The sequence below is a fragment of the Mesocricetus auratus genome, unplaced genomic scaffold (assembly GCF_017639785.1).
Source record: "Mesocricetus auratus isolate SY011 unplaced genomic scaffold, BCM_Maur_2.0 Super-Scaffold_6730, whole genome shotgun sequence".
In the NCBI taxonomy this organism is placed as follows: domain Eukaryota; kingdom Metazoa; phylum Chordata; class Mammalia; order Rodentia; family Cricetidae; genus Mesocricetus; species Mesocricetus auratus.
The window spans coordinates 75,158,453-75,219,400 of record NW_024429184.1 but is presented as its reverse complement, the minus strand read 5'-3'; the positions used below and the strand labels follow the sequence as shown (position 1 = coordinate 75,219,400).

The window sequence follows — 60,948 nt, the reverse complement described above, 5'->3', positions numbered from 1 at the left end:
CGGTAAACGGTCTGGAACTACAGATGCAAGTATCACCAATAGAATACAAGAGATAGAAGAGAGAATCTCAGGTGTTGAAGACTCATTAGAGGATATAGAGTCGTCAACCAAAGAAAATCTCAAAACCAACAAATCCTTAACACAAAATATCCAGGAAATATGGGACACCATGAAGAAGCCAAACCTGAGAATAATAGGTATAGAAGAAGGTGAAGAACTTCAACTTAAAGGTACAGAAAACATATTCAACAAAATCATAGAAGAAAACTTCCCTAACCTAAAGAAAGATATGCCTATGAAAGTACAAGAATCTTACAGAACACCAAATAGGCTTGACCAGAAAAAGAAGTCACCTCGCCATATAATAATCAAAACATCAAACCTACAGAGCAAAGAGAAAATATTAAGAGCAGCTAAAGAAAAAGGCCAAGTAACATACAAAGGCAGACCTATCCGAATTACACCTGACTTCTCAATGGAAACGATGAAAGCCAGAAGATCCTGGTCAGATGTCCTACAAACGCTAAGGGAACAAGGATGCCAACCCAGACTACTATATCCAGCAAAGCTCTCAATTACCATAGATGGAGAAAACAAAATATTCCATGACAAAGCCAGATTTAAACAATACGTATCCATGAATCCAGCTCTACAGAAAATGCTAGAAGGAAAACCTAGAGCCAAGGAAGATAACTACATTCACAAAGACACAGGCAATAAGTAATCATACTTTACAAAACACTAAAAGAAAAAGGTAGGAGAAACAACACAAAATAACTTCACTAACAATAAATCAAGCGCAAACAAGGATCACCAATCAATGGTCATTAATATCCCTCAATGTCAACGGCATCAACTTGCCTATAAAAAGACACAGACTAGCAGAATGGATACGAAGACAGAACCCTTCCTTCTGCTGCATACAAGAAACACATCTCAACAACAAAGACAGACGTTATCTCAGAGTAAAGGGCTGGGAAAAGATCTTCCAATCAAACGGCCCCGAGAAACAAGCGGGCGTAGCAATACTAATATCTAACAAATTAGACTTCAAATTAAAATCAATCAAAAGAGATGAAGAAGGGCACTTCATATTCATCAAAGGAAAAATACATCAAGACGTAGTCTCGATTTTAAACATCTACGCCCCAAATACAAAGGCACCTACATTCGTGAAAGAAACATTACTAAAGCTCAAAATGCACATAAAATCTCACACACTAATAGTAGGAGACTTCAACACTCCGCTCTCACCGCTAGACAGGACCTCCAGACAGAAACTTAACAAAGAAACAAAAGAATTAATAGAAGTTATGACCAAACTGGGTTTAACAGACATCTATAGAACATTCCATCCAAATACAAAGGGATATACCTTCTTCTCGGCACCACATGGAACCTTCTCTAAAATTGACCACATAATAGGAAACATAGCAAATCTCCACAGATACAAAAAAATTGGAATAACCCCCTGCATCTTATCAGACCACCACGCATTAACATTAGAATTCAACAATAACACAAATCACAGAAACCCTACAAACTCATGGAGATTGAACAATGCACAATTGCACCATCCCTGGGTAAAGGAACAAATAAAAAAAGAAATTAAAGACTTCCTCGATTTCAATGAGAATGAAGACACAACATACACAAACTTATGGGACACTTTGAAAGCAGTGCTGAGAGGAAAGTTTATAGCACTAAGTGCCCACATGAAAAAACTGGAGAACAGTCATACTAGACAATTAATAGCACAGCTGAATGTTCTAGAACAAAAAGAAGCAAACTACCCCAGGAGGAGCAGACGCCAGGAAATAATCAAATTGAGGGCTGAAATCAATCAAGTAGAAACCAGGAAAACACTGAGAAGAATCAATGAAACAAAGAGTTGGTTCTTTGAGAAAATCAACAAAATAGACAAACCTCTGTCCAAACTAACCAAAAGACAGAGAGAGAACATGCTAATTAACAAAATCAGGGATGAAAAAGGGGACATAACAACGGACTCTGAGGAAATCAAGAGAATCATCAGGGCATACTTTGAAAATCTGTACTCCACAAAATTTGAAAATTTAAAGGAAATGGACAATTTCCTGGATAGATATCACTTGCCAAAACTAAATCAAGAACAGATAAATAATCTAAACAGACCTATAACCCCTAATGAAATAGAAGCAGTCATCAAAAGTCTCCCAAATAAAAAAAGCCCAGGCCCAGATGGCTTCAGTGCAGAATTCTACCAGAAATTCAAAGAAGAGCTCATTCCAATACTCGTCAAAGTATTCCACACAATAGAAGCAGGAGGCTCACTGCCAAACTCTTTCTACCAGGCTACAATTACCTTGATACCCAAGCCACACAAAGACACAACTAAGAAAGAGAACTATAGACCAATTTCCCTCATGAACATTGATGCAAAAATACTCAATAAAATACTTGCAAACCGGATTCAAGAACACATCAGAAAAATCATCCACCATGATCAAGTAGGCTTCATTCCAGGAATGCAGGGATGGTTCAACATTAGAAAATCTATCAATGTAATCCACCATATTAACAATCTGCGAAAGAAAAACCACATGATCATCTCACTAGATGCTGAAAAAGCCTTTGACAAAATCCAGCACCCCTTCATGATAAAGGTCCTAGAGAGATCAGGGATAACAGGAACGTACCTGAATATAATAAAAGCAATATACAGTAAACCAACAGCTAACATCAAACTAAATGGAGAGAAACTCAAAGCAATTCCTCTAAAATCAGGAACAAGACAAGGCTGTCCACTCTCTCCATATCTCTTCAATATTGTACTTGAAGTTCTAGCTACAGCAATAAGACAACAAAAGGAGATAAAGGGGATGGATACAAATAGGTAAAGAAGAAGTCAAACTTTCATTATTTGCAGATGATATGATAGTTTACATAAGTGATCCAAAAAACTCCGCAAGGTCACTCCTAGAGCTGATAAACACCTTCAGCAATGTGGCAGGATACAAGGTAAACTCAAAAAAATCAGTGGCCCTAGTATATACAGATAATGAAGTGACTGAGAAAGAAATCAGAGAAACATCACCTTTTACAATAGCCAAAAACAGCATCAAATATCTGGGGATAATGTTAACCAAGGAAGTGAAAGACCTGTATATCAAGAACTTTGTGTCTTTGAAGAAAGAAATCAAAGAAGATACCAGAAAATGGAAAGATCTCCCATGCTCTTGGATTGGTAGGATCAACATAATAAAAATGGCAATCTTGCCAAAAGCAGTCTATAGATTCAATGCAATCCCTATCAAAATTCCATCACAATTCTTCAAGGACCTGGAAAGAACATTAATCAACTTTATATGGAAAAACAAAAGGCCCAGGATAGCCAAAACATCCCTATACAATAAAGGAACTTCAGGAGGCATCACCATACCTGACTTCAAGCTCTATTATAGAGCTATAGTCCTGAAAACAGCTTGGTATTGGCACAAAAATAGGCAGGTAGACCAATGGAACCGAATCGAAAGCCCTAATTTTAACCCACACACCTATGAACACCTGATTTTTGACAAAGAAGCTAAAACTGTACAGTGGAAAAAAGAAAGCATCTTCAACAAATGGTGCTGGCATTACTGGGTACTGGTATGCAGAAGACTGCAGATAGATCCATGTTTATCGCCTTGTACAAAACTTAAGTCCAAATGGATCAAAGATCTCAACATACATCCAGCCACACTGAAACTTTTAGAAGAGAAACTGGGAGATACTCTTCAACGAGTTGGTACAGGACACCACTTCCTAAACATAACACCAGTGGCACAGGCACTGAGATCGACAATTAACAAATGGGACCTTCTGAAACTAAAAAGCTTCTGTAAGGCAAAGGACACAGTCAAAAAGACAAAAAGGCAGGCCACAGAATGGGAAAAGATATTCACTAACCCTACATCTGACAGAGGGCTAATCTCCAAAATTTACAAAGAACTCAAGAAACAAGTCTCCAAAACACCAAAGGATCCACTTGAAAGGTGGGGTACAGAGCTAAATAGAGAATTCTCAGTAGAGGAGGCTAAAATGGCCAAGAGACACTTAAGAAAGTGCTCAACATCCTTAGCCATCAGGGAAATGCAAATCAAAACAACTCTGAGATACCATCTTACTCCTGTCAGAATGGCTAGAATCAAAAACACCGAAGACAATTTATGCTGGAGAGGATGTGGAGAGAGAGGAACACTCCTCCACTGCTGGTGGGAATGCCGACTCATACAGCCTCTTTGGAAATCAGTATGGAGATTCCTCAGGTAAATGGGAATTAATCTACCACTAGACCCAGCAATTCCACTCTTAGGCATTTATCCAAATGAGGCAGGTTCATACAACAAGGGCATCTGCTCCACTATGTTCATAGCAGCATTGTTTGTAATAGCCAGAACCTGGAAGCAACCTAGATGCCCCTCAACTGAAGAGTGGATAGAGAAAATGTGGTACATTTACACAATGGAGTATTACTCAGCAGAAAAAAACAATGGAATCTTGAAATTCGCAGGGAAATGGATAGCACTGGAAGAAACCATCCTGAGTGAGGTAACCCAGTCGCAAAAAGACAAACATGGTATGTACTCACTCATATATGGATTCTAGATATGGATCAGGATAGTGCCAGTCTGCACTTCCACAGATAGAGAGTCTGGGAAACAGGAAAGAACCTAAAAGATATGCATATATGCATAGTACCCAAGAGAAGAGGATGGAGACAAGATCCTCTGATGGGGAACACGGCGAGGGGTGGGGGGAGTGGGACCTGGGAAGAATAGAGGGGTTAAAGAGGAAGGGAGTTGGTCATGGGGGAACAGGAAGTTGAGGGGTGGTGGTAGAATAGGGGGAAGAGGGAATCATAGGATCGAAGACAGATCAGGCACCAGAGTGACCTCGAGTGATCTAAAGGTATAACATCAATTGGCAAGCTAAGCAATAGTGGAGGGACCACCTCGAATGCCCATTCCTGATAATGAACTTGATGTCTATAACCATCCGGGAGCCTTCATCCTGTGACTGATGGAAGCAGAGGCAAACACACAACTAAGCACTGAACTGAACCCAAGGAACCCAGTGACAGAGAGAGAGGAGTGATGAGCAAATTGGCAAAGAATGGGCTGGCAAAACCAGCAGAGACAGCTGATCTGAACAGGGGAGTGCTCTTGGACCCCAGACCGACAGTGGGGAGGCCAGCATGGGACTGATCTGGACCCCCCAAATGTGAGTGTCAGTGAGAAGGCCTGGGCAACCTATGGGGCCCTGAGCTGTGGATCAGTGTCTATCCCTGGTATACAAACTGTCTTCGTGTGCCTATAGCACAAAGAGAGATGCTCTCTCAGCCTGGACTCTTAGGGGAGTGCCTTGACCCTACCAAGAGTAAAATGACAGACTCTAGATATCCCCTATGTGGAAGGATTTGGCAATAGGGTGGGAGGGGGGGGGGAAGGGGAGTGCGGGAGGAGGGGAGGGAGAGGGAACTGGGATTGACATGTAAAACAAGCTATTTAAAATTAAAATAAAAAATGATTAAAAAAAAACCCTGTCTTAAAAAAAAAACAACAACAACAAAATGAGGTATGCAAATGTTACACTAAAAAGGAACAGACAAGAATCCACACCAAGAAGGAATGACTAAATTAAAAATGGCAATTGCCTACCTCCTGCTAGTGGACCAGAATGTAAGCTCCAGTGCCATGCTTGCCTGCCAGGGGTCATGCTCCCTGTCATGATGGTCAGACTCACCCTCTCAGACTCTGAACCCTCAATAAACTCTTCTATAAACAAAACAAAAAGCCCTGCATATATAAAACCAGGTTCCAGTTAGAAACTAAGTTTACCCTCACTGATCACACTACTAAAACTCAAGCTTACACAACTAACTGCTTAAACAATTCTAGGCTAGTAAGATGGCTCAAGACGGAAAAGGCAAGCACCTGCAGCTGCACCCAGCGCACATGGTAAGAGAGAAAGACCTGAGTCTAACTATCCTCTGCCCTCCACACAACACCCCAATACACACACAGTAAATTAACATACAAAAGAACTAAGAGTCAGTGCTCTTAGCAACTTGTAACTTTGGGATTGGTCATAGGTACATTTGCCCTTATATAAAACTTTTTAAACTTCGTGATGTGCTTAATATGATCTAAACTTGTTTGTTGTATTTATTTTCAGTATTAGCATAAAAATGACTGTGGCTTTATACACAACATAGTACTTTAGTATTACAAATAGTTATCTTTTTTCTTTATTCCCAGGGAACTGATCCTATGGATACCCAAATTTATATACCCAAACGGTGTAGTGTTTACTAGACACACAGCCTCCTCCTACTACAGTGTCCAAATGTCTGTAAATACCTGTTACAGTGAATTACTGAGGGAATTATAACTGGAAACTTTTGTACATGTACAGTATTACACAATCATCTGCCTACTACTTTGTGAACTTTCAGTACTCTTGCCTTGGCCTGAGCTCTGGGAGTTCAAGGATGTATCATCATACCTACTCATATTTTTTCAAGACTTATTTATGTTTTGTGTATATGTGTGTTACCTGCATGTATGTGAGTACATCACATACATGCCTGGTACCTGCAGAAGGTAGCTATGTCAGAGCCCCTGAAATTGGATGGCTGTGAGCCTCATGTGGGTACTGGGAATCAAAGCTAGTAGTGCTTTTATAGCTGACCTATCTGTTCATCACTCCCAACTCCCAATTCCTATTATTTTTTGACCACCTGCCTAAGTATTTTTACTAGTTTCTGTTCAGTAAGACAAAACAGTACATATTTCATTATGAAAACACTGTAGAGAAATATCAAAGCATGTTAGTCATGTTCAAACTTACTAGTGTGTAAAAGATACACAACAGTAGAATTTCAATTGAAAGAAAAACATGAAGAATTTTTTTCAAGTGATAGTATTGTGATGTTGTTAGATATCTGTACACTGTGTGAAAATGTATTACTGTGATTGGTGTAGTAAGAAGCTAAAGGGCCAACGACTTCCAGGCATAAAAAGAAGAAAGAGCCGGGTGTTGGTGGCACATGCCTTTAATCCCAGCACTCGGGAGACAGAGGCAGGCAGATCTCTGTGAGTCTGAAGCCAGCCTGGTCTACAGAGCCAGTTTCCAGGACAGCCTCGAAAACAATACAGAGAAACCCAGTCTTGGAAAAACAAAACAAAACAAACAAACAAACAAAGAGAAGGAGCAGATGAAGCTAGCGCTCTCAAGAGAGAGGGGGGCGCTCTGAAGAAGTCGGACAAATGGTACAAATCAGAGCTAAGTGAGACATACAACAGAGCATAGATTAAAATAAATGGGTTAATTAAGTTGTAATAGCTAGTGGGACAAATCTAAACTAAGGCTGAGCTTTCATAATTAATAAGTTGTCTCTGTGTCATTATTTGTGAACTGTCTACATTATGATGATGTAGCACTCAGGAGCCTAAATACCCTGGAGTATGGGGATGGCCTGAACTGTATATAGCCAAACCATATCTCAAAACAAAAATAATAAGAAAAATGGTGTAAGGAAAATAAACTCTGGATGTGCAGGCTAAACTAAGAAATGAGAACTAAGAGGGCTGGCTACAAGACACCATTTTTAGTGTTCAGGATGCCACCAATGATGGAAATGACTTATTAAAATGCTGAAAAGGTAACAAACAATTCACCCAATGGCTCTTTTCCTCTCCCTTTTTCCTTCCTGTCCTTTTCTTTCCCTTCCCCTTCTCTTCCCTTTTTGTCCTGAAACAAAGAATAGCCTGAGACTTCCTAGGTAGCAGACGCTGATTTTGCAAGATCTTTCTGGTCTCTGTGGTGTGTACCACTCACCACACCTGGCTCTACTGGCACACTTCTGACAGGAATATAAATTGGTGGAACTCTTAATAAGACTTAACCTGCAATGTGTACTAAAAAATGTACAAATTAAGAATTGTGTGTCTGGGCCAGGTGATGGTGGCGTACACCTCTGATTCCAGGCCAATCTGGTCTACAGAGCAAATTACAGGAGGGCCAGGACTACACAGAGAAACCCTTTCTCGAAAAGCAAAACATAACACACATAACTTGGGGTAGGTCACCACTCCTAGGTTTTGTTTTTTGAGACAGAGTCTCTATTATATAGCCCTAGCTGTCCTGGAACTGACTATCTAGATTGTATGTAGCCCTTGGCTCCCCTAAATGGTCACTCATATTTATTCCTCTTTTATCTATAGGGAGACAAAAGAATACCAACAGATGAGTCAGAAAACCAGCCCTGCTCTACTCTGTTACCTTGACTGGCTTCATCTACCAATTTTCCTTCATTTGATGAAAAGAAAAGGAAACATCTATTTCCCAAGGTGGTTCTGAGGAGCTAAAGAATAATCTCCATGTATGTGGAGGAATTATGCAAAAGCTTCCACATATGTATGAAAACAACATCAGTTAATATTAGTAACAAATTCAGGTCCATCTCCAACTCAGAAATAGTACTGGCTGGGGTAAAATATTTCCAACTACAAATTCTGTTAAATCAAACATATCCATATTTATTTTTCTTTTCTCGTTCCTGGTTTTGGGGGTTGAACCCAATAAATGCTAAGGAATAACTCTACCACTGGTAGGGATGGTTGGGAGTGTCAGAAATCTTAGCACTGGGACTCAGGGATATATATGGGACAGAAATAAGCCTGAACCTCACAGTATGACTGGCTCCAAAGGTGGAAGTGTAAAGAGCTTGCCTATTATGCATACAGAGGAAGCCTTGGATTCACTCCCCAACACTGTTATAAGCCAGGTGTGGTAATGAGCATACCAGTAGCCACACTTCAGAAGGTGGAGACAAGATGATCATAATTTCAAGGCTATCCTCACCTACATATGAGTTTAAGGTCAAGCTGGACTACTTAGACCCTACATAAAACAAACAACAACAAATCCAACCATATAAACTGATAAGCTACACATCCACACCTGGCCAACAAGTTCAAATTTTAATTTGATGCTTTTGCTTTAACTCTTTGCCCTCACTTTTTTATATATAAAATTATCATTTCCCTGGTTTTCCTTTAGAATCTAACTCCTAATCTTCCCTGGTATAACCTTTAGAGTCTGCAAACTCTCTTTTAACTTTTTAGTCCACTCCAATCCCCCATATCATCCCCTGTCTTCTCTGAAACTACCTTTGTATGCTATAACATCTAGCTAAGCTCCTACACGATTCCACTTACTTCCTTTTGTTTAATTGGCAACCCCACTATATATGCGAACTTAACAATTCCAATACATATTAACTTAAAAATACAGTGTTTAGAACAAGATTTATCTTCATCTAGATTCTATCTATTTCACTGGGACTAAATAACTTCAACATCTGAGTTCATGATCTACAAACCAAAATGGTATCTTTTACAGAGTTGGTTAAGGAGAGTTAACAATAATGTACATTATTTACAGTAAGTGCCCAGGAGTGAGTAATATTAAATATTACTTAATGGATATTAAGCTTCAATATTAATAGTGTCAAAATTAACCCCATTTCTTTTTCCCAGAAGTATCATCAATGGATCCCATACATCAAGAAAACTATACCAACACTTTATACATTTTCAGGCCAGGTAAAATCCTTCTTCCACCAATCACTGCTTATCTGAATTTTAAAGTCTAAGTATGGGCCTATCATCATTTCTGAGAAACTATCCCCAGCTCCTCGTGACCCACAGAATTGTCTTCTCCTCTCAAGATACAGAACTCTAATCAGCTACATAAGGTAATATGGAAGGACTAAAGTGGGAGAGAAAAAAAATGCTCAAAAGGACAATTTGCTTTTCCTTAGATCCTTTGAACTTGTAGTTGGCTATAATTGATGGAAGGAAGAGGTTTAGCAGTTAAGAACACTTGTTCTTTCAGGGTGCTCAGGTTCACTTCCCAGCATCTATATGGCAACTCCTAATTCTCTACACCTCCAGTTCCAGGGTATCCAATGCCACATAAAACAATCTAAAACAGTAAAAATTTAAAATATAAAAAATGACCCCATTATATTTATATAGAATATATGGGTGATGCTTGACTTCCATGTCTTTATATAAGATAGCTAGAAATCAACTCAGAAACAAATGTCTTGCCTTGTCAGTCCTGGTAGTGTAATTCCAGCACTGAGGACAGACAGGTAGTCTAATTTCTGAGCTGGAGGCAAGCCTGGTCTACATAACAAGTTCCAGGCCAGCCAGGGCTACATAGTAAAAACCTGTCTTAAAATTAATTTATTAAATGTCTAGCCTACTTTTCTACATCCCCTCCCTTTTTTTGTTTTTCTTTTTTTGTTTTTTGTTGTTGTTGTTTTGTTTTGCAGAGTTTCTCTGTGTAGCTTCAGAGCTAGTCATGGAACTCGCTCTGTAGACAGGCTGGCCTCGAATGCACAGAGATCCACCTGCTCTTCCTCCCAAGTGCTGGGATTAAAGGCATATGGTACCACCACTGCCTGGCTTAGCCTACTTTTCAAATGGGGCAATTCAACATTTCCTCTTGAAAAATGGTCACTGTGATGACAAGGCCTACCAATCTAGCCTTACCATAAACTTTCCAAAATACTAAAACCTCAAGAATTAGCTTTCTTATATGGGGGAATGAAAGTGAGAAATCTCAAATAAGAAACTTTGATTTTTACAACTAAACACACTCATTGGATTTCCAATATTGCGGTGTGAGGTGTGTGTGTGTGATCTAAATAAGCCAGACATGGTACTAAGTGCTAGGAATGTAAATACTTTCAAGTTGTTTCCAAGTTTAATAGAGTAGAAGATCTGAATGTTACCAAAGAAAGCAGATTAAAGGCCTCATGAAGGAAAGCAATTTGAAATAATTTTGACTTGTTTCTAATTCTGCAAACTGCAATTCTTAGCAATTCTATAACTGAGTGTTCACTGGTTGCTGCAAATCAATGAAAACAACATCCACCACAAAGAACATATAGGTGACCCAGACCAAGAACTGGGTGAAAGTCAGATGCACCCCCATCTAGCCACTCTTTACCTGCAGAGAGGAAAAGACGGCAGGCATCTTCTTATCTTCTTCACATTCTACAAAATAAAACCCTTTCCATAAAGGTTTATAGGGCTGTGTGCCTTCTTTGACACAAGACAAGCATGTTCAGATAATGGCAGAAGGAGGTAACATATGAAAAGCTCATGACCAAAACCACAACAGAAATACTTCTAAACCAGAAATTGAATTCAGGAGTATATACATCAGATGTGTATACAAAATAATTTGGCTTTCTAAAAATGAGCAGTTCTTGGACAGGCAGGGCTACATAGTTAAGAATGCCTGCCTCCTTCTCAACACACACACACACACAGAGAGAGACACACACACTGTATGTGAAATTTGTGCAAGTGCTTAAAGAGACCAAACGATGGTGCTGTGTGTAACGTCCCTAAATCTGGAAGTTACAGGTGGTTGTGAACTACAAGTGATGTGGGTGCTAAGACTAAACTGGAGTTCTCTGGAGGAGCAAGTGCTCTTAACTTTTGATACATTTCCAGTCCCCAAATTTTTAAACATTATTTGCTTTGTGAAAGCATTTGCCACAGAACATGTGAAGATTATTATAGATCAAGTAATGATACTCAGTTCTTTCTTTCCACCATGATGCCATACAAACTATTGTGTATCTTGCCTGGACTGCATAACACAGAAATCATTCCACATCAGGACATTAATATATTACTCATTCTGGTGGCTTATCTAACTCATTAAAACTATATAAAATCCATGACTTTTAGAGAAAATTTTCTAGTTGCATTATTTTACTTTACAATGTATATTAAATATGAAGCAAAACCCAAATTACCTATATAATATTGAATCAGTTTTACTCCATTAAACCAAGACTATAAACATAGGACAATACAAAAAAAAACATGCTCAAATGGCCAATTTTTGTGTATGAATAGTGAAGGGAAAATTAATGTGGATAGTTTCAAATTAATAACACTATGAAAATAGATGACTGTTGTTTTCATAATTACAGACTGACACTCCACAGTCTTGCTTCTCTAGCCTCTTTCCCCAGCTACTGATATTTGCCATTTTGCCTTCTTTAGAATGCATTACTGAATACAAGCGTACTTCACAGGTTTGATCTGAGGAATAGACCTGTTGGATTTACTAGTACTCAACTCTCTGCCTTAAACATGCAGGGTCCACATGGTCCACCACTTTCTTTCCTTCTTTTTAAACTATGACTTATAAAACTCGAATGTCTACAGAGAACAACCTCTTTCTCTTGCTACCCCTAACTCCTGGCATTTCATTGTCAAGTAGCCATCACTTCTTAAATTCTCTTGGGTCTTTACACAGGTCAGTAAAAGATAGCTTATTTAAAGTTTCAAACACACCATCTAATACACATAGGCACACAGACTTCATAACCTTCCATGTGTTCTCATTTTTCTTCTGAAAACTTAGAGGGTGTACCAAGGCAGTGGTGGCACACCCCTTTAATCCTAACACTCCATGTGTTCTTATTTTTCCTCTGAAAATGTATCAAAACTCCAAGGTATACCAAGGCAGTGGTAGCACACGCCTTTAATCCCAAGACTCAGGAGGCAAAGGCAGGGGGATCTCTGAGAGTTTGAGGTCAGTCTGGTCTACAAATCGAGTTCCAGGACAGTCAGTGCTACACAGAGAAATTCTGTCAAGAGAAAACAAAAACAACTCCAAGGTGTGTCAGGTATGGCAGCTCTAGCAAGGTGACTAAGAGTTGGAGGCCAATCTGAGCTACACAATGAATCCAAGGCCAGTATGGGTTAGAGTGAGACCCTCTCTCAAAACAAACAAACAAACAAAACCTCATAAAACTAAGACATCCAGGTGTTTGTGGTACACACCTTTAATCCCGCACTTGGGAGGCAGAGGCAGGCTGATTTCTGTGAGTTCGAAGCTAGCCTGGTCTACAGAGCAAGTTTCAGGACAGTCTCCAAAACAATACAGAGAAACCCTGTCTTGGAAAAAAAAAAAACAAACAACAACAAAACAAAAAAACAGAAAAAAAAACCTGAGATATCTAGGATGTTCTTAAAGACAAAGGGACTTATCACTATCTCTTCTTTCCTGCCTTGGTAATTCTACATTCCTTAAACTAAACTTAAGAGTCCAATTCCAACAAGAGATGCATTCTCACCCTGGACTCTTGGGGGGAGGTTCTAGGCCCTGTCCTGGATGAAATGACAAACTATGGACACCCCCATGGAAGAACTCACCCTCCCTGGGAAAAGGAGGAGGTATTGGGTGGGTGGTGGGAGGGGGTGGGAGGAGGGGAGGGAAAGGGAGAGGGACATGAGATTGACATGTGAAGAAACCTTGTTTCTAATTGGAATTTAAATTTAAAAATAATTTTTTTGGTTTTTCAAAAAAAAAAAGAGTCCAATTCCAGTAATGCCAGTTATTTTATACAAACATTCTTTCCAAATATTGTTTCTATTTCTTAGCAGGACATCATAGCACACACCTGTAACCCTATCACTTAGGAGGTAGAGACAGAAAGACTAAAGTTTAAGACCAGACTCAATTACACCATGGCCACCCTAGGCTACTTGAGAATCTGCTTCAAAAGATATTCCTACAGTCCTTTTAATCCTTAGTTGCTAATTCAATGGTCTCAATGTAACAAATATACAATAAAAGAACTATGATGGGCACAGAAGAGTACTGTCAGATTTTCCCTGAGTGTCCTGAGTCATTACAACAAAAGAAAAGTGCAGTGGGGTGTAGTGGTTTGAGGCTATAATTCTAGCACTATGAGGCCGACACAGGACTGCTGCTCTGGGGTCAGGGCTAGTGCAGGCTACAGAAGCTGCAAGCCAGCCAAGGCTACATTGTGAAACTCTGGCTGTCTCAGAAAAGTGTAGATAGGGTTAGAGACTAACTGAAAAAGATTTTGTTAGCCTTTGATTTTTATTTGAGACAGGGTCTAACTATGGAGCCCTGCCTGGCCTGGAATTCACTATGTAGACCAGGTTGACCTTGAACTCAAGAGATCTGCCTGCCTCTTCCTCCCATGAGTTAGAATTAAAGGTATGCACACACCACATCCAGCTTTCTGCTTGCCCTTTAACTGATTTACTTACACAAACCTGAGTCTACCAACCTTTTAAAGGGAGATTGTGTGATGTACCTCTGGGACAGGGGTTGTGGCTCAGAGATGCAGCACTTTACTGAACATGCTGGAGGCTCTGGACTTCATTACTAGCAGTACAAACTAACAGGGAAAAAAAGAAACAAAGAAACAAGGCAGAAACAAAACTACAATGGTTGAATCAATTCTTGTATGTTTTGCCTTTTGGTTTTTATGGATTTATGTGTAAAGTAATCTGCTGTGTATTCTAACCCTATGTTTTGTCACAGAGAACTGTCTGTGGGCAAAGAGGACCGCTTCTCTGTCGTCCTTGATTGCCAGTAACATAGAAAGAATCAAATACCTCACAATTTAATCCAAAACAAAGTTTTTTGTTTTGTTTTGTTTTTTTTTTTTTTTGGTTTTTCGAGACAGGATTTCTCTGTGGCTTTGGAGGCTGTCCTGGAACTCGCTCTGTAGACCAGGCTGGCCTCGAACTCACAGAGATCCTCCTGCCTCTGCCTCCCGAGTGCTGGGATTAAAGGTGTGCACCACCAACGCCCGGCTTCAAAGTTATTTTTAAAATGTGGCCTAAGTCCACTAACCAACTACATCAATAGATTAGTCAATGAGATAATACATTATGTGCCTCATGGCATAACTACCTAATATCAATTTTGTTGTTGTTTTTCTTTCTTCAAGACTTGGTCTCAGCTGGGCGTTGATGGTGAACGCCTTTAATCCCAGCACTTGGGAGGTGGATCTCTGTGAGTTCAAGGCCAGGCTGGTCTACAAGAGCTAGTTCCAGGACAGCCTCCAAAGCCACAGAAAAACCCTGTCTCAAGAAACCAAAAAAAAAAAAAAAAAGACTTGGTATCACCAGGCTTCCCCAAACCACCGTAAACTCACTGGTAACCCACAGTCTAAAGTTATCCTCCAGTCTCCTGGAATGGTGAGATGATTAGCTAGATTTTAACTCTATATTCTGAAGTTTTAAACACAGCTGTAAACGCTGAAAAACATGACAAAAATTTAACTGGAAAATGTTGATACATATCATATTTTGTAATAACACTAAGTAAAAAATATTCTCAAACACAATAATAGCAGCCCATGTATAGATCTAATAATATAAAAAAAATCACCTATTGAAATACAATAATAACATCTGATTAAGCACACAAGCCAGTCAGGTTGCCTCTAAACTGCTAGCTTTGCAAGCCCTCAGATAAATAAGCCTCATCACCCTAAAGTCCTTTTACAGAAAATGGTTAGCAAACTGGGAAAACTGTAATGCTTACAACAGACTTGACAACATCTCCACCCAACTGAATGTCTCACAGGGACTTTATCAATAAGTGATGGCATGAGTGTTCCGTGGCACCAGGCCTATACCAGTTCATGGAATGATCACACTTTCAAGACTCATGACGGAAAGGGCAGAATTACGAAACCAGAAACAGTCACCATGGCACATCCTATCCACCAGTCTGTAGAGAAACTACAGGCACTACGTTCGAAAACTGTCATTTGACCAAGTTTGGGGACCCGCATACACCCCCACCCCAAATTCATCAGTGGGGCGGGCGGAGGCTGAGTCATTCCGGGGAGTAACTTTACACGGATGCTCGCACTCCGGGGTCGGGACAAAGGCATCACCTCTGGGTTCCTCCCCTCTGTGCACTCCGTTCGGCCGCGGTCCAAACCCTCTCCGGTTTCCAGAGCCCGACACGCCGCTGCGCCGAGCCCAGGCGGCGGAGGCCGCGCTTCAGGCCTCCGGTAGGCACGGGCGCCCCGCTCCCGCGATGCCGTCGGCGGCCGGCCGGCCCGACCGTCCCCACTGGCCGGGCGCGGCGACCCTGCGGGCTGGTGGCGGCGACCGCTCCCACAAGCCCGTCAGGTGCCAACCGGCCCGCGGCGAGCCCCCAGCCAGATGGGGGCAGGGGCGGTACTCACCCGGCAGCGCCTCCTCCGCCCGCGGCAGCAGCAGCACAGCCGGCGGCCCCCGGCACCATCTTCTGCCGCCGCCCTGGCCTCGGCGGCGGCTACCAACCGCCCCTGCGGCGCCGCCAACCGACACAACCGCCGACGCCCGGCCGCCCAGCGCCCGGCGCGGCCCCGAGTTTCGGAGGCTGCGGGGTGGGGCGCAGCCGCTGCTCAGGTCCCTCGCTCCGCGCGGGCACCGAGTCCGCCTGTCGAGGCGCTGGGACCGGAGGCAGCCGGAGCTCCAAAGGGCCGGGTCGCGGCCGCCGCGGGGTTTGTTATTGTCAACTCGGCCCTTCCGCCGCAGAGCACGCCGGGAAACAGCCAGCCGGGGGAGGGGCGCTCCGGGCAGCGCAGCCAGGCGGCTGCGCAAATGCGGAAGTCGCCGAGCTGCTGGGACGGGCGCGGCTGGGCTCCCGGGCGCCGTGCCCGGCCGGTGGCTCCGCTGTCCTGCCCTGACCCTGGAAGGTATTGCGGGCCTTCCGTGGTAAGCCCCAAGGTGAGCTTGACCTTCTGGCCGCGGCAGGCCGACCCCGCCAAACCCGGTGCAGCTCCAGGCGGGGAATCGGAGGCGGAAGAGGGAGCGCCCGCACAGCTCCGCGGCCCTCGTCCGCCTCCGGAGTGAGTGCTGCAGCAGGACAGAGGCCGGTGACAGGGTCAGCCGACTGACGCGGGAGACACTCATACACCGATCGCCCGCACGGCAGGCTGCTCGGAAAGTATGCCTGGCATCTTTGCAAGGGTAGGGCGGCACACAGTCAGACAGACCAGGTAAGCCAAGAGCACGCCCCAGCAGAGGAGAGCCGAAGCCAAGTGGACTGGAGTGTAAGCGACACGACCATACGTTCCCGAGGTCTCTAATGCGTCAACAACATCAAGACTAGAGAATGTCGGCTTGGGAGAATATTGTATTTGTAAAGGTAATCGGGCTCAGGCAAGGACTTGAAGCTACAGATTTAAAATCTGATGAGCATATGTTACATGCAGACTAATTAGGTGACACAAAAAAAAAACTTAAATTGCTATTTCCAGGAATTTCTGGTAGAAGTAAAAGTTTAGGACTTGTATCTCTAACTCAAACAATGAGTGGTTCACGACAAAATAAGACCCAGGAGGTATGAAACTGAGCCTGATCTGCAGCCCTTCGTTTAGTGTCATAGAGACTGGAAAACGCTGAATGGCTGCATTTCAAAGACGTTTTGGAGAGGAGCTTGTTGTTTACATCACTTTGTTTTTAACTTTGTACTGATACTGTATCCCAAATCTTGTCTTTATGATTTTTGACGTGCTACTATGCATATTGGGTATTTTTAAACAAGAATTTTAGTGTGGGACCCCGACAAAGTAAAGCAGAAGTAAAGAAAATAAGCACTAACTTATTATGCACCAAGGAAAGGAGTGAATTGGCAAGAATATTTTTTTGTTTGTTTGTTTTTGTTTTTCGTGACAGGGTTTCTCTGTGGCTTTGGAGGCTGTCCTGGAGCTCGCTTGGTAGTCCAGGCTGGTCTCGAACTCACAGAGATCCGCCTGCCTCTGCCTCCCGAGTGCTGGGATTAGAATAATTTTTTTTTACTAACACATCAAATTAACATGTATAAGCTATGTGATAACAAAAAATGTAGCAAGAAACTATGAAAAACAGGGCTGGTGAGATGACCCAAAGGGTACAGTCATGTGCCACCAAAGCTGACAACCTCTGTTCCATCCTAGAACCCACACGATTGGAGGAGAGTACCAGCTTCTTGAAGTTCACACACACACCAAGAGCACACCAAGGCTTTATCCTGGTGTTTCCCCACAGTTAATCAGTGTCACCCATCCAGACAGATGCAGTCCAATTCCAGGTGTTAAAGCACCACATATCCTCATGGCTATCTACTAAAAAATAATATACTGTTCTTGTCCCTGACTTCTTTAGGAAACTGTTACTACAAGTGTCTGTTTGTTACTTTATATTCCAATGTAAATCTTTGAGTTTATATGCATCTCAAATGACTTTACTAAGACTAAAGTGAAAACATGTAACATGAATTCTGTTAAATATACTTTTGAGTACCTAGGATGTAAATGTTGCTAATCATGTATACCTGCAAGTCCTGTGTCCACAAGCCATTTTCCCTCATTCTGTTGAACACTCTGCTTGCCATAATGAACAAGAACAAAGTCTTCTGTAGCACCCCTTGGAACATCTTAATCCAGTCTCAGCTTTGCCTCCTGAGCTTTTCTCAGTGAAATACAAACAGACTTACAAGGACCTTTAAATTATGTGGCATGGACAATGCTGAAACTTTGTCTAGATTTACTAGTGTATTGGCCATTCTTGTGTTGTTCCCTTTCTGCTGCTTCTAAACCCCGGTCTATTTACTTGAGTCTTTCCCCATCTCTCAAATAATTAGAATACATCATGGATGATGCAAAGATTAGGTGCTGTGTGAGATCTCTTGCCCTCTACTCCTCTACTAAGTTTTTTTAATTTAATATCTGTCAGTATTTCAGTGCATTTTTGGTAAAGGAGATTAAGTAAAAGTGCTTCATCACCAAGTCTAATGACAGCCTGAGTTTGATCTGCAGGATTCACAGGATGGAAGAAGAGATCTGAGGGGTTATTTTTTGTTTTTGTTTTTGTTTTTGTTTTCTCCCATACAGGGTATCTGTGTTGCTTTGGAGCCTGTCCTGGAACTTACATTATAGACTAGGCTGACCTCAAACTCACAGAGCGCTGCCTGCATCTGCCTCCCAAGTGGCATGTGCCACCACTGCCTGTCATAAATGTCACTTTTAAAGTGATTTTCTTTAGGAGTGTAAAGGGATTATTCAGTGTCTACTGAACACCTGAGTACTTCACAATACTCAAATTGTTAAATTTTTCTCAGTTTTAACCTCAGCATCTCCTCCTAATCTTGACCTGACAAATCTATAACCCTTGATCTTTTAAGTGTCTAACATGCTGATTGTAAACTCCTGCTTAAATATTAACTCTTTCCCCTGCATAGTGATAAACGTTCAGTACTAACATTTGTTGACAACACCTTCAGTGTTATTCAGGCCCTCTCTTCCTGGCTAGCCCTGTACTAGCCTCCATTATTTTTCTATGAAAAACTGTCCATGTCCCTCACCTTCCTAAGAATTTTCAGTGGTTTAGTTTCCTCCATGGATACAATTTGAACACTTTAACATAGCACAACAAATCTTACTGGGATTGGGACTATGTACCAACTCGTCTCACACTATACCTAACCCAATCTTGAGAGATTGACCCAAATCATTATAATTTGTACAATGTAGTAAATTATGTAAATACATTAAAGGGCAAATAAGTTTCTGTGAGAAATTCTTGCCCTCACATGTCCCAAAGGCCACTAGTCAAGTAATCCAGTGGCCTCTCAAACTAAACTGCAGGGGTTGTTTGCTGCAGCTCCTGGCTATGAAACCAAAAAACTCAACAAAACCCATGTGGAGTTTATTGGGAAAGGGAGCAAAGGCAGGGGTAGGTGTTGGCCAATGGGAGTGGAGTTGGAAAAAGATGAGCAGGCAGGAGGGGCTTCCTTCAAAGGAAAAGCTTGCACATTTGTACAGAGCCCTTATGCAGTCACGTAATACACGACTTAGCCACACAACACAGGAACCTTAGAGCTAATCATCTGCTTGAAGGCCGGTTGTGTAACCTGCCAGTTGTCAGGGGGCAGGGTCAGCATAATGCCAGGATATCAACAGGGTTAACTGAGCACTTGGGAGGTAAAGGCAGGAGGGTAGGGACTTCAAAGACATCCTTAGCTGCAGGGTGATCTGGAGACCAGCATGTGATATGAGACCCTGTAAAACTGCAAATTTATATGTCATTACTCTTACAGAAACTCTTTAAGGGCATTGGGATGATGGCCACACACCTTAATTCTGTAAACTCAGCGTGATTTGAAATTCCACTCTGAATGTATATTTGATATTTCTTAAACAGTTTAGTATTATTGCTCTAATTTAAGGGATGCCCAATAGCAATCACTTAAAATATAGATTGACCAGTTATGTTTATATGTTTGGCTTTTTTCAGTGCATATCAAAATTATGTCTGTTTTAAGCAATTTAAAAAACATTTGAAATTTTGCTTTTAGGAGAGTTTGCTTAATGGTTAAAAGCACATGCTGCTCTTCTAGAGGACTGTTTGGATCCCAGCATCCATTTAGTGGCTCACAAACATCCATAAGTCCTGTTCTGGGGGATCTGACACACACTTCTGCCGTCTTTGGGCACAAGACATGCACATAGCATAGGCAAAACCTCATAAACATAAAATCAGTATTTTTTAACAAATGATAACTCAGTCAACTATTGTCAGGCACTCTTGAAAGTGCTGTGGGTACTGATTATGAAGAGGCTCTTCTTTGCTTTCGGTACTGTTTACAGACCTTAAAACTGCCCTATGTTGATTTGTTCGTATCCATAGGTGTTATTGATGGTAATGACGATAGTTAACTTGAGTGCCTTCCAGGTGTGTAGTGAACCTGAAGAGCAAGTAACCAACACTGTCTAGTGCAGCAAAGCACATGCAGAAAAAGTTCCTATACCACGCTTAATTTTCTAAAAGATTTAATGAATAAGACAAGGATTTGTATCAATTTTGAAGGAAATATTATCTCTATGATTGTAAAACATTTAGAAAAATGAATGGAGGCTGTAGCTCCATCTGGATACAGTAGTGCGTACTTGTGTCTTAGCCCATAGAAGGTCGAGGTAGTGAGGGGGAAGAGGCCACTCTGTCTAAAACACCATGACAAGTACATACAAACCTCTGTATCAGAGAAAAGCATTCTAAGAAGAATACCTGTTGCTTTGGAGGCACTGTAACATTATCTATTCTTTTTTTCCCAATTCTAGTATTGACTCACCATTGATTTTATCATTATATTTAATGGTTTGAAGGACATTAGATTCAGTGACAGGAGCCAGATCTTGAGACCCATTGCATACTTCAATGGTAAGCTTGTGATTTTACTTATTTTTAAAATACAGTATTATTAAAACCACTGAAATATTTTTAGATTTGTGCCTCTTAGTGTCTTAACTAATCCAGATTTTATCATTTGCCCCCAGTTTTGCAACTAAGGAATTGATTCATGAAGACTAAGTTACAGAATCAGTGCATTTCCTTCTAATTAGTGTTCCTTAGCTAGTAACCTGTCAAGACCAGAATTTAAAACCAGGTGATTGGTTCTATGTTTGGGTAGAAAAGGTATGAAGTTGAAAGTTTAGCAGTAAGCTAAGTTTCTCAATGATAGAACTGTTTGGGAGGCCTATGGCAGAGTGGCTCAGTTAATTCTTTGTTGTAAGGGGTTATCCTGTGAATGTTAGAATTTCTAATTTATTCTATCTGCATGTATGACCAGGCACCATGTGCATGCCCCATGCCTGGAGACCAGAAGATGGTATTGGATCCTGTGGAATTGGAATTGGGTGCTGGGAACTGAGCCTCTACATTTAGAATTTTTGACATCTATGGCCTCTATCACCTGAGACAGTGACACTCCTAGTCATCACAACTTAAAATGCCTCTGAATATACCCCAGTAGTCCCTAGAGGGGCAGAAGAGCCAAACTCCTCTTCTGATTCACAGCACTAGGAAGTGGTTTATCTGTACAGTGATACATGATACAGTTACTAAAATTGTGTTTCAGAAAAACATTAGAAGACAATGGATTTAGACTACTGTAATTCACAATTTTTCATATTAATCTCTGGAAATCTGGATACATTTAACTGTTGATGAGAATCCTAAAATCTTGCCATGCATTTCCTACGCATATAAAACTTCCAAAATGGTAGCTTAGAAAATAGAATTCTAAGCTGGGCCGTGGTGCACGCCTTTAATCCCAGCACTCGGGAGGCAGAGGAAGGTGGATCTCTGAGTTCGAAACCAACCTGGTCTACAAGAGCTAGTTCCAGGACAGCCTACAAACCAAAAAAAAAAAAAAAAGAAGAAGAAGAAGAAGAAGAAGAAGATTCTAAAGATTTTGTTTCTAAAAGGGAAAAAAAGATTTTATTTCTTTTAAAAAAATCTAAAGTGAAGATGTAGACGTGAGATAGTGGTATGTTTTTAAAAATATAAAAGGAACTAAAACTCCACCCTCTCACCTGTTTTTCAAGACAGGATTTTTCTGTGTAGCCCTGGCTAATTTGGAACTTGCCCTGTAGACCAGGCTGGCCCCAACTCAGACATCTGCTAGCCTCTGCCTCCTGAGTGTTGGTGTGGCAACAAAACTCTTTAAAATAAGTGTTTTTTTCTTTTTTTTTGTACCTTTTCTACATTTTCTAAACTATATGCTTTTTGTAAGTTTCTTTCTAAGTTGCAGAGATCCATTTATTTTGGTAATGCTTGTTTTCAAGCTTCTGTCCTCAAATGATCCTTCAGTTTTAGTCAACTTGCTGTCTGTACATACAAAATACTTTTTCAGGAGTCAGTCATTTTTAACATTTATTTTGTGTATATATGTTTGTGGAGCACTACACCTGTAAAGGTGAGGAGACATCTTGCAGGAGTCAGTTCTCTCCTTCAAACATGTAGGTTCTAGAAATTGAGCTAAGGTCATCAGGCTTAGCAACAAACATATTTACTCTCTGAGCCATCTCACAAGCCTCTCATTCATTTTTAGTTTGACTTACTATAAAAATAATGGTGATGGAATGCAAAAAATAAATTCATAAAAAGAGAAAAACAAAGGAATGTTGAATATTTGCAAACCTGGATTCCCAGTTTTATACTTCCCTAGTCCCCACACCTTCCTAATTATCTCATTGATAAATAATCTCTATTAATTCATAAGAAAACTTCCTCACCTTTCTGCCATGAAATCTTCAATCCTAATTGAATCTGTTGTCATTATTAGTATTCAGGCGTCTGTACTAACCCGTCCCGGGGGTTCTGACAGGGTACACCCTCAGCTGCTACCACGAAGAGCACCACCTGTGCACATTAAAAGAGCCCTGCTTACCCACCACACACACACACACACCACTTCTCTTTCTGTCTCTCCCACCTCTTCTGCTGCTCCTGTACCCAGAGCCAAGTCTACCCCATTCCCTCTGACGTTTTCCAATTCCCTTTCCCCTAATAAAAAATCCCCTCCATGTGAGCTCTGTTGAATGGCATCTTTTTCTCCCGTGTACCTTGTGTTTCTGATAGTCAGCTTTAAATACAGCTCATTTTACTTCTCATTCTATTTTCCTATAAAACTACTTGATTAAGTGCTAGGAACTGAATTTGCTAGAGAAAAGCCATATCTTTGTTACAGGTGTAATGGGTTGATTAGTACTTAAGATTGTGGAGAGCTAGAATAGTGAAGCTTCAGAGCTGAACTATTTTTGGCTAACAGCCCTCTTAGCTATTCATTGCCTACCTCGGTATGACTGATCAATCTTGTGACTTAATGTGACATGTTAAGGAATGTATTAATGGCTCACTTCCTTCGACCCAGAAGCAAAGACTGGCATCAGATAACAAACATCTCAGACCTATAGTGGAGGCTGCTCCCACTGTGCTGTAGTACCAGTGTCTCCACCAATTTGAAAAGTACCTTGAGTTGTGCTTTTTGTTTTTCTAAAGACAGTCTGTCTGTGTAGTCCCAGGTGTCCTGGAACTCCATATGTATACCAGACTGGCCTCAAGCTCAGAGATCCTCCTGTCTCTACCTACAGAGTGCCGGGATTAAAGACATTTGCTACCACATCTGTTGTATGGCTTTCTTAAACTGCAAAAACTTTATAAAACTATTACTATGTTAGAACATGTTATTTGGGGTAAACTGAATGACTTAAAAAAAGATATCTTAAATTATTAATTAAAAAAACACACTACCACTGGCTGTGGTGGTAAACAACTTTAATCCTGGCACTCAGGACCAGAAGCAGATGAATCTGAATTCAAGTGCAGTCTGGTGTACACAGGGAATTCCAGGATAGCCAGGACTACATAGACCCTGTATCAAGCATCCTAAGTAAATAGTAAGGGCGTGGTTATACTTGCTTTTTAATCGTAGTACTCTTGAGTTTGAGGCCACCCTAGCCAATAGGACTACATAGGGAAAAACTATCTCAACAACAACAAAAAATATTAAATAGTTTAATGTTTTTGTTTTAAATTTTCTTCATATATTGACTGCCTATTACAGAGTTTAAATTCTTAAAAATTCAATCTTTTCAATGGCTATTACTTTACCTTTGTTACTAGAACAAAAGTGTTAAAATGTGTCTCAGAAAAGCAAAACAAAACAAAAAAACGGTAAAATGTATCCATTCTGAGTGTCACACACTATTTACACTACTAACCACACAGTATATGGAAACCTGTTATTTATGTGTGTATTTTACTCTGTGCTAGGAATGAAACTCAGGGCCTTTCACTGTTTAAATACCTCTCCACTGAGCTACACCCTCAACTCCCCTCATGGAAAGTGTGAATCAGGTAGTTCTGGGAACCTCCCAACCTCTAGCCATGGATGGGTTACATCCTCTTGGAATGCATATCTCAAGTAAACCAGATCTACTTCCAAAGCTTTCTAAGTTTTTATAGGGTTCATCTAAGATTAATTTGAATTCATCATTCTCAAATCTGCCTTAACCTTTTTTAAAGAAGGTAGTATCTTACACACACATAGCTGATAATCTAGGTGACATGTAGGAGCTGGAAAATGTGGGGTTCATTTACATTTGGAAGATGATCAAATTCCTTTTTTGTTTCTTTAGTTGTTACTTTTATTAAGTTTTTTAAATGCCAGGTGTTGTGGTGAAGACCTTTAATCCCAGCATTTGGGAGGCAGAGATAGGTGATCTCTATGAATTAGAGGCCATCCTGGTCTACATAGAGGCTCCATGTCAGCCAAGGCTCCATAGTAAAACTATCTCGCAACAAAACAAAAAATTTAAAGCGTGTGCGTGCGTTTGAGAACAATTTGTGGAATCAGTTCTGTGCTTCCACCCTGTGGGCTCTGAGGATTAAATTCAGGGCTGCTGGCTTGCCAGCAGGCAGTTTATCCGTGGAGCCATGTTGCTGTTGCTGCTGGTTTTCTTTTAGAGTGTATATGTACACTGACCTCAAACTCATGATTTTCTACCTCAGTTTCTTGATTGCTGAGATTACAGGTATGTACCACTTTATCCAACAAATTCCCCTTAAAATCATATTGGGAACACCTAAACTTGTGTCACCTGATTCTGTACATCACATGTAAGATTTAAATATCAAAATTCTTTTGCATTCTATGCTGTTTCGAATAGTGTACACAAGCCGTCTACAGTGAGATCTATGAAACACTGAAAGAAATTTATGATTCAACTTTTATTAAATTGGAAGATTGATTGGAATGGTGGTATTTTCTGTTATTCTACAGATTCCAAAAAGGTCCTACCAAAATTCCAGTTGTCCCCTAATTCTGCCTCTTACGAAGTTGAAACTCACTCCAAAATTTATGTGGGAGTCCATGAGACCAACAATAGCCCGAATGGTCTCAAAAAAGAACATAGGTAAAGACATTCATTTTTCCTCATTTTAACACTTGCTATAAAACCACACTACAATAACCAGATCTAAGGGTATATACTAGAACCCAAAACCCATAAATGAACAATTAGGGGTAATGTTCATTGCACCCCACAGAAGCATGCCTCCAACAGAGTGAGGACAATTGGATATACCCAAGCAAAAATAGCAAGTGGATCTCTTACCCTACAGCATATGTAAGGTTAAGTTGGATCAATCATCTCAACCACTAAAGCTATACAATTTTTAGGAGAAAGCTTACAGGTAAATAAATACATATTTATGACTCTGGATTGAGCAGTGGTGTAATATGACACTAATAATAGTCAACAAGCGAATTATACAGATTATACTTTATCAAAATTTAAAACAAAAATATAAAATAATTTATTCTCATGAGAAACTGAGAAGAAAACACAGAATTTGAGAAAGTGTAATTCATATAAAGAACAAGTATCCAAAATATGTAAATATTGTTTTGTTTCAAGACACTCTTTCTCTGTATAACCCTGGCTAACCTAGAACTTGCTCATATCCAATCATTTTCAAAGAAATGAAATGTGAAAGGCATTTCTACAAAAGTATACAAAATAGCTAAAAAGTTGTGGGAACCCATCTTTGTGGGCCTTCAGTCTGATCTAGCCAACTTGCCAGGTTCATACCTGAGAGGGGGAGTACGGATTGAGAAATGGCAGGTAAAGACGCTAAGAGAAAGACAGACACAGGATAGAGTCAGGGGGGTAATCCAGTGAATACTGAATGTCCCAAGTTTGTTCTTCAACATTCTTAAGTACCCCAATCAAAAGGGGGACATGGAAGAAGACTTCTGTTATCATGTATAAGGAACAAACAGATTTTCTTCCCTTACTCTTCTAAGCATTTGGTAACCACACCTGTTACCTGTCCTTGAGGGACAAGAGTAAACACCTCAGCCCAACTCTGTTGTTATTCAGAAATAAGAAATTGGCTACCAAGACCAAAACGTCCTATAGTAGCCAAGCCTTAGACCTTTATGTCTTTTGACTTACTAAGGACAGTTTTGAAATCTCTCACCTTGAAGTGGAGGCATCTTTATGGGCTCTGACAAAAAGTACATGAGAACATCCTCATTCCCACTGGTTAAGAGGAATTCAAATCAAAATTATACTTTGCCACCTCATGTGTACTGGGATAGCCCAATTTTAAAATGCCAAAAGCAAGTGTTGGCAAGAAGAAAAACTAGAACCTATACATTGCTGAAGGAACTATAACATGATGTGGCCACTTGGTGAAAAGGGTTCGGTGGTTGATCTTAAGACTCAACATAGTTGTTGCTACATGGTCCAGCAGTTCCACCCCCAGAGAAATGAAAACATGTCACCAACAAAGGTGTACAAATTCTAGGCATGGTGGCATATGCCTTTAATCTCAGCACTTGGGAGGCAGATGTAGGCAGATCTCTGTAAGTTTGAGACCAGTCTGGAATACATTGTGAGTTCCAGGACTATGTAGAGAAACTCTTTATATAGTATTTTATGGCTTACGGGCTTTGGTTAAACAATAGCTATCTCCTGACAGAAAGTTCAAGAGTCCAATAGTTGTATGATCCATGAGGCTGGATGTTTCTTCTGGCCTTCAGTATATACTGGAATCCTGAAGATGTATGTGTCATGAAATATTATGTAGAAATGTGCTGCCATATGCAAATAGGCTGGCTATTATAAATGTAATTCTTACTTGATAATTGTTCTTAGTGAATATAGTCTTACTGTGTTAAAGCCAAAACCTTCCTTTTATTCAGACAAAAAGGGGGAAATGATGCAGAATGTTTGTTTAATTATGCAAGGATGTGTTGCATGTATTTAACTGTATAAAAATGTATTGTATTTGTTTAATTATGTAAAGCTGTGTTGCTGTTTTACCTTGCCTGTCCAAGGCACATGATGGGTCTAATAAAAAGCTGAATGGCCAATATCTAGGGACGAAGTACAGGCAGAACTTCTGGGCAGGGAGAAATGTAGGAGGAGTAATTTAGGCTTGGAGAAGAAAGAAAAGGAGACACCAGAGGCCAGCCAGACCAGGAAGAAGCAGAAAAGTAGGACATACAGATAAAAAGGCCCAAGGTGAAATGTAGATGAAGAGAAACAGAAACAGGTTAAAATAAGTTAAAAGAGCTAGTAGGATAATCCTAAACTAAGGCTGATCACACATATTTAATAGTAAATATCCATGTCTTTATTTGACAGCCCAAAGAAAATGCTAACTACAAGCAGGCTCTGATGACAGTTAAGAAATGAATTTGCCAGCAAGAATGAAGGCAGACAGGCAAAGAGCAAGGCCCAGAAGGTATGGCCCAGATTTAAGGTGGATCTTTGTAGGCAGAATTTTTCTGCCCCTCCAGCCAGTTTCATAATAACCACACAGAGACTTACTATTAATTATAAATGCTCGGTCAATAGCTCAGGTTTGTTACTAGCTAACTCTTAACATTTTAAATTAACCCATATTTCCTATTCAGTATGACAGTACCTTTATTCAGCATGGCAAGTTCATCTTCTCCCCGAGTGTTCTCTGAAATTCTCAGCTCCACGCTTCTTCCCAGCATCCTCCTAGTCTGGCTCTCCCACACGATCTCTTCCTGCCCAGCTATAGGCCAGCCAGTTCTTTATTAAGCAATGAGTATAATGCATATGTAGGGTTAAGTTGGATCACTCATCTTAACCACTAAAGCTATACAATTTTTAGGAGAAAACTTACAGGTAAATAAATACATATTTATGACTCTGGATTGAGCAGTGGTGTAATATGACACTAATAATAGTCAACAAGCAAATTATACAAATTGTACTATATCAAAATTTAAAACAAAAATATAAACTACTTTATTCTCATGAGAAACTGAGAAGAAAACACAGAATTTCAGAAAGTGTTTGTAAGTCATATAAAGAACAAGTATCCAAAATATGTAAATAAACATTGTTTTGTTTTATTGTTTTGTTTCAAGACACTCTTTCTCTGTATAACCCTGGCTGTCCTAGAACTTGCTCATGTCCCATCATTTTCAAATGTACAAAGATTATTGGACAGCAGGTCTTCTTTCCTCAAATGATCCAGTCAAGAAAAATCCCTCACAGGTATTCCCAGACATAGTCAAGGTGATAATCAAGAATAGTCATACATGCAATTTAAAAAAATATAACAAGCTAATCAGCAGAGTATTTGCCTAGCATGCCCAGCGTCCTGAGGGCAAACCCCAGCACTACATAACCCAGACATACAGACCAACACCTATAATCCCAACATGTAAGAGGGGGAGGCAGGAGGATCAGAAGTTCAAGCTCATTCATACCTACATAGTTAAAGGCCAGCCTGGGATACTTGCAACCCTGTTTCAAAAACAAAAGGCAGTTCTATTCCTAGGAATGCCTAAGAAACTTTGGTTCAGGTGCACATGGTAATGTAAACCTGTGATTCAGCATTTAGGATTTTAATTTCCAGGACAGCCTGGGCTGGTAGTGATATCTTGTATCAAAAAACAAAACCCACCAGGCAGCAGTGGCCCATTCCTTTAACCCCAGAATTCAGAAAGCAGAGGCAGATTGATCTCTTGAGTTTGAGGTCAGCCTGCTTTACAGAGTGAGTTCCAAGACAGCCTAGGGAGAAACCCTGTCTCAAAAAACAAAACCTTGGGGATCTTAACAGAGGATCTGGGTTTCGTTCTCAGCACTCACACCCTCCTCTGGCCTCTGCGAGCCACAGGCACATACATGAAGGCAAACACTTACATAAAATAAAATAATAAGTACTTTAATTCTAGCACTCAGGCAGACACAGTTCAGCCTATTTTAACAGAGTGAGTTCCGGAACAGCCAGAGCTACACAGAGAAACCCTGTGTCAGAAAGCAAACAAACAAAAATAATATTAAATAAAATAAATAGGGTTGGCAAGATGGCTCAGCAGATAAAGGTTTCTGCCACCAAACTTAGTAACCTGGAACCACATACTGAAGGAGATCTGACTCCCATAGGTCTTAGAACTTGTAAACACACAACACACACACACAACACAAATGAATGTAATGAAAAAATAAACACCTCAGTGAAATAGTTTCAAAACCTATTATAAGAACCAGATAAAAAGAAATTAAGCTCTTACATTCTTATGTGAAATGTGCTTCAGAATAACCCAATATTTAATGACACAGAGCAGTTACATTGGTAAAACACCAACAATGGTGCAGATGAAATGCAGGACCTAAGTTTGATCCCTCAGACCACATAATGGAAAGAAGTAATTCTGACCTCCACACATACACCTGAAACAAATAATATAGATGTAACTTTTGTATTTTCCAGACAGGGTTTCTCTGTGTAGCCCTGGGGCTGGCCTCAAAGTCAAGGAGTTCTGCCTGCCTCTGTGGTCTGTGTGCTGGGATTAAAGGTGTGTGTCACCACTGCCTGGCTAGACATGTAACTTTTAATTAAAGGACTGTTGGGGTGGTTCAGTCACTAAGCCTGATGACCTTAGTATGACCTCAAGAATCCACATAACAGAAGGGGAGAACTAACCCCTGAATCCTGTCTTTTGATTTCTACATACATACTGTGGCAGGATCAGGTCATGAACACAAACTAAAGTTATAATAAACCAAACATGTCAGCACAAATACATCAAAACAAAATGCTGAGAGCATGTTAGAGTAGGAGCAATCAAAACATCAACTGATGGTGGTAAATGTGGTCAATTGCTTTTAAAAAAAGTAGCAAGAAATTCAGTGGCTATCAGTAACCACCTTGCTAAGTAATCTTTGTGTTATTTAACCGTTGAGTGGTGTGTTCTGAGCTACACCATCAGTCCTCAAGATTTAATGCTTCAAGAGCTGATAGTGGTAACGGTGTTTGATTCTGAATCATACAACAAGCCTAATTAGAAACAAACAAACAAAAACTTTGTTTTGAAAAACTGTATGTCCTTTAAATACACAGTTATGGAAACTTTGAATGTGCTGACTGTGGTGGTGGTAGGGTAATGGACCACTTTGCTTCAGGATTCCTAACACATGATATGTAGTGTTGTCCTAGCCACAAAACACATCATGACACAAATATTAAATAATGTCTGTATGTAGTTATAAAGTTCTTAAATGAAGCCACCTCTTTGTCATGATAGTTAGACTTGACCTGGACCTTTAAAGAACTGGTGTGTCACTTTCACAGAGCAATCTATCCTTATGAATTAACTCTGTTAATATAGCTGAGTGTGGCGGCCATTAGGGAGCTGGGTCTATTTTTTTCTATTCAAAAGATGACTCACAAGGCACTATTTACATTAGAGTAGAAAAACCAGTCTTGATGTAGTTTCTTTGACTAACTAGTGACATATTTTCTTAAATTAATAAATTGAAAGAGTGACCAGCATCTAAGCAATAAAAGGTTATATTGGGCTTGGGGTTGTGGCTCAGTGGTATAACACTTGTCTGACAAATATGAGGCCGTAGATTCAAGCTACTATTGCAAACAAACAAAGAGATTATTCCTTCTCAACCTCAACATCTCAGCCTTAAAGCAATAGCCACACACAGTTGAGCTTTCTGGAGACCAGTTGTCCCCTGAGGCCCTGAGGCCCTGCAATTCCTAAGGATATCAACCACAGCCTACCAAGTGTCCATACTGACACTGAGCATTCCCTGCATTCAGGGTCACACTGATTCATGGTTAGTTGACTCAGCAACAAATGCCCCGTCATAGACCAGACACTCTAACAGGTGTTTTTTGTAGAACTAATTACAGCTATGGTGCATGCTGTATCTCTCCAGGACTCTGGAGTCTACCTTGTTCACCTCTTACTGACAGAGCTCTTGAAACATGTTGTGGAGAATAACCTTAACTGTCCATCAGAAGGCATATGGATAAATGATGGTACATTCACATAACTGAATGCCACTCTATAATAAAGAAAAACAGCATTTAATACGATGAAGTATTATAACGAAAAAGGCAGGCACTATTTTTTTCAGCTTTAAGGGAGAAGATTTTGTCAATTGGTTACAGTATTATAAGTAGCAAATTAATTTATCCACAAATGTCTGCATACACAGAAAATAACATAAATGATAACAGTGCAATACTTTGGGGGGTAAAAGACTGTCCATTAATAGTAAAGAGACTGCCTAAATTGTGGTGCATAGATCCTCTGCAACCAGCACAAGAGTAAGGAATCTACATAATGTATATAATTAGTTCTAAAACACTTTGAGAAAACACAAGTGCTGTAAACACTTTCACTTTCTCTTGGAAACATTTGGGTCTTGAAGCACATTCTATCCACTAGAAACTTTTAGTTATGTACCATGAAGGATCTCCCCCGGCTGGAGGGAAGGAAGGCATGAAGTAGGGCACAAGGTTGGGGACATGGAACAATGTGGTCTCTCACAAAGCTAGATTCTTAAGACGAGTAGCAGCAGATGAGAAACTTCTTATCTGGACCCTACCCATGCCTCTTAGCAGATGAATGATCTAAAAAATAATACCTAACTTACCTGTGTGCCTTGGTTTCTCCATTTCTGAAGCTGTGCTATAAATAATAATACTTATAAAGTGTTGGATATATCATCTGACAGGTAGTAGATGGCCAATTAACTTGGCATATTAATAGTTATAAAAGTACCCTTTCCTTTTCCAAACCCATGTCTTTACTCAGCCTGTGCTGCTGCTGCCCCAAAACTGCCAATCCAGTAGCATGGTGGGGGGAGGGGTGTTAGTCTACCATCCGCATGTCATTTCTTTGTTGTCTGGACCTTCACAGAGTTACAAACCATTTTATACCCCCCCCTATGCTTGTTTGCATTTCCTGTTTCCATTTTTGTGTTTGTGGGTTTGGTCCTTTTTAAAACATTTATTTATTTTTATGTGTATGAATGTTTTCCCTGCATGCATGTATTGTATACCGTGTGCCCGTTGGATCCTCTGGAACTGGTAAGTAAACCTGGGTCTTCCACAAGATCAACAAATGCTGTTAATCACTGAGCCATCTCTCTAGTCTAATCTTTGTTTGTCTAGATAACTCCATTCTGGCTTCCAATTCATGATTTTTCTGCCTCAACTTTACAAATGATGGGATTAAAGGCATTAGAGTATGCCCAGCTCCTCGTCTGTCTTTATCTGGACAGCAATGTCTGAGGCATCCATCTTTCCATAAATTCCTCTACTAGTTAATGGTACAAAGCAATGAAACAGTTTCTAAAAACGGTGATCTTGGGTATGGGGAGATAGCTCTAGTAGACAGTAATTACCAATAACTCACTATTTGAGAGACAAGTATGAGGCCTATATGGCCTACCTGGTCTCAAAACAAAAAACTGAGTTGTTTTATGTAATGTATTTCAGAAGATCCTTTGTCTGACTCTGTCTTAAAGCTGTCTTGTGGGGTAGAGATCAAATATCACTAATGGAATTTAGATTCTGTTTACTAGAAATAGATAAAGAACTCTATTAGTTATCCCCTACTCTTGTCATTACAAAATTATAATGTAATTTGTGACTGAATTAACTTTTTTCTTTCTTCCCCCCTGTTAATTTTCCCCTTTGCATTTCTCTGTCATCTCACCATGTTCTATGAAAGATTTAAGTAAGAACTGTCCTTGACTAATCATATTCAGGCCTAAACCTCCAATAGCATGAGGTTACAGGGATTTCTTAAATATGAAATTGTATCAGTAATTTAGGATTCTGCTGTCTACAACATTAGATGAATTCCTATAATTTTATTTATTTATTTAAGTTTTTCGAGACAGGGTTTCTCTGTATTGTTTTGGAGGCCGTCCTGGAACTCACTCTGAGATCAGGCTGGCCTCGAACTCACAAAGATCTGCCTGCCTCTGCCTCCCAAGTGCTGGTATTAAAAGTGTGTGCCACCAACGCCCGGCTTATAATTTTATTTTTAAGTAAATTGTTTTAAAAGTTGAGGTTTGACAAAAATGAGTTTGTGTTATTTGCCTACTCCTGCCAGAAGCTATTTCAGAAGATGCCATTAGCGGCTGGAGACGTAACTCAGGAATAGAGTACAAGGCCTTGGATTTGATTCCCAGAATCCACTCTCCCAGCTACACAAAAATGACCTCTCAGATTACAGATAGGAAGCCTCGAAAGTGTGTTGAAGTTGGTAGACTGCTTGCCTAGCATTCACAAAGCCATAGATTTGATCCCTTGTACCATATTAGTCTGGTACATTGGCATATGTCTTTAATTCCAGCACTTTTGGGAAGTGGAGGCAGGAGTATCTCTGAGTTCTGAGGCCAGGCTGATCTACGTGAAGTTCTATGCTAACCATAACTACACAGTGAGATCCCGTATCCAAAAGATAAAAAATTATAGAAATCTGATAGACATGGTGGATTGTGCTTGGAAACAGGAGGATCAGAAATTCAAGGTCAGCTTTGGTTACTAAACCAGACTCTGGTCTCAAAAGGGGGAGGAGGGCACTAACACACTGCATGTCTTTCTTTGTAACGCCAGAGGTCACTGTAAGCTAGCAATTTCAACACTATCTTAAAGTGTTATTCACAAGATTTACCTGAAAACTTGCTTATTCGTGACACTATTTCTAACCCTTATTTTTACTGTCTTGTACTACATTTAAACATCTTTAAATTGTATAATTTTAATTCACCTAAAAAGAAAACTCACTTAAAATTGTAGGAAGTATTGCTTCAAAGTAGTTTACTTTGAGGTGTGTTCAGAATCTCCTTTCCAGCAAAAAATTAATATAATTGCATATTTCAGTAGATAAAGCCAGACTTGAAGTTAGAAGAAATGAATTGTTGAATTGACTGAATGTTGGCAAGTTCCTTGTAGATCTTTACTCCTGACCCTACTCTTCTGAATTCTAACTCGATTTTCCCATTCTACCTATACCCCTCACCCACCTCGACACACTAAACAAATGTTTTTAAATGACTCAGGGACTGGAGAGATGGCTCTTAGGGTTAAGAATGCATGCTGTTCTGGCAGAGGACTGGAGTCCGGTTTCTAGCATCCATACCAGATAGCCCAAGCTGCCTGTTAACTCGAGCTCTAGGGGAATCCAGTGCGTCTGGTCTGCATCCCCACCCCACCACCCACACACACACATTTTAAAAATAAATCTTTAAAATTATTCATATTATGGGTTTGAAAAGGAGACACTATTTCAGACCTACACGTTTTTCTTTGTTTTTGAAACAGGATTTCTCTGTGTAGCCTTGGCTGTCCTGGAACTCACTTCAGATCAGTCTGGCCTAGAACTTAGGGGTCTGCTCCCTCTGCCTCTGGAGTGCTGGGACCAAATGTGCATGCCACTACTGCCCAGCTATCTTTTAGTGTATACAGGAATGATGGTATAACATAAACCAAGGAGTCCTGGGGATGAAGCTCTGTGTTGCAGCACATACTCACATTGTTCAAGGTTCCCGATTAGATATCCTGAACAAAATATATTAAGCAAAAAAAAGGAGATGGGTGTAGACACTCAATGAAACAAAATACAGCTCTCATCTCAAAGGGAATAAATGATCACTTATTCTCAGGCAAGTGTGATCATGACCTGTGAACATGAATTTGCCTCAAATAGCATGTTCTAGTGTGAAAGTAGTTACATGAACTTTAAAAGAGAAAAAAAAGGTCATGTGACTACTCTCACTTTGCAGTCCTGGCTGATCCTGGAGCTCACTGTATAGAAGGGTGTTCTCCCTGCTTCCGCCCTGCCCAGGACTGGGATTATGAGTGGGCTGCCACACCCATCAGGTTTTTTATGTGTGTTCTGGGGACCCTAGCGCTATTCCCATTGCTGTGTGTGTGGTGATAGATTCACACATAGAGGAAATATAATCTTTCACTCTTCCATGCTTAGGAGATTATAATGCTTTATTGCCAGGATGTGTGATTGGGTCTGTGACAGCTCCATATCCATAGGAGGCTGTCCTACACTAACTGGCTCACTCACCTACTGATGGACACTGTTCCTGTTTGGACTCAAGGCCTTGCATGTGCTGAGGAGATGACCTGCCATTGGAGCTCCTTACATCCTGCCGCTGACTTTCATGACTGAAGCTTTGAGGATCCTGCGTTACTCTGTGCCATCACATGAATTCATTTCTCTGGACACTCTAGGAAAGGAAAATCCTAACAGCAGAAAGACACTATGGGTTCTAGGGAGAGGCAAGACACTGAGACTTCAATGGGACTTTCTTGAGTTCAGGGCAAGATAGTGTGGTTTTGGGGGTTGGGGAGAGATGAGGTCTCTTGTCTCTAGCATCATGGCCTTGAACTTGAGAAATCCTTCTGTTTTAGTGCTGGGATTACAGGCATACCTCTCCATGATGGTTTTAGGTATATGAGTTGAACCCAGGGTCATCTTCTACACCAGGTAGTCAATCTAGCTGTGCTGAGTTGTGCCCCAGCCCATTTGGTAGCTTAGTCTTTTCTATGGTAATGTGGGTAGTGATTACATGGCCTCATACTGAAAGACCCCCAGAGTGGGGAGACCCTCACTCAAGTCTCGGATAAGCCGATGCCCCAATAATTGAAGAGAGACCGTTCTTGCTGCGAGCACACGAGGTTTATTCGGGGAACCAGTGCACTGGGGCCGAGCTCATGACCCTCACAGGGGCAGAGGAGTTCAGCCCCTAGTAACTGCAGTCGGGGGCTTTTAAAAGGGAGAAACCGAATTGGGGAATTAGGCAAACATCATAAAGGATGAGAAGTTAAATGATAGCTTATGTCTTAACAGGAAGGTTATCTCAAGCAAGCATTCTTTTGGCATTGTACAGTTAAACATTGAGCAGGAATATGGTGAGCTAGTTCCTGGATAAGGGAGGGTTATCTTTTAAGTTTATCTTGAGGTCTCCGGTTTCTCAGGAGAGGGCAGAAGGGCAAGTCACTCTGTGATGGGCTAGTCACTAGGGGTCTAAAAATGTTGAGTTGGGATCTGTCAATACAAAATTATATGCTCTAAAATTAGTGAGTGTGGTGATGCTTACCTGTAACCTAAACATCAGAGATGGAGGTTAGACACAATGAGTTCCAAGCCAGCCTGGAGACAAGAGACCTAGTTTACAAAATGAAAGAAAAAAAAATGTGCCCTGCTTGATGGAACAGCATATAATCCACAGCACTGGTGAGTCTGGGTTAGACAACCCCCAAATTGAATACAGTCTGAATTACATAAATAATCAATTCATTATTTCAAAATAAATAAAAGATAAATAAACAAATGACCAGAAAAGTTTGACTTTTTTTTTCTTGTAAATTATATCTGAACAGATAGAAGCTACATATAATTTCTGATAAGAAGAGCAAGATGGAGAGAGAGCCTAATAGGAACCTGAGATTATAGGAATCTTGACAGCTAAACTACAAACTGCTTACTCTGATATGATGTGATGGATAATTGTTATACTTGCCAGGGTGGAGCAGGATACACTTAAGTCTCACTACTACTTGACAGCACTAAGTCATGGATCAGAAAGAGATAAGAAAATGAGTCTGTGAAGTATCACAGGAACTGTAAGCAGACTATGACAATAAGACTAACTTTACCTTTAATCCCAGCACTCGGGAGGCAGAGGCAGGCGGATCTCTGTGAGTTCGAGGCCAGCCTGGTCTACAAGAGTTAGTTCCAGGACAGCCTCCAAAGCCACAGAGAAACCCTGTCTCGAAAAACCAAAAAAAAAAAAAAAAAAAAAAGTAAATACAGGAGGTTGAAATGCTGTGCACAAAGCAGTGGGTAGTCAGTGATCCCATTCTCCTGTCATTTGTCACATAAAAGCAGTAGATAGCTGGTCCAGAAGCACATTTCTTCCAAGCACTATTTGCCTGTTTTTTTTGAGACACGGTCTTACTCTATGAACTAGGCTGACAAGAAAGTCATTATGTAGACCAAATTGACCTCAAATTGACCCTCCTGCTTTGACCCCACCAGCTAAGTGCTGAGATTCAAGTGCATGCTGTTATTAGCATTTTAGCACCTATTGTGTTTTGGTGAAGCCTGTTGTGTTTTCATACAGGGTTTCATGTAATTCAGGGTGGCTATTAACTCACTTTGTAGCTGAGTATAACCTTGAAATCCAGATCTCCAAGTCTCCTCCAGGCAACAGCTGGGATCTGGGGACATGGCAGCTACACTCAATGGCAACTGCTTTTTGACAAATTGGAGCCTGGAGCAGTGGTTTATGCCTATAATCCCAGGACACTGCAGGCAACAGCAGGCAGACCTCTGTGGGCTTTACACCAGCCTGATCTAAATAATGAAGGTCTGGGCTAGTCAGGGCTACATATCAAGACCATGTCCCAGAAACAACAACAAAGCCAGAAGTGTAATAGCTTTTCATCCTGTCATAACTCCCTCCCTCCATAGAACTCCGCAGTGTTGGCTTTGCAAATTAATTTACAAATTAGACATTTGTTGATCCAACCAGTCAAAAATAAAGACCATAACCCAAACTAAGGCCAAGTAAGCAAGCTTTACTTACTATGTGTAGGACTGACTCTCCAAAGTGGAACTTGAGAGAGCAGTGAGGCTGAACTTTTATAGAAAAAAAAATGGAAACTGGGGATTTTCAGAGGAATTTGGTAGAATAAGGACGTAGCAAGCAAATTACAGAAGCAGACATCAGATAAGGTATTTGACAGATCATCTTGGCAGAACATATCAAGATATCTCAAGATTCCTTGGCAGAACATCATATCAGGACACAGTTCGGGGTATTTTCAAAGTGTGAGGCAAACTCTATAGAGTGGGGAACATGCTGTCTTAGTTAGGGTTTCCATTGCTGTGAAGCGATAAGATGACCATTCAACTTTTACAAATGAAAACATTTAATTCAGGCTAGCTTCCAGTTTCGGAGGCTTACTCCATTATCTACATGGTGGTGTGCAGCAGACATGGGGCTCGAGAAGGAAATGAGAGTTCTACATCTTTTTTTTTTAAAGATTTTATTTATTTATTATGAATACAACATCCTGCCTCTATGTATGTCTGCAAGCCAGGAAAGGGCACCAGATCTCATTACAGATGGTTGTGAGCCACCATGTGGTTGCTGGGAATTGAACTCATGACCTCTGGAAGAGCAGTCAATGCTCTTAACCTTTGAGCCATCTCTCCAGCCCCGAGTTCTACATCTTGATCTGCAGGCAGCTGAAGCAACTGCACTACATTGGGTATAGCTTAAGCATGTAAGACCTCAAAGCCCACGTCCACGGTGATACACTTCCTCCAAAAATGCCACACCTATTCTATCAAGACCACACCTCTTAAAAGTGCCTTTTCCTATAGGCCAAGCATCCAAACAGCTAATATGGGAGCTATACCTACTCAAGCAACCACATATGTCAAATTCCAGAAATAGGTTATTGTATGGTCAAACTTGAGTTTTACAGTAAACAGAAATGAACTTATCTGACCTTTAATAAAAGAGCTTCCAACTTTAAGATGGAGTCAGGCTTGTCTCTTGTTTCCCCTTTGGTTATGTGTCTCCTTCAATCCTTGATAGAGAACTGTCACTTCTATCTGTTGCATGGAGTAATACATGCTTTTAACACAGTCTATGTGGCAGGAAACAAAATTTGTAACGCATCAGAAAATGCATGGTCTGATGGTGAACAGTATTAGGAAGTTTATTATGGAGCCTACAGCAGGTGAAATGAGAGTGCTTAGTTAGGAAGACCAGTAGAGTAGGAACTGGTACCAATTATTTCCTCCTCAGTAGTCTCAGTATTTGGTTTTAAGATAGTTTCTTACCACAGCTAAGGTTTCTTTAATTACTCCTGATTGATTAGCATAGAAACAGCAAGTTTCTCCTAGGGCTACACATAGCCCTTTTTGTTTGATAAAGGGCAAATCAAGACCTCTCGTGTTTTGTAATACTACTTCTGCTGAAGAATCTACATCTTTTCAAATAGAGATTGAGTTTAATTTGGGCATTTAGGGTTTTGAACCCCTTATCTTGTAGAACCAGTGCCAATGTTCCCAGTGCCAGCTATCCCTGTACCCACTAAAGTGGAATCAAATGAGAGCCACCCACTTGGTCCTGGGATGATCTGATGCTACAGTTAGATGTAAGTGGCCTACATCCTCCTCCTAGATATAAATTTGAGGGATAATATGAGTGAGAATCCAAAAATGGGTGTGTCCTATGTACAATGAAGGAGACAAAAGCTACCCATTATTCCATCAAAACAGGCCTATCAGGCTTCTAAAAGAGCAGGGAGAAATAGCTGTTTTTTCTTAATGCTGGTGACAGGTTTCATACAATGGTCACACAATTAGCAAAATAAAGAGATGCCAGGTGATCTGATGCATTGGACATATTATATAGTCCCTGTGCCTGTATGTCAGCTAATGTTAATTTGGGCTGGGACCAAGAACGAGCATCAGCAGTAACTTATTGCAATGATGTAAAATATAGGTTATAAACAATCCCCACATAATAAGGGGGTTTGGGCCCAGACAAAGCCAATAATCTTGTGTTAGGTTAGGTGCAGAATGATGAAGAAAGGAAAAGGCTGCCGAGAGAGTGGTTAAGAGGGGAACCTCTGCTGGAAGAGTAGATGTGGGAATTGGAGTCCTTTGGATTTGAAATGGGGGCAAGGTGTACAGAAGTGTATGCAGAGATATAGGTAAGGGTGGTTTAGTAGAAGGTCTGACAGCAGTTGGCAACTCCTTAGGATGAGTGTGTGTTATAATAACCTGTGAGAGTGCTGTGATGAGACATGGATTTGATGGGAGAACCTGGGGTACTGGGAGAAGTTTTTACCTGGGCTTATAGGTTTTATAACTTCTGGTTGAATTTGTTTTCTTTGCATTGTAATGAGGGTACCAGGATCATGTCCAGAGAGATAAAACCTAAGTCCCCAGGTTTCTCTGGTATTCCAAGGAGAATCATTGTGTTCCACGTTTTGTGCATAAAGGTTACAGAATTTCATGATCCTTGTTCATGATTGGGGTGATCTCAGCAAGCTTTGGGGTTTCCAGAAGGCAATGGTTAATACCCAGCTCTAAGAAGCACAATAATAATCACATGCTCTTTCTTCAGCATAAGAGCAAACTCCTCATCCTGGACAGGCATATATTTGAGTGCCTTGTAGGCTTCTTCCTTGACTAAGTTTGCTACAGTGCCATGTCCCTGTATGTTTTGGGGCAGACACCATGCCAAGCAACTTGACCCATGTCAAACCCATAACTAGGTCAAACATCAACAGTACAAACTAGGTTGGATAGATTGCAAAGATCAGTTATTCAGTCTGGTTGATCTGTAGTGACCAGTTCCCCATTTTAGCAGCCATTACAGGTTAACATGTGCTTGCATGACCTTGCCGCTCCTGTCCTGGTTACTAAAGTCAGATGCCCTCCTCGTGCAAGGAACCAATCAGAAGTTAGCTGACGGGGCTGTGCTTTACGGATCTGGGTGTGCTTTACGGACAGTGCACAACAGTGACGTGCAGAACATAGCAACGGCCCTGGGAGGGCCTATGGGCCATAACAACCACTTGACCAATCAGCACAGGGCAGGTCACCCAAACCTGGAAGCACACCAATTCTGAGACTGTTTCATACCCCTAGACACTCCCCTTACGCTGTCCTTTAAGATCCCTGCCTCAAGGTTGCTTGGGGTCTTTCTCCAGCCATTCGCCATGGTGGCGGGTGAAGAGCCTGAGCTAATGGGGTTAGCTCATTAAACATCTACAATAAAAGACTCTTTGTTTTTGCATCGAAATGGGCCTCTTGGTGATTTGGGAGTTCAGAATTTGGGCACAACAGATCCTGGGTCCTGACTGAAGCCAAAATTTCTCCTATTGTTGTTAACCTAAATTCCCAGTCCCAGGTGAGAGGTTCCTTGGGATTATCATACCTAGAGTTTAAGGGCATGATTATAATCCAACAGGTTAGGACTATCATTTGGCATACAAAGCAATAAGAGAAAACAGGAACAGATTAGTAACAAAACATTAAGCCTCAGAAATCTTAATTTTACGAGGACCACATTCAGTCACTGTCTATTTCTGATGGCCCATTTCTCCTTCTCAGGTGCCTTCTGGAAATGTGAGTGATGCTTGGCTCTTATTCAGGAGATCTCCCCAGCAAGGGAAACACATTTAGGAATAACAATGAAAGAATGAGTCACAGTTCCTCTTCCTGAATCAACAGTCCATTTTCTAGTCTTTTTATATATGCTTTAAATTTCCCCAATAGCCCCCCTGTATTTCCATTGTTCTTTTATCAAGGAGTCTCAGCAGTCTCAGTGACACAGAATATGAAACTCCTGTATCTTTCAAGAAGTTTACAGGCTGGCCACCACTTGAGAAGGTTAGCATAGGCTCCCAGGGGCCTCAGTGGAAAGAGCCATGCCCCCACATAATTACAGAGTAAGGACTGATGTTGACTGAGGAATACTCATCTGTGGGTGGGGAGGGCCTACCTGTTTCTGTTGGGGTATTCATTTTTTTATTGTCCCAATTCCTGCAGTAGCACATTTGATCTTTTGTGGGGGCTTTTTCTTTTTCCTATAGATGCATTGTCCAGGACTGGAAGTTCCAGGAGCATGTAGTGTTGCCACAGTGGCCTGATTTATTTTCTTTATAGAAAATCTCCTTGTTGTCTCTGTTTTCAAACATTCTTTTGGCTGTTTATAATAACTCCGACCTATTCTTTCCTGCAACCTCGTCCATCTTTTGGATTTCCTTATGGACATCTGGGGCTGACTGTGTTACAAAGGTCAGGTAATCATTTTCAGGTTTCCTGGGTCCTCTGGATTATGGGTATATATAGACAGTTTGCCTCCAGGAGGTGCTCAAGAGATGCTGACAGCAGTTCGACTGAGCCTGATTTTACATCAGCTACTTTACACAGATGAGCAGGGCTCTGAGCTGCCCACCCAAGACCCTCCAGTAGAGCCCGGTGCTATTCACCAAGTGACCTCTGACCTCCATCTGTCCCACAGTTTCAACCTGCTCTCCTGGATAGAGCCTTGTGGATTGCCCAAATTCTCAGGTCACTGTCAAGAGCACCTAGTCCAGGCAGTGCCTTAATTGCTTTGGCTAGGATTTGCTCTTTCTTCCACAGTGAAGAGAGGGCTGAGAACTTGTCGGTAGTCATCCCAGGTGCAGAGATGGCTAGAGGAAACAGAATCAATCAGGGAAATCAGCCAACTAGGTTCTGTGCTGACAGGGGGATTCTGATTTTTCCAGTTGTCATGATCCATTGTTAGTAAATGGAACATACAGGTTCCATTATTCAGGGGCCTGGCAGAAAGGAAGGACTAGTGTTGGATTCATTTCCACTGTGGAAACAGAAGCAGCAGGTTGACCTGGGAGGAGAATGAATCTGGGGTTGATTTCATTGGGGGATAGGAGACTGAAGTGGTGGGGGTTGGGGGGACATCTGGCCCTGAAAAGAAAGAAAGTGGCCCTAGTGGGGGAATTGGGACAGAAGAGTGACAAATGGGACTATTGCAGGAGAAGCAGAGCGGTGAGAGAAGGTGCAGGGAGATGAGGTAATGGACTCAAGAGAGATGGTGGCAGTGGAGACTAAAGGAGAATGTGTGGGAAAGAAAGGTTCTTCCCAAGAGTCCTGGAGGACAGGAAGTTTGGAGAAATTTTGGTTCCCAGCCAGGAGTCTCTGGGGATTCTTCTTGCTGTGACCTGACAATGGCTACCTTGTCCATTCTGGACCATACAAACATTCATCCAAGAGGACAGATTGGATGTTGCTTCTGCCCAAGTAGAATATACCCAAAGGTCCAGGTAGCTAGGATAACAAGGGTGACATTGGCCGATGACCAGCCCCCCTCTGGGAGCCATTCAAACGGCTCCACCCATGTAAGCCATTGTAGCTCACAAGAATCAGACGTGGTCCATGATGATAGGATACTCATAATCCTGCTTAAAGTTTGTCAAAGTTCCTTAAAACACAGCATAAAAGGAGTGTAGATTTGGGGGCTGGAGAGATGGCTTAGAGTTTAAAAGTGCTGGCTGATCTTCCAGAGGTCCTGACTTTAATTCCCGGCAACCACATGGTGGATCACAACCATGTGTAATGAGATCTGGTGCCCTCTTCTGGCATGCAGGGGTACATGCTGACAGAACACTATACACAATAAACAAATCTTTAAAAAAAAGGAATGTAGATTCATTAGTTCTGTTTTCCAGTCTGTCTGTCCAGTTGCCCCAAGTTCAGACCACCAAAGACTTACAACAAGGAAACAGAAGAGACTAACAAAACACAGAACAAGACACAGGGGACCAAGAACCAAGCTCCAACAAACAAACAAACAAACAAACAAACAAACCAGACATGCAGGATTCCACCAGAACCAGTACCGTATGTCACAGGAGATGCCTTATTATGGCTTACCAATGGAAGGTTTCTCAGACAAGGCTGATTACCTTTTGTCTTACAAGTTCACCTCAGTAATCTGTGGAACCAAGAGCACATCCCTGAGCCTCAGAAAGTCTTCAAGGTGTGCACCTCAAAGGGAAGTGGCTCTTCCATCCCAAAGGAGTAGTGGGAATGATTTCTGAGATTGGGTTGGGGTCTAGTTTCAATGGGACCTCCAAGAATATTGATCTCACCAAGCAAGAATAAAGACTACTACCCAAATTAAGGTCAATTAAGCAAACTTTATATATTATGTATTTTAGTTAGGGTTTCTATTTCTGTGAAGAGATACTACAGCCATGGAAACTCTCATAAAGGAAAACATTTCATTGGGGGCTGGTTTACAGGTTCAGAACTTTATTCCATTATCATTATGATAGGAAGCATGATGGCATACAAGCAGACACGATGCTGGAGAAGGAATGAAAAGTTCTATATCTGCATCATCAGGCAGCAGGAATAGAGAATGAGCTACTTGGCCTGACTTGAGCTTATGAAAGCTCAAAGCCCACTCCCAGGTAGCACCTTCCAATGCTCTGGCCTCAGTGTCCACACAGGCTTTCAGGAAAGTTTACTGTTCCCTGAGGATGAGCAAATCGGCTGATGACCTTTGTCTTTATCTTCTCAGGGGAAACAGGAGGGAGCAGTAAATCTTAGAGCTAAAATCTTGAGCTAATAAAACAAGAAGTCTGAGAATCTTTTAGTGTGGGATTACTTTGTAATTTCTCTATCTGCCAATGAGGCAAAGTCAGGGCATGCTTATTTTTTCTGTTCATCTAGGCAGCTGTGAATCAGCAACTTTGGACGTGTAGTAATTCTATGTCCTTGGATATCTGGGAATGTCTTAGATGGAATGCTTTTCCTTAAGCCCTAAACACTGACCAAATGCCTGTCAATAAAGGTAATTTCAGGAAGGCAGATCTCTGCAACTACATAAGAGAGGGAACAAGGTCTTACAGATAACTGAGGAATGTAATCAGTAAACTAGAACCTGTTCTCAGTAAATGATCAGATAGTGCTAAACTGTGGGAAGTAAATCCCAAGATTGTTACCAAAAGGAGTGAGTTAAAGGAAAAATCTATAACAAGAAACAGCCATTTCAAGCCGGGCGTTGGTGGCTCACGCCTTTAATCCCAGCACTTGGGAGGCAGAGGCAGGCGGATCTCTGTGAGTTCAAGGCCAGCCTGGTCTACAAGAGCTAGTTCCAGGACAGCCTCCAAAGCCATAGAGAAACCCTGTCTCGAAAAACCAGAAAAAAAAAAAAGAAACAGCCATTTCATTCACAAGACTATAATGCCAAATACAACTTTTGCACTGGTTTAATCCATCAAAGAACAGTTAATTCTTATGAGTTGTCTCATGTGTGATTGAAAAACCTCGGCATCAAAGCGCCGGGCACTGAACCGAACCGTCTGCCCAAGAACCGGGGCCAGACCACTGGCTGCAAATGCAAGAGGTGATTTATTGAGTACACAGACGCCTGCGGATGCTACTGCAACTCGGGTGCAGAGCATATCCGGCTTTCAGGGAGTACAATATAGAGTTTCAATGGTTACATAAGTAACAGGCATTTCATTGGCTCATCTTGGGGGCAGGGGTAGTTCCCACGGACTAAGTTTCCTGGTATTACTTTATGAAAGACCCAGGCATACTTCAGCAATTATTATCCTGGTCCCATGACTACTATGGTGATCATAGACACAACTGGGGGCAAGGGTAGTTGCCAAGGACTAGGTGTCCTGGTATTGTCATATGAAAGTTCCCAGCACGCTTCAGCAATTATTATCCGGGTCCCATGATTGCTATAGTGATCAGACACAATTGGGGGCCAGGGTAGTTTCCAAGGACTAGGTTTTCTAGTATTGTCATATGAAAGTTCCCAGCACGCTTCAGCAATTATTATCCGGGTCCCATGACTGCTATAGTGATCACAGACATCCTGTTTTGAGGGTGAGACACCTGGTCTGGGTTTCTTTCATTAGGCAATGGCCTGGCCTCGCTTTTCTTTTCCTAGGGGGGCCCTGGGTAGGGGTCTTTCATGATAACTGTATAAATACTGTGTGATCTTGTGGCTTGTGGCACCCATGGACACACTTCCTCCAACAAGGCCAAACATACCCTAACAAGGCCATATGTCCTAATTCTACTTCCTGTGAGCCTATAGAGGGCATTTTTCATTCAAACCACAACTACAGATGTATATGATTACCTGCTGTGAGTTCCTGTCGTGGTTTCTCCTCAGTAATGAACTTAAATCTGGCAGTGAAGGTAAAATATACCCTTATCCTCTTTTTGTCTGGGTATTTTAATCACAACAAGAGACATAGAACTAGAATACAGATCATCCTTAAAGATGAGTCACAGAATCAAGATATTAAAGGAATTGGCCATATCACACCTATAATCAAGAACAGAGATCAATGAACACATTCATACTGGTGCTCAGCTCACTTTCTCCATTCTTATATAATCCCAGATCCCCTACCTAGAGAATTAAAGACCTCAATGATAAGTCTTTGATAATCAAGATAATGCACTGTATTCATGCCCAAAGGCCCATCTCGCAGTAATTCTGACCTCTGTGAAGTTGAAAATTAACGGAGTCATATTCTTCAGTGGTGTAGCCACTGTTAAATTGCTTTTGCTCAAAAAAACAAACCTTGCCCATGCTCATATAAACCTTCATTAAATGAAGTAAGTCACAAAATTTTAAAGTATTTGTTTTTTACACACACACACACACACACACACACACACACACACACACACACACACACATATATATATATATATGTGGAGGGAGGGGAGAGCACATAAATGCCATTTATGGAGTTGGAGGTCAGAGGTCAACTTGCAGGAGTCAGTTCTTTTCTACTATGAGCATTGAAACTCAGGTAGGCAGGCTTAGTGACAAGTACTGTAACCCACTGAGCCAACTCATGTGTCCCAAAATTAAAATTAAGGCATGATGGTAGGAGGGAGACTGTTAAGAAGAACAGGAAGTAGAGGAAAGAAAAGAGAGGATAAGAAGGATGAATATGACCAAAATAGTACATATGTATATGAACTCATGACATACTTTTGTGTGTGTGTGTGAAAGAAGTTTTTGAAAGGCATGCAAGAAGACACAGGACTTGGGGAGGGAAGAGTGGGTTCAGATGGAAGTGAACATGGCTACCAGAGGACGATAGCAGTTAATATGATCAAAGGCAATTGTGAGATAATGAAATCAATACAGGCCACTCAAAGGCTATGTGTTACTAATAACAAATTATTCCAGCTGTTTGGAGGCTGTGGAAGCGAGGACTGATGTAAACTCAAGACTAGCTGTCTACATAGTGAGTTTCAGATAAACCTGGGCTTTAGAGTAAGACTCAGCCCCCAAAATTAAAATTAAATACATGTGAAGAATGACACAAATGAAATTGACAGATTTTGTGGGACAGTCTTTGAAACCTATATTCTAATAAGTTGGAAAACCTAAAAACATAAATTTGTCTGTTTTGTGTGACATATGAAAACTTAGTCAAGAAAATATGGGCAACCTAAATAGATTACTGGGAGCAGAGAAGTTGAATAGTAATAAAGTCTCCCAATTTATGAAGTCCAGCCCAGATGGATGTTTGCTCAATTCTGTCAGAGCTTTAAAAAGAACTAATATCAACACTCCTCAAACTATCTCATAAGAAAGAAGGAATGATATCAAACCCATTTTACAAAACCATTTTTACTATGAGACCCAAACCTGATAAGGACTCGTGAACTCTCTCCCCTGTCCCTCCTCCCCCCTGACTTCCCCCCCTCACATTCACACACACACACACACACACACACACACACACACACAGAGAGAGAGAGAGAGAGAGAGAGAGAGAGAGAAAGAGACAGACAGAGAAGAGAGACAGAGAGAGAACAAAATTTTTTATGAATCTCACTGTTTAATATGACCATGAAAATGTTCAATATAATACTTGGAAAGTGAATTTATCTTCACAGAAAACAAACCATTCACTGTTACCAGAAATGCAAGGATGGGTTAAAACATGCAAATATATAATACTGAAGGACAGAAATCACATGATCATCTCCTCAGGTGCAGGAAAGACCTTCAAAAATGTCCAATATCTCTCCATTCATTCCTTTCTTTTCTTGAAGACACTAGGAATGTGGGAAACACACTCCAGTATAATACCCTTTATGACAAACCTATAGCCAACATTATATTATAAGGGAACAAGCTCAAAATATCTCAGCTGAAATAAGGAAAAAGATAAGAGTTTCCACATTCTCCACTCAGATTCATACGGTCCTGGACATCTTATCTAGAGCAATCAGACAAGACAGGGAAATGAAAGGGTGGCAAAAAGAAATGGAAAAAGAGATACTATGCTTTACAGATGACATGGTCTTGTGATGTCATTGCTCTTCTGTATATATGTTTCTCTTATTGGTTTATGAATAAAACACTATTTGAACAATGAAGCAGGAAGATAGGCAGGTCTAGGAGACAAGGAGAATTCTGGGAAATGTAGGCAGAGTGAGCCCTCCATACAGAGTCATGATACTGCCAAAGGAGTATGGACTTGCTGGGGCATTACCGGGTAAGCCATAGCCTCATGGCAATACATAGATTGATAGAAATGGGTTAATAATTAAGGCATAGATAGCAAACAAAAAATCCTAGTCATTGGCCAACAGTTCATAATTAATATAGCATCTGTGTGTTTATCAGGACCAGACTGGTGGGAAAGAACCTCTGCAACAGTATTGTATATAACAGACTCCAAAACTATACTAGTAAACTGCTGTAGAAAAATCTTTGTACACTGCAAATATTTATTGTTCTTATTGTCAATAAAAAGCTGATTGACCAGTGGCTAGACAGGATTTTGGGTGCAGAGAGAATGCTCAAAGAAGGAGGCCACAGTCAGGGGAGTTACCATGTGGACATAAAGGAAACACGACATGTACAAAATGAGGTACCATATTTTCTCTATCACTTTTCAGGTGAGGAGCATCTAGGTTGCTTCCAAGTTCTGGCTATTATAAATAATACTGCTATGAACATAGTGAAACAGATGTCCTTGTTGTATGAATGTACATCTTTTGGGTATATGTCTAAGAGTGAAATTTCTGGGCCTTGTGGTAGGTAGAAGGATTCCCATTTTTCTGAGGAATCTCCATACTGATTTCCAAAGTGGCTGTAAAAGCTGGCACTCCCACCAGCAGTGGAGGAGTGTTCCCCTCTCTCCACATCCTCTCCAGGATAAAGTGTCATTGGTGTTTTCTATTTTAGCCATTCTGACAGGAGTAGGATAGTACCTCAGAGTTGTTTTGATTTGCATTTCCCTGATGGCTAAGGATGTTGAACACTTTCTCAAGTGTCTCTCAGCCATTTTAAACTCCTCTATTGAGAATTCTCTATTTAGTTTTGTGCCCCACTTTTTAATTGGATCCTTTAGTATTTTGGAGACTTGTTTCTTGAGTTCTTTGTAAATTTTGGAGATTAGCCCTCTGTAAGATATGGGGTTAGCGAATATCTTTGCCCATTCTGTGAGCTACCTTTTTGTCTTCTTGCCTTACAGAAGCTTCCCAGTTCCAGGAGTTTCCATTTATTAATTGTTGATCTCAATGTCTGTGCTACTCATGTTATGCTTAGGAAGTGGTCTCCTGTACCAATTTGTTCAAGGGTACCTCCCACTTTCTCTTCTAAGAGTTTCAGTGTGTCTGAACTTACGTTGAGGTCTTTGATCCATTTGGACTTAAGTTTTGTGCATGGCAATAGACATGGATCTATCTGCAGTCTTCTGCGTGTCAGCATTCCGTTATGCCAGCACCATTTATTGAAGATGCTCTCTTTTTTCCTTTGTATAATTTTAGCTTCTTTGTCAAAGATCAGGTGTTCTTACGTGTTTTGGTTAATATCAGGGTGTTAAATTTGATTCCATTGGTCTACCTGTCTGTTTTTGTGCCAATACCAAGCTCTACAATACATCTTGAAATCAGGGATGGTGATGCCTCTGGATGTTGCTTTCTTGAACAGGGTTGCTTTGGCTATCCTGGGTCTTCTGTTTTTCCATATAAAGTTGAGAATTTTCCTTTCAAGGTCTGTGAAGAACTGTGCTGGGATTTTGATGGGGATGGCTTTGAATCTGTAGATTGCTTTTGGCAAGATTGTCATTTTTACTACTTTGGCCCTGCCTATCCAAGAGCATGGGAGATCTTTCCATTTTCTGGTGTCTTCTTTAATTTCTTTTTTAAAAGACTCAAAGTTCTTGTGATACAGATCTTTCACTTGTTTGGTTAGTGTTACCCCAAGGTATCTTATGTTGTTTGTGGCAATTATAAAGGGTGATGTTTCTCTGATTTCTTTCTCAGCTCTTTTATCGCCTGTATATAGTAGGGCAACTGATTTTTTTTAAGTTTGTCTTGTTCACACTCTTCCATTTGGTAAGTTTGGATAAAGGTTTGTCTATCTTGTTGATTTTCTCAGAAATCCAACTCTTCGTTACATTCATTCTTTGTATAGTTTTCCCAGTTTCTACTTTATTGAGGTCAGCCCTCAATTTGATTATTTCCTTTCATCTACTCCTCCGGGAGAGTTTGCTTCTTTGTGTTCTAGAGCTTTCAGTTGTGCTGTTAATTTTCTAGTGTGACTGTTCTCTAGTTTCTTCATGTAGGCACGTAGTGTTATGAACTTTCCTCTTAGCACTGCTTTCAAAGTGCCCCATAAGTTTGGGTATGTTGTGTCTTCACTCTCATTGAGTTCTAGGAGGTCTTTAATTTCTTTTTTATTTCTTCTTTGACCCAGGAGTGGCACAATTGCACATTATTCAATTTCCATGAGTTTGTAGGGTTTCTGCATTTTGTGTTGTTGTTGAACTATAAGTTTTAAGCATGGTGTTCTGATAAGATACATGGAGTTATTCCAGTTTTTTTGTACCTGTTGATGTTTGCTATGGGGCCAAGCATGTAGTCATTTTTTGAGAAGGTTCCATGTGGCACTGACAAGAAGGTATATTCTTTTGTGTTTGGATGATATATTCTATAGATGTCTAAAAATCTCATCATTAAACACAAGCTCCTTCTAAAATTTGTATCTTATGTTTTATGGAAATGATTTGTGAAAGTAATATAGTTCATTATCTGTGTTTATCTTTCTCAGCACGTGAGAGTCCAATCTGTCTGGAGGATTTCATAACTGTGGACAAGTGGGGCTTTTTATAACTTTGACAGAATTATTTTTGAAATTGCCTCTATGGTGGCACCTGTCAGTCATCCCATCCCTTGGGGAATAGAAGCAGGAAGAACAGTAGTTTAAAGTCTTTTGTGTTGGACAAAAGAAGAAACTTTGAGCATTGATTCTTTCAAAAAACATATTTGTAGCTGGAGTGATGACTCATTGGTTAAGAAGGCTAGCTAGTCTTACAGAGGTCCTGAGTTCAATTTCCAGCAATCACATGATGGCTCACAACCATCTGTAATGAGATCTTGTGCCCTCTTCCGGCCTGCAGGGATACATGCAGACAAAACACTGTATACTTAATGAAGAAATAGATTTTTAAAAACAAAAAAATTCTAAATTTACACTTCAAAGTTTGAATTACTTAGCTGTCAGTGGTTGGGGTATTTCTTTAATTCTAGAACTCAGTGGGCTGACATGGAAGTATTTCCTTGACTTCAAGGCCACCCAAGACTATCTATGGAGTTCCAGTCTATCCTGAACTACACAGTGAGACCCTGACTACAAAACAAGAAGATAGAATTATTAAAATATGAGCTATCATCTTGGTGACTGTTCTATTACTGTGAGGAGTCGCCATGACCAAAGCAACTTTCAAAGGAAAGCATTTAATTGGGGCTAGCTGACAGTTTCAGATGGTTCATTCATGAGCTCAGCAGAAAGAAGCAGGCATGGTGTTGGAGAAGCAACCGAAAGACTACATGGCCCACAAACTGCAGGCAGAGAGGCAGAATGAGAGGGGGCGGAGGAAGAGGGACCTGGTGTGGGCTTTTGTAACCTCTAATCCACCCCCTGTGACACACTCCCTCCAACAAGGCCACATTTCCTAACTGGGGAACAAACATTCAAACATACGAGCCTATTGGGGCCATTCTAGTTCAAACCATCACAGTTGCTAAATGTCCTTTTCTAAACAGACATTCCTTTCTTTATATGAGAAATACCATACATGGAAAGTTGGCAACTCTTGTGAGATTATGTCTACAACAAAACTTCAGGAAAACACAGAACAAACCAGCATTGGTAGCAACTAGCACTCATGGGGACAGCAAGAAGTCACAAAGTAAATTTTCAAAAGAGATAGCTACTTCACTATCTACAATCTGCTTATTAAGGACAAGACCATTATGCTGGGCAGCTAAGTCCATGAAGCTCAGGCTTCACAAAGACAAGGATTTTGGTCTAATTTACAGCAGTGGTTCCTTCTGTGCCTGGCCTATGGCTTGCCTTCAAGTAATTTCTGTTGAACTGAAAGCCTGTTTGCTTTAAAACTGTCCTGCTAACCCTGAAATACAGATGCATTGGTCCCTCCAGAAGAACTGAATGCCAGGAAGAGTGGAAGTCTGCTTTTAAAAATACCTTTCAGTTTTCTGATGACTTTTGACCATGTTGCCCAGGCTGGTCCTGAACTCCCAAACTCAAGGACATGTCAGCCTCCAGCAGGGTACCACAGGCCTGTGCCACCATGTGGAGCTCTGGAATCTGCCCTCTCTCCATGAGATATAGAAAGCCAATAGAGTTCAGAGAAAACTTGGGGCTTGTTCTGACTCACACTGCCCAAACCTGAGCAATAAGCCCTGCCAACAGCCAGGATCTGTGAAGTTCCTTGGTTTGCTGCCTTCCCTTGAATTTGTCCTGGAGAAGAGAAAAAAGCCATCAGCTGTCTTCACTCGCAGAGACTGGAGGTGCATGTCTGTCACTTCTGGTTTTCTCTGGCATCACTTCACACTCTGGCGCCCCACTCCCTGCTCTCAGTGCCTTGTTTTGCAGAGTAATACCCAGCTTCCAATATCTCTCATTAAGTTTAAACGTGAAATTCTTCACATTTCATTATTTCACTTGAGTTGAGACGTGAGAAAGTTTATTTCTTCCTCTAAGGTCTCTTAAGGACTCGGTAAGGCTGCCTGGGAAATGGAAGCCATCCCTACACTCTGTGATCTGCTCAGGAAACAAGGGGTTTGTGTAACAGCTTTCTTGAGAGACTTACCGTCAAAGGCACGACTTTATAAAACCCTGAGAAATGTGCTTTGTGCTTTCCACCCAAATTCCTGTGAATGTTTGAAAACAGCTTAGGGCAACTGTATGAGTAAATTGAGTGGGGGGAGTAGGGCTCCTAGTCAAAGAGTTCCGCACCTTGTCTCCTCCAGCAGAAATCCCACTTGCTTTCTCGGGTTCAGAACTACAAGTTGTGGGTTCTTTCAAACCTGTGGTCAGTGGAGGTCATGACCCAGAGACCCACAGTCTAGGGCGTGAGGACCTTGAGAGAACCTGGAACTCACTGTGCGCCTTGGTATCATCTTTGCCTCAAACCCTGGAGGCAAGGAAAGGGTCACCAGGGAGGTGGCATCTGCTTCCTAGGGTCCTGGGTTCTTGGGTCCTCAGCAAGACCATACCTCCCTGTAGGCCAACCATTTAAACACTGGAGTTTGTGGGGCCCATACCGATTAAAACCACCCCATCTCCTAAGTTTAAAAACTGTTTACTAATTTAAGCATGCCCTCCAAAAGAAAAGATAACTTCCCCATGGCCAGGTTTATAAAATGATTATGAACAAATTTTATTTTAAAACTATTTTAATATAAATATGCTGGGGTTTTTACTCTGTCGAGGGCTCACTGAGAGGCTAAGAAAGTTTAGCTCTCACATATAAATAGATGTTTTCATTTGAAAATTAGTTTTCAATTAAATAGATTATCTCCAAAAGAAATTGATTTTTTTAAACATTTGTATTTTTAAAAATTGGCATAATGTTTAGTAAAAGATGAAAGATTTATACAATCTGAAGAGACATGTTCGGGCATTGGTGGGGCATGCCTTTAATCCCTGCACTCAGGAGGCAGAGGCAGGCAGAGCTCTGTGAGTTGGAGGCCAGCCTCCAACTATTCTTTGTATAGTTTTCCTAGTTTCTACTTTATTAGGTCAGCCCTCAATTTGATTATTCCCTGGCATCTACTCCTCTGGGGAGAGTTTGCTTCTTTTTGTTCTAGAGCTTTCAGTTGTGCTGTTAATTCTCTAGTGTAACTATTTTCCAGTTTCTTGATATGGGCACGTAGTGCTATGCACTTTTCTCTTCGCACTGCTTTCAAAGTGTCCCATAAGTTTGGGTATCTTGTGTCTTCATTCTTGAAGTATTTCTTTCCTTTTCACTCACTTAAAATACAGAACCAGTGCTGTAACACTTCAGGATCCCCTTGTGAGACTGCCTGGTGACCTCTAAATGTCCTTGATTGAGGAAAATGTGCAGAGCGTGTCACAGCTGAAAGGGTTAAATGTGTTAAATGTGAGGCACCATTCTCCAAAACCATGGAACTAATCTCTTGAACAGCTGGCAAATTAAGACTTTAAAAACTGCCTGAGCAATGGCAGTCTAACTGAGCAGGCTCCAGAATGGGCCGGGAGGAGGTCGCACCCCCAGGTGTTTCACAGTCCTGTTGCCTCTCATATGGACTTCAGTCGTCCTCTTCTGTTTCACTCCCTGTCGATTTCTTATGGGTTGCGCAAGTAAAACTGGCAGGCAGGTGACCAGTGACTGTCGTGAAGGCCCAGCTTACAGCCACTTCCGAGACCGGTGGCATCATACCAGCACACATACTTTTTCTTGCCCTGTTTGCAAGGGCCTCCTCTATAGCATAGGTCTTGAACCCACCAAGAAGCTGCTGGCCTGATGTTGTAGCATTCGATGATGAACTTGAAATGTAGGAGGTATGTTTAAGAACCACTAAACCCTGGTGTCGGGACACCAGACCTTGAGCAGAAACCCACTTCCCCTTCGGCCTGGGAGCAGGCATCTATGTAATGTTTACTGAAAACAATTCAGTGCTTTAAAGCTTGATAGGGCTCAGATAAGGGCTGGCTCACTGAAATACCATGCCGTTCACACCTCCTATGGCTAGATGCCTCTTCCTGTTTCCCTGGGGTGTCTCCCCAATTCTGGGGCCGGAGATTAGACCACCAGCCAGGAGGAAAGAATGGTATGTAGATGAATGGCAGGAGTCCTTAAAAAGGGAAGCCCTTTTTCTTGGGGAGACTTCTCCTGAGATTTCGCCTGAGAGCTCTCCTAAGCGGACTGGGGTCTCCTCCTAAGCTGACTTGGGAAATATAAAGTTTTCTTAAAGCAACCGACCGGTCTCTGTGTCATCTATCCCGACCACCTCGCTACATTCTTGGATGCAGGCCGCACAGCAGGTGCGACACCCTGGTGGGGAGTAACTGGAAGATTTTCACCGTGATGCTGTGAGGCATCATGTCAGGCATGACTGAGGCCCCAGAGCTGCTGGTTTTTAAATCTGTCTCCAGGAAGTCCGGAGACATCACTTCTTCCAACTGGATGCCCTCAAGCACTGTTAATGTACTTTCCACCACAGAGGCTGCTGGGATGAACGGCTCCACAGAAACATCTTTCTCCTCACATGTGGTGTCTTATGGCTGACTGGCCTCTGACGCCTTTGGTGCTGTGTGTCCATTCAGTTGGGAACACTCTTGCTGGTCCTGTCCAGGCGACAGAAAAAACAACACCCCCAGCAGAGGGTCTTCAGTTTAAAGCGGGCTGGTCTTTCTCTACTGTGCACACACACAGTGATGCTGATACACACAGGTTCTGTTCCCTTCTCTGGTCAGGACTGTGGTTCCTGAGTGGTCCAACCTCCTTACTCGTACAATTGATAGTGTCTGTGGGCAATCCACTGGCTTGGAGACAGATGCAAGAGGAAAAGGGCAATTCATCAAGTTCATTTGCCATTTCTAGGCCATGACTGTTGCAGTTTTTCACAGCTGTTTGCTAATTCTGGAAGCTCACACCTGCTGGCAATGAGGGACAGCTCTGGGACATACCATCCCAGATCTGGTCACCTGCAGAACAATGAAAGCTGTGCAAGGTCCTTCACCCACCGACACTGACTGTGTGGGATGCGCCTTGGTGGCAGGTGCATCTGGGCTGCCTTTTCCAATGCCTTTTGTCATTGGCTTGAGCATTATTAGTGAGCAGTGCTCTGCCTACATTTTGACAGAAGTTCCCAGGTTCCCTCTTACCCTGGCACTTCAGCCACCCAGATCCTAACCTGGCGACTGCACCAAATACATGGACTGACTCACTCTGTGATCTGCCATCCTCTTCTCTTTCTGTGGGTTCTTCACAAGTTCCTGGAGAAGGGCTCAGGTACGGGAGGCACACCTTGGGACTGGCCATAAATCCTCACAATAGCAGGAGATTTGTGAAGTTTTTCTCATAGTTAGATAGCAGAGAACTGGCTCTCTCTGCTCAAGGAAGGCAGCCATTGCCAGGCGTTGGTGGCGCACGCCTTTAATCCCAGCACTCGGGAGGCAGAGGCAGGCGGATCTCTGTGAGTTCGAGGCCGGGCTGGACCGATAGCCTCCGAAACAATACAGAGAAACCCTGTCTCGTAAAAGCCAAAAAAAAAAAAAAAAAAAAAAAAAAAGGAAGGCAGCCATCTGTGTCACCTACAGAGGCCTCCCTGTACAGACGCCAGCCCCACTGTCACTCACATAATGCACAGAACAGTGCTCGATGCCACATGCAAATGGCTCAGGCTAGTAGCCCTGGCTGTTGGTTTCTCTCAGCCTTTCTAACTCTACCTTGGCTTTCATAAGGTCCCCTGATTTTTTTCCTTCTTTTAGTGGCTCTCCCATTGGTATCCTGGGAGCTTGTTGTTTTTCATAGATCCTATCCTATTGCTACTCTGGTGGGCTGCAAAGATTACAATCTTCTTCAGATTTCCAGGCTTGGTGACAGCCCAGCTACCAGGCAGTCCTTCTTCACTCTGGTGTACTGTCACACAGTCACATGCTTTTTGGCTTTCACATTCCGGCTCCTCTCCACAGGCCTCTTTCCACTTATGCCGCACAGAACGTTTGGAGACAGGTTTTCTACACGAGGCTTTGACAAGGGGGGGCTGAAGGAAAGACAATTGGTTTCTTGTACTTAGCTTTGCCCTTTTCATCACTGACAGTGTTTTGGTGGTTTACAGGAGTTCTCAGCACGTCCGTGCTGGCTTTGAGAGGGCACCTTCTCTTCCAGAGTTTCCAATATGGCTTAAGGTGCATAACAGATGTCAGTTAGAGGGTGAAGGAGAAGCATCAAGGATCCTCAAAGTTTTGGCCACTGCATGAAAAATGGTTCCTCAGTAGATGGCAACAAGATGGCTGGTCAGATCTGTGCTTCTGTGTGTCCGGGGTCTGGCCTGGGGCTGAGGCAGTCCCAGCCTCTGAAGGCCTGACTCACTTACCAAAACTGAGGCAGACCAGGAGCTCAGTGCTGAGGCAGAAAACTAGCATGGTATTTGTTACTGCAGTTTTGAAACCTATACATTCATCAGCACCTGGTTTGAATGAAGTCGCTAATTCTCAGTGAGTTGTCCGCTCATTCAGTGTTTTGGTTCTGATTTCACCCTCGATTCTCGAACAGAGTATGTTTGCTTCACTAGGCCTTGTGGCAAGTGCCACCTAGTCAGCCCCTAGTGTCTGTCTCTCTTTCCTTACCCTAATTCTCTTATTCTCTCTTTCACCAGCTCATACAGATTAGCCTCTCACCTTCAATTTTACCTGGCAGGTTTTTTGTTTGTTTTGTTTTTTTGAGACTGGGTCTCTCCTATCTAAGGTTTGTCTGGAACTCTATAGCTCAGCATTCCTCAAACTCATGTCCCTCCTGCCTCAGTTTTCATGAGTGCTGGGATTACTGATGCAATCCGCAATGAGCAGTGCACAACTCTTTTTATTTTTAATGTGTGTGTGTGTGTGTGTGCATATGTGTGTGCATGTGTGGTTGTGTGCATGCAGTTCCTAATGAGACCAGGAGAGGAATGGGATCCTTCAGAGTTGGAGGTGATGTGGGTGCCGGAACTAGGGTCTCCTGCAAAAACAGAAAGCCCTTTTGACCACTGAGCCATATATCCAGCCTCACAACTTTTTTTATTACTACTACTGTTATTTCTGTGATAAATTGCAGGTTCTAGTAGAGAAAGAAGAGAATCTAAGAAATCATTGTTTATGCTATGGTGAATTCATAATAGCTGGCTCAGATCTAAGATGTTAAAACTGACAGATGAATTGAGCTCTTGAGCAAGGAATAATTGTAGCACAGTTCCTGCTACTGGAAAACTCTGTGACCATTGGCACATAGTACCCTACTAACACCCTTGCCCCACTAACAATGCATATCCAAAGCTGCAGAAAGGCCTCAGGGCAGCCAGACCTTCCAGAAATCATTCTACTCACCAATGAAACTCTAAAACTAAGCTCTTTTATAACTTGGGACACACACACACACACACACACACATACATACATACATACATATATATGTATATATATACATATATATGTTTTCTCACTTTCTCCAGACCCTGTCACATACACTGAAGCCATCTGTCCCCTTCCTGGAGTCACTTTTCCCTTCCCTATCCATCTTCAGGAGCTTTCCCACAAGTTGCTTACCTTATAATCATTGTTCCAGGCTACACATAATAGGAATATTATGTCTTCTGGCCATTGGAACAATCAAATGTAATTATTCAGGCATTATGATGGTCTGCCCCTGTCACCTGGCAGAACGCACTCAGGCAGTACTCTGGTCAGCCCAGGGTCCCATTAGTACTAGTCTGCATGCAGATGCAAAGGACCCCTTTAAAAGACAGATCCCTGCCCATTCTTTCTCTCTAGCTCTCACGCTCTCTCGCCCTTTGCCCTCTCTCTCTCTCTCTCTCTCTCTCTCTCTCTCTCTCTCTCTCTCTCTCTCTCTCTCTCTCCTCCCCCTCTCACTCTCCTCCTCCCATTAATAAACTCCATGGTTAATGTATCTCTTGGTTCCAGTTCCATCATGCTATCTAATTTAAACAAAAGAACAACATTTGGTGAATGTGACTCAGCAGGTTTTCCTGACATTTTCTCCTGTCTATGGCAGTCTGAGATATGCCAGGATCCTGTAACACTCTTACCACTAGACAGGACTGCTAGACAGAAACTTAACAAAGAAATGAAGGAACTAATAGAAGTTATGACCCAAGTGGGTTTGACAGACATCTATAGAACATTCCATTCAAACACAAAATATTATACCTTCTTGTCAGCACCACATGGAACCTTCTCAAAAATTGACCACATACGTGGCAACATATCAAACCTCAACAGGTACAAAAAATTGGAATAACTCCATGTATCTTATCAGACCACCATGCTTAAAACTTATAGTTCAACAACAACACAAAATGCAGAAACCCTACAAACTCATGGAAATTGAATAATATGCAATTGTACCACCCCTGTGTCAAAGAAGAAATAAAAAAGAAATTAAAGACTTCCTAGAATTCAATGAGAATGAGGACACACATACCCAAACTTATGGGACACTTTGAAAGTAGTGCTAAGAGGAAAGTTCATAGCATTACATACCCACATGAAGAAACTGGAGAATAGTCACACTAGAGAATTAACAGCACAACTGAAAGCTCTAGAACACAAAAAAGCAAATTCACCCAGAGGAGTAGATGCCAAGAAATAATCAAATTGAGGGCTGACCTCAATAAAGTAGAAACTAGGAAAACTATAACAAAGAATGAATGTAATGAAGAGTTGGATTTCTGAGAAAATCAACAAGATAGACAAACCTTTATCCAAACTTACCAAACGGCAGAATGTGAACATCCAAATTAACAAAATTGGAAATGAAAAGGGGGACATAAAAATAGACACAGAGGAAATACAGAGAATCATCAGGTCATACTTTGAAAAACTGTACTCCACAAAATTCAAAAATTTAAAGGTAATGAACAACTTTCTGGATAAATATCACCTCCCCAAATAGACCTATAGCCCCTAAAGAAATAGAAACAGTCATCAAAAGACTCCCAACCAAAAAAAAAGCCCAGGTCCAGATGGACTCAGTGCAGAATTCTACCAGAAATTCAAAGATCAGCTTATACCAATTCTCCTCAAAGTATTCCATGCAACAGAAGCAGAAGGGTCTTTGCCAAACTCTTTCTACGAGGCTTCAATAACCTTGATACACAAACTGCACAAAGACACAACTAAGAAAGAGATCTTCAGACAAATATCCCTCATAAACATTGATGCAAAAATACTCAATAAAACACTGGCAAATTGGATCCAAGAACACATCAGAAAACTCATCCACCAAGATCAACTAGGTTTCATCCCAGGGATGCAGGGATCCATCAATGTAATCCACCATATAAAAACGTTGAGAAACAAAAATCATATGCTCATCTCACTAGATGCTGAAAAAGCATTTGACAAAATCCAACACCCCTTCATGATAAAGGTCTTGGAGAAATCAGGGATAACAAGAACATGCCTAAACATAATAAAAGCTATATACAGCAAACCAACAGCCAGCATCAAACTAAATGGACAGAAACTCAAAACAATTCCTCTAAAATCAGGAACAAGACAAAGCTGCCATACCTCTTCAATATTGTACTTGAAGTTCTAGCCAGAGCAATAAGACAACAAAAGGAGAAAAGGGGATACAAATTGGAAAGGAAGAAGTCAAACTTTCACAATTGGCAGATGATATGATAGTTTACATAAGTGACCCAAAAATTATACCCGGGCACTCCTGCAGCTGATAAATACTTTCATCAAAGTGGCAGGATACAAGATCAACTCAAGAAAATCAGTAGCCCTACTATATACAGATGATA

The 60,948-nt window shown here is 41.3% G+C and overlaps 1 protein-coding gene and 1 pseudogene across 1 annotated transcript; one reads left to right on the top strand and one right to left on the bottom strand.

The window, feature by feature from the left end:
- Positions 1-15,973: 15,973 nt before the first annotated feature.
- Positions 15,974-28,611, top strand: LOC121138801 (translation initiation factor IF-2-like). The gene is made up of 2 exons (XM_040741526.1): positions 15,974-25,627; positions 27,869-28,611. Exon 1 carries the CDS (start codon positions 16,068-16,070, stop codon positions 16,740-16,742), a length of 675 nt encoding a protein of 224 aa, XP_040597460.1. The 5' UTR covers positions 15,974-16,067; the 3' UTR covers positions 16,743-25,627; positions 27,869-28,611.
- Positions 28,612-54,723: 26,112 nt separating this feature from the next.
- LOC101822535 lies at positions 54,724-57,334 on the bottom strand (annotated as a pseudogene).
- Between the last annotated feature and the right edge of the window lie 3,614 nt (positions 57,335-60,948).

Coding starts and splice junctions, on each gene's coding strand:
- LOC121138801 (XM_040741526.1), top strand. CDS start 16,068: ATGGGGGCAGGGGCGGTACTCACCCGGCAGCGCCTCCTCCGCCCGCGG.